Source organism: Mytilus galloprovincialis, chromosome 2 (genome assembly GCF_965363235.1).
Source record: "Mytilus galloprovincialis chromosome 2, xbMytGall1.hap1.1, whole genome shotgun sequence".
In the NCBI taxonomy this organism is placed as follows: Eukaryota; Metazoa; Mollusca; class Bivalvia; order Mytilida; family Mytilidae; genus Mytilus; species Mytilus galloprovincialis.
This window is the reverse complement of record NC_134839.1, coordinates 111,368,439-111,440,527: the sequence shown is the minus strand read 5'-3', so window position 1 is coordinate 111,440,527 and position 72,089 is coordinate 111,368,439. Positions and strand designations below refer to the sequence as shown.

The window sequence follows — 72,089 nt, the reverse complement described above, 5'->3', positions numbered from 1 at the left end:
TCCAACAGGAGATCGCCCAGCCCTGCATCGCCAAACCGTTTCCCAATGACTGCTATAAAAGCACATGTAGTGTGACAATATGTACAAAATTTATAAAACAATAGTGAAGCAATATATCCAATCAAGAAGGAAAGAAAAATGATAAAAAGCACTATCAAATGAGGAACAATGTATATATTACGAAAAGCAAATAAATAATAACCAGATGGTATGTCAAATCGACATAATTGTGTGCCAAAGAAAGTAAAAAGTCTTAACAAATTCCCCAACTGACTATTTGACCTACGTTCAAAGCAATGTTTGTCGATTGAATGACTTAACAATCGTAACTCAATCACCACATAGCTAAAACACAAAATGTAAACAAGCACACCTTTATTGAGTTCGATAGAGTGCACCTTTTCAAAACGCAAAAAAAATTACTTTAATTTGTCATTTTTTCATAAATATTTTGTTACACATTTACTTTATAAAATAATTTGTCTCACAAAAACAACATAATCGACAATTAAATGTTTGTTTTCAGTTGCAAATTTATGAGCTTAAAGTGCGTATGTGTGCACTCAGGTATGAATATATTGTCGACTGAATCGAAGACGGTAATTTGATGATTTCCGGTATTTTACGAGTATTTACACGTACATATGTTTTATTGAATAATTCATATTTTAGACGATATATACATACTGCAAATAGTTTAAACATTGCATACTGGTCAATTTTAAAGTTTAATTCACAAAAATGGACAATTGTATTACGAATTTCTTCATGAAATGAGAAAATATGCCTTAATTTTAACCCCAAAAAATCGGATTGTTTGTAATGTAAATACACACTTTTTTGAAACAAAAAATCTTTAGTTTTACCTTAAATATGATAGTTTTACATCTGTTTTAGTTGTTTTAACCTATACTTTATTTTTTTTCAATCGCTTTATATTAAAAATTTTAATTAAAAATTACTTAGTCGTGATAGCTAAATAAGGGGACCATTGTAAGGGACGTTTTTAAACATCTTTTGGACACTTTTTTTTTGGTCTAACACCTTGTATTTTATCAATAAGATACTGAAGTTGAATTCTATCAAAAAAAATCGCGGTACCCTGGGGTGTAACACAAACTCCTTAACTAGAGCGCTTTTGAAAACTAGCTGATGGACTACTCAGGATAAGTAAATTAAGCCAAACAATGAAGATAGATACCCATCAATTCAAAATAATCCAAATGATCTTTTAATAACATGAATTCGTATTTCACTGTTCGACAAAAAAATCTTAATATTTTGTAAGATGGCAAATTTAACTAAAAGGAGGGAAAAGAACGACCCAATATATATTCGTTGGTATAAACGAAAAATAAACACGAAAGAATTAACAATAGTACACAAGATACAAAGACGCATAAATCTGAAAACATAGCGCCCATAAATGGTGAACAAAAATAATGAATGTAAAACAGCCCTGTGATAACGTATATATCTATAATCCATATACAGGCGCCGTCCGAATCTTTCTACATACAAATGTACGAATAGAAAGTAATTTGTTCATGTTATAACCAAGAAGGCAATGAAATGAGGCATTTTGTTCTGTGCTTGAAACTCATTTTTTTTTAATGATTGGTTTTGTTATTTCATTTCACCGTCTTAGATAATAAGAAAAACTTATAAAACATTAATTTATGATACTATAGTACTAGTATCAATTAAAAAAAGAGTACTGTTTTAAAAATATTGCTGTATTGTTATATTAAAAAGAATGATAAAAACTAATATTTTGAATTGCTAATAAAATTAATAAGAACTGACATATAATTTTTCTATGCCTGAAACTATATCTTTTGGTAAACCATGTACACATAATTTTCCTTAAAGTAGAGCTTTAATATTTCATATTAGAATAGTTTTTGAGTCTACAATTAAAGCCTTTCTGCGTACACCATATAAGGGAATCAAAGAAATTAGTACAACTGAAACCGTGAAATCTTCTCACAATTTATTTCAAAGTTCTATCTCATAGTTTTCTTTTCATGCACACAAATGTGTTTTTCGTGAACAATCTCCAAATTTAGGCAATTTTCAGGGACTCCTAGCTTGGAAAATTGTACAGCGACCATTCTTTTTATTAGATTTTTGAAAAAAGAGCATAGTAAAATCTTAATTTTGGCAAAGTATAAGAAAATTCTCTATCTCAAGAAATATATACCTATGATCTACCTTAAAGGGGCACTAGCTACGAGATGTATAAAAAATGTAATATCTTTTTTTATTTGCTCAATCAATAACAAAATGCAAATAGTGAAATAATAATTATCTTTGAGAAGCCAGTATGGTTCATTTTTGTCAAAATATTAAGCTAAAAATCATCGATTTTAAATTATTCACTTGTAAGTGAATAATTTGACCTCATTGAATCCGTATTCATGTGAACTTCAACTTAACCCCTTAGCTGAGATGGATAACACATGAATTGTATGTTTAAAGTTATCTAAAGAAAAAGAATGTGACATTGAAAGTGAAACAAGGGTAAATCATTTGATAGACTGATTCGATCCACAAAAATTCGTTCTTTTACAGGTAAAAACGATGTTTAACATTTATTTTTCATCTATAAATTGAAATTAAATAGATATATATATATATTAATCCAACAGCACGAGTTTGCTTAATTTATCATATCTATATCTATGTTTTAATTACATCGCTTATATGGTCATCTCATGACTTTAGAGGTCAACTCGATAATTAATTAGATGGCGTCTGGACTAAAATACACACGAAACGAAGCTACGTATTCTACTGCTCTTGCCCTGCTTATTATTTATTTTTGACTTTTAATAGTTTGGATAAATGTTTTATATTATTATAAATAAAATATGAGATTTTGAATTAAATTGGTGAACATGAATTTGACAGATAGTGCCCCTTTAAGAAAATAGATTCATTCAAATAACCCGAGTCTATTCTGGTATCGGAATTTAAAATAACTCTCGACATATTTATAAGAAATCATCTTTATATTTTCTCATATTAAGTGTAAAACCATCGCTAGTTGTCCGCCATTACTGGACATCAAACAGATTCCAGTAAAATTTTGACTGCATAATATCTGACGCCACAATGGAAAAGTGATTGTTATATGACGTGAAGCCCATGTTTTATTGGAATTAGAACATGGCTTTGTTACCAAAGCTAAAGAAGAACGTCTTATTAGAATTTGGTGTATAGAATAAATATTATTTATATAGTAACGTTATTTCGCGGCCAACAAAAGAACACGGAAGTATTGGAGAAAACAGAATACAGAATGAAAATCTGGGGCCTGGTTTTCGAAAGTATCATAAGATATGTCATAAGATATATCTTAGGACATATTTTATGATCATCTTATGACTATCATATGATATGTCATAGGATGTAAATCAAAGCTGTCTTAAGAGAGTCATAGCTATGATGCTCTTATGACTGTCATAAGTGAACATTATTTTCTATTATTTTAAATAATGTTTAAAAAGTATAAAATATAAGAATGAAAATGTATGTATGAACATATTAGTTATTACTATTCTTAATATTTACGAATATTTTATTTTTTCATTATAATGAACCTGAAATTTTATACTAAAAGGAATTGAAATATGAGTTCATAATTTGTTTAAATTTAGTTTGTTATATATGTTTAATCTTGAACTTCGCTTTCGTGTATCATGATACATGCATTGTTATTTAACTGTGAATACTTTTTAGATTCGGTATATCGAGTACCCGCTTAACAAAATGCCCGTGCACATACGTAAATATAACTACTATTAAATATATACAAGGAACGAAATAATATGATTATCTATTGTACAAAACCATACGTTAGAAAAGAATTCCAAATTGTATGTCGCAGGAGATTCAAATTTTAAAAGTAAATAACATGATTATTCATGCAAAGGAACAGTTTTACTTAAACGCTAATGGTCTCTTGGACGAAAAGTCAAACAAAAACCCGAAAGCATTCTGGTCTCTCGTTAAAAAAGTTATGGGTAAATGTCGTTCTACGTCGATTCCTCCGTTGATAAAACCAAATACTAATGAAATTTCTGTTGGTGAAAAAGAAAAAGCAGATTTGCTTAACTCATATTTTTGTAATATTTCTACATCTTCGGATGATGGAGTTACACCTCCAGATTTACCACTTCGTACCCAACATAGCTTAGATATTGATGAAATAACGGAGGATGAGATTAAAGACATATTCAAATCTTTGGAAATTGGTAAAGCATCCGGTGAAGATTGTATTAGTCATCAAATGCTGAAATATACTGCTAATAGTGTGTGTGTACCTTTATTATTTATATTTAATTGTTCAATGAGAACCTCCAAATTTCCAAGTTGCTGGAAAGATGCTAATGTTTTAGCTTTTTTCAAAAAAGGGGATAAATCGATGGTTTCAAACTATCGTCCTATTGCATTGTTAAGTTGTGTGGGTAAAGTTTTTGAAAGAATAGTTTATAAACATATTTTTAATTTCATTTTTGAACATAAGCTATTGTATAAATTCCAGTCAGGTTTCGTTCCTGGTCATTCAACATTTCATCAAATGATTGAGATTTATCACAGAATTTGTTTAGCTATGGAAGATAAAGAAATTATGTGTATGATTTTTTGTGATATATCAAAGGCTTTTGACCGACTTTGGCATAAAGGTCTATTAGAAAAAATCAAAACTTATGGCATAAAAGGCAACTTATTGGGTTGGATTGAAAATTATTTGAGTAATAGGAGACAGAAAGTACATCTAAAAAATTCAGAATCTGCATTTGGAACATTAAAAGCAGGTGTGCCCCAAGGCTCAGTACTTGGGCCTTTATTATTTCTGATGTTTATAAATGACATAGCAGATGAAATTCAGTGTTTAGTTAGACTTTTTGCCGATGATAGTTCACTTATGTATTCTTCAAACAATGCTTTAGATATAGAAAGGAGATTAAATGAGGATCTACAAACATTAAATGATTGGTCAAAACAATGGCTTTTAGATTTTAATCCTCAGAAAACAGAATATATGGTTTTTAATTTCCGTAAGGATGCACAGCCTATTTATTTGAAATTTAATGGAGAATTGATTAAAAAGGTTGATGACCATAAACATTTGGGTGTTACTTTTTCTGATAATTGTAAGTGGTCAGTACATATAGATAACATTTGCTGTAGTGCCACTAAACAAATTTTTGTTCTGAGAAAATTGAAATATATTCTTAACAGAAACAATCTTAATAAGATATATCTTGCATACATACTTCCACTTTTAGAATATGCATGTGAGCTATGGGATGGATGTTGTGTTAGAGATTCTGAAAAAATTGAGCGCTTGCAGTTTGAGGCAGCCAGAATTATTACTGGACTTCCGCAATTTGCAAGTATAGAATCCCTACTTTTTGAAACTGGATGGGAAACTTTGAGTTCTAGAAGAAATAGACGTAAATTATGTTTATTGCATAAAATACACAACAATAATGTTCCAGAATATCTTATGGATTGTATCTCGAATTATACAGATGATAATTATTATAATACTAGAAACCGTTCTCACTATAGAGTACCAAGATGTAGATTGGACATATTTTCTAAATCTTTTTTCCCTTCTTCAATTCGAACATGGAATTTATTACCATTAGATATTAGATCCATACAATCATCTCCAAATTTCAAAAACACTATCCGGAGAAATGATATTTCTTTTTTGGTACCTAAATATTATTTCATTGGAAACAGGATAGAAAATATACTACATACAAAATTACGACACAGATGTAGTCCTTTAAAAGCTGATTTATACAGAGTTAATTTAGTAAATGACCCCAGTTGTGAATGTGGGTGTCCATTAGAAGATTCGATTCATTTTTTCTTAGAATGTCCACTCTACATAAACTTTATAAATCAGCTCTTTAAAAACATTCAACACTTAGCTGATATATCTATAGAACATATTTTATTTGGAACAGACGAAATTACTGTCGAACAAAACACAATCCTTTTCAGAAATGTACATAGTTATATACGCCATACAAAAAGATTCTTTGATTAATATTGCTGTATCTTAAAATGTACTCGTATCCAACTGTTATACTGTTTAAACATAATATAAAATTGTATATATTTTTCATATTGTACTGAAATATTTAATTGCTGTCATCTTGAAAATTTGTATATTGTACTTATATGGAGAGGATTTTCTTAAGTTGTTATAACTTGTATCCAATCCTATTGTATATTTAGACAATAAAATATGTTTAAACTTAAACTTCAAATTTTAATTCACGTAGTAATAAACTCTTTACTATTTAGCTAACCGAGAAACGCAACAAATATTTTTATTACAATTAATATGAAATTATGCCAAAAAAGTCATGAAAAGTAATTAAAATTTTAGCTGACAATCATAAGACCATCATAAGTCATGTCGCGAGAGGTCTTAAGTTTACGACAAAAGTTATGACAAATCGTAACTTATGACACTTTCGAAAACATACCTTACGACTATGACATGTCCTAAGACCATCATAAGACATGTCTTAGTCATAAGATACTTTCGAAAACCAGGTCCCCGGTTTTTAATTGATCTTGAAAAATATAATATACATAATTCATACATATATATCTTATAGATATAAACAACAAATAAAGAAAGAAAAATAAAGCATTATTTCAAGAAAGAACAACAAAAAATTAAAAGGTCAAAATATTAGTCAGTGTTAGTGGCATACGTCGTGACAATAAAAGAATTTTCTAATCCTATCCATTTATGCCTTGGTTGAAAGTGCACCCGGTAAAGGGACTACTTTATATCTGAAAAAAAAAACACTACCTACCTGAACACGTGATTCTGCGAGATTTAATTTCTTTGCTAGTTCATCTCTTGTTACAACATCGGGATATGGCGCTTTGCGAAAAGACTTTTCCATTTCTTTCAATTGGAATGGAGAAAATGTAGTTCTGAAACATAGCAATTGGAAAAGAGAAAATGTAGTTCTGAAACATAGTAATTGGAAAGGAGAAAATGTGTTTCTGAAACGTAGCAATTAGAAAGGAGAAAATGTGTTTCTGAAACATAGCAATTTGAAAGGAGAAAATGTAGTTCTGAAACATAGCAATTGGAAAGGAGAAAATGTGTTTCTGAAACATAGCAATTGGAAAGGAGAAAATGTAGTTCTGAAACATAGCAATTGGAAAGGAGAAAATATAGTTCTGAAACATAGCAATTGGAATGGAGAAAATGTGTTTCTGAAACATAGTAATTGGAATGGAGAAAATGTAGTTCTGAAACATAGCAATTGGAAAGGAGAAAATGTAGTTCTGAAACATAGCAATTAGAATGGAGAAAATGTAGTTCTGAAACATAGCAATTGGAAAGGAGAAAATGTGTTTCTGAAACATAGCAATTAGAATGGAGAAAATGCAGTTCTGAAACATAGCAATTGGAAAGGAGAAAATGTAGTTCTGAAACATAGCAATTGGAAAGGAGAAAATGTAGTTCTGAAACATAGCAATTAGAATGGAGAAAATGTAGTTCTGAAACATAGCAATTGGAAAGGAGAAAATGTGTTTCTGAAACATAGCAATTGGAAAGGAGAAAATGTAGTTCTGAAACATAGCAATTGGAATGGAGAAAATGTAGTTCTGAAACATAGCAATTGGAAAGAAGAAAATGTGTTTCTGAAACATAGCAATTGGAATGGAGAAAATGTAGTTCTGAAACATGGCAATTGGAAAGGAGAAAATGTAGTTCTGAATCATAGCAATTGGAATGGAGAAAATGTGTTTCTGAAACATAGCAATTGGAAAAGTGAAAATGTAGTTCTGAAACATAGCAATTGGAATGGAGAAAATGTAGTTCTGAAACATAGCAATTGGAAAGGAGAAAATGTGTTTCTGAAACATAGCAATTGGAATGGAGAAAATGTAGTTCTGCAACATAGCAATTGAAAAGGAGAAAATGTAGTTCTGCAACATAGCAATTGGAAAGGAGAAAATGTAGTTCTGCAACATAGCAATTGGAATGGAGAAAATGTAGTTCTGCAACATAGCAATTGGAATGGAGAAAATGTAGTTCTGAAAAATAGCAATTGGAAAGGAGAAAATGTAGTTCTGAAACATAGCAATTGGAAAGGAGAAAATGTAGTTCTGCAACAATTAGAATGAAAAAAAAGTTGTTCTGAAATATAACAATGGATTACAAGTGTTTTTTTTATCAAAATATTTTATAAGTTATAAGATAAACCAGTTATGTGGTAATAAGATGTTTGATGATTTTTATTTTTCAAAAATATATTGCTAACCTGAATCTATATACTATTGTTTACTGAATTATAAATGTTTAGATCACCTGTCATGTAAAAAAACTAGTTCGACGGTAAAAGACACTTAAAATAATTAAAAACCCAATCATTACGAATGTTAACAAAGGGTTGTGTGGTCCGGTCATTTCCATCAGTTTTTTTCCATCAGTAATCATTTATTGTATGTATTTACAAAAAAAAAATTATCACAAGAAATTATAGGAAACACATGGATCATTGAGAGAATGATATAATAAGACGATCAAACATTTAGATTTTGTCTATCGGGCGAAGGCAAGTCGCTTTTTCATTTATTTGTACATGTGCTTTTCCAGTGCTTTTACTTCACATACATGCACATTATTGAAAAAAGCTATTAACAAAATGTGGGTGTTCATTTGCATTCTAAAGCTAACTAAACATTCTGAATAAATCAACTAAATATTTCATAAAACTTTATGAAAAAACTACACAGTTTATTTTATAAACATGCAATATACAAACAAAAATGTAAAAAATAAAGTAATATCACTGGTACCTGTGACGGGGTTTCTTTGTATCGTCAAGGTGATGAAAATATTTCATATCAGATAGCACGCCTAGAGGTTAATAGAAAAAGGTAAATTAACAAATAGTTAGTGTTGTAAATTTAGAAGAAAAATAATAAGTGAAAACAGGTAAATTTAGAAGAAAAATAATAAGTGAAAACAAAAGGACAGAAGTATATTTATTTAGTGAAATGTTCATTTTTTTCCAATAAATATAATTTCTTTATTAAACAAATCATTTTTTGCAAATTACAATAAAAGTGAAATAAACAAACCTACCATTTACGGAATGAACTTTCATAGCGACAAACCAACTTGTTACTGTCGAACGGAATATGATTTAATAAATGAAAATTACATGGTTATTTATATATACTTCAAAGAATGGACCAAATCCAGAAATTTTAATGCCAGAGAAATTACCACTAATAACGCGATTATTAACAATGGGACGTGGGTCTCTTATATCAATAATTGGCATTAAGCGAGCGATTAATTTCGTCACCACAAGTGCGTGTCAATTTCATGAAACGAACATCAAATTGATATTTACGATTAATGATGGGATGGCAGGGGTAGACCAATTCCCATTATGTTAGATTTTGAATTGACAAGGGACTTATAAAGAAAGAGATTTACAAATACGTGCATTTGATTGTTGCTCCGTATGATAGACGGTTGAGAATGAATCCTGACAAAAAAGGTGGACACTTAATAGTACGGAGACATGTCAATTCTGATCTCCTGTTAGACCCTCGTGGAAACTGGCGGCGATTGTAAATTAACAGCCCTCATCTTTAAACAATTGATGTTTTATTAAAAGATCAACGATGAAATTAGCGACTATACCACAGTTAAATGTTATAGGAAAGATTTTGATTGGTATAATTATACTAATTAATTACAATGATTTTATAATGTACATTATCAAAAGAAATAATTTGTAAATGATTATGTAATGTTCGACTGACTCATGCATTGAACAGAGATACCTTTTAAAAATAATACACTGGGTATGTTTTGAAAAGTGGGTATGTTTTGAAAAGTTACTTTGGAATCAGAAAATGATTGTCATTTCAACATATGCTGGCAGTGTGATATTTGTTTGCATTAGACTACTATACTACATGCACCGCAGGTAAACACAAAAGAAAATACTACAATTACTTCACACGAGGCGAGTATTTTATCAGTTATTGAATTGTCCCGCAGAAATTTAATGCATGTTATTTGATAAATTTATTTTAAAAATGCCAATTATTTTTTTTATCTCGAAAATATTTTGGAAGTGGCAACATAGTGGTAAGTACAATGTACGATGTCGGTAATGGATTGATTTATCTCCATTAGTAATATGTCTGAGCCTGTCTACCTCATAAGATAAAAAAAGGAAGGTATAAAACTTAGTTATATTAATATGTTCTAATTTCAATTGTAGCTGTTTTGTACTTTTTTTACTGCAGTACGTAATTTTTTAGTCACACAATGCATTTATCCGTGCCAGTTTCTTTTGCATGTGATTGTCTTATATTTAGACAGTAGAATCAGAGTTTCTCTGATTTGTTGTCCTAACATGAATATTCTGCCGCCTTTACAAAATTTAAATCATTTTTATTTAATAAACAACTTCCACTAATACTGTTCTACATACACATCTAATACGACATGAGTCTTTTTTTCGCCAATTACAGTAACTGTTTTTCAGGGGTATCAATAGTTTGCGCCAATCCCCCCCCCCCCCCCCCCCGACCCCAATGTATTAATTACGCAAATATTCGGAATTCGGAATTCATTTGCGCCAGTTTACCTCTACTCATATATATTTATCATAAATATAAATGATTAATATATATTTATTCTTATTTTTTGGCCTATAAAGTGTCATATGTTTGGAGATATTTCACCATGAAAAGAAACATCTGGAGAGAAATGATTTAAAATGCATTAGACAGTCCATATACAGAGAGAGAAGAAAACTTATTGCTTTGCTGAATATTTAATACAATATATATTATACCGTATTTGTCTCTTACTGTTTTGACAATTTATTCACTAGAATTGATTTAAATTAAATGATCTAAGAAGATCAACTGACCAACCTTTTGTAAATGACATTGGTCTAACACAAATAGATTTAATCTGCACTGTTAAATAGTTGTAAACTTGATGGGTATTTTGTCCAATTATAGTCAAGGGCACCTGTTCTAAAGACATAAATGTCAGAATGATAAAATCAGTATTTATAGAGATGTAAAAAATGACGATTAAACTGACTAACTGCATTGGAATTATACAGGATTAAAACAGAAATAAATTCTCTTTTTGAGTAAACATGCGACTTTTTACAGAACAGGTTATATAAAATTCCCATGACATACTGCAATAAATTTACATAGCCTAATAAAAAAAGAAAAGCTTGTTCTTGACTCCAAATCTTGACACGCAAAATCCAAAAGCAAAGGAACAGAATATGTTTCGCATGTCTCAAAGTCACAACGAGAATGCATGCATTTTTAATTATGAACAATCAGTTTGATGTATAGAATTCAAGCCAATTGTACAGAGTCCCCCCAAATATTGAATACTACGCAGACTGATATTTTAATATGTAAATTTTTGCAGCGAGCACATCAACTTGCTAACGTTTTATTTTAAGTTAAACTGATTTTTTAATTCTAAAATAATTTTGTTCCTACTAATTTGATTTATTAAACCAAAAAAACAACATTTATATTTAATATCAATCTTTCTTCCGTTAAATAATTGTGTCAAATGGCTTTGTAAATTGAATTTCATGTGAATGTGAACAGCTTATCTAAAAAGAATCTGCAATTTAGATGAAACCAGCTCAGATAAACAATATAATAAAAGATATTTATCGTTGCATTTATTGAAGTAGCAGGAATATTTAAGGCTTTGTTAAGTGAATAATTGCATTAAAATTTGTTTTTGTCTTTTATAAAAGATGTATTAGAATATAAATATTATTTAAGTGAATCATAATTATCGGGTAAATATCAAAAACAACAACACAGAATACCAATGCTATCCCTTTACATCAAATTCAGTACTTATCAAATGCATAATCGCGAACTGGTTGATGCCTGTTGCGTGCGATGTTGACTGCTGTTTAAGTGAATTATGGGTAATAACAGTCTAGCATCCATACATAAAACCATAAATTATTTACAAATGAGGTCAGTTTAAACTTTTCAGGGTATATTTTGTTTGGAAAAGTGCATGCACGAATAAGCAAACTTACTTTCTAATTATCTAATCAAATTTATTTAGTTTTTCGACGTTATCAATCAATTTATATTTTTCAAAATTTAACACATTCAGAAGGTTTTTTGGTCATCTGCTGGACCAGAATATTTTTTTTTATCAAATTGGGGATCAGAATATTTTTTTTCTCGGAAAAAAACACCCCTTTAAGTTAAATGATCGTTCCCTAAGATATTTACTTACAAATTTGAATATAGCATTGTACCTATTTACATTAATTTTACGCCAATAATAGTACACACGCTAATTCCAAAACCTGCATTTTCTTCAAGAATCGTGTTGACTAGAAAACATATGAGAGCACACTTGTTAGGCAACAGTTCTAACCGAGATGATCATACTAGTTATTCTATCAGTTATTATTGAAGAATTATTATTCTAAAAGTTCTACTCGAGACCACACTAGTAGATCGTCAGTTCTACTCCAGACCTCACTAGTCATTCTATCAGTTCTACTCCAGATAACACAAGGTAGGAACTAAGTTTTATTTGAAACCACACTAGTTATTCTATCAGTTCTACCGACCGATACGTCACTAGTTGGCCATTAGTTCTATTCGAGACACCACTAGTAGGCCATCAGTTCTATTCGAGACCACATTAGTTATTCAATAAGGTTTTCTCGAGACCACACTAGTTACGTACTCTATCAGTTTTACACGAGAAGTCACTAGTTATTCTATCAAGTCTTTCCGAGACCAAATTAGTTGGTCATTGGTTCTATTCGAGACCACACTTGTAGGCCTACAGTTCTATTCGAGACCACACTAGTTATTCAATTAGGTCTTCTCGAGACCACACTTGTTACTCTATCAGTTATACTCGAGACGTCGACAGTTATCATATCAGGTCTCGAGACCACACAAGTAGTCATCCAGTTCTACTCGTGACTACACTATAGTTGTGTTATCAGCTTTACCCGAGACCACACTGGTTACTCTATCAGTCCTCATGACTCGAATCTACACTATTATACCGTCAGTTCTAACGAGACCATACTAGTTATTCAATCGTTCTACTCGACACCACACAAGCAGACAGTAAGTTCTACTGATGACCATACTAGATATTCAATAGTTCTATGAAAGTAGTACATATTAAACACAAAATAGTTCATACGCATGGGACTAACTTTTGAAATAAGTAGAATATTTTAATAATTTTTGTATCAAATGAAAGCCGCATGAATGGTGATCATTGTAGAACAATTTTTGACTGATAATTTTGAATGATAAAAAATGGCATGAAATTTAAAAGGGAGGGTACATTTTGCCTGGGAACCAGTTCTCTCTTATATGACATTACTTGTATGTTGTTTTTTTTCAGTACAAGACATCAAAAGGTTTTGCTTTGATATGTTATGATTTTCACTTTATTTGAACTTAAGATAAAAAATCTATGACAACTCGTAATTGAGGAAATAGAAAGCCATGGGGCCATTTATTATTGGTGTACATACTTTTATAAGACCGTCATTTCTACTCGAGACCCTACTAGTTTTTCGATCGTTCTATACGAGACCATACTTGTTTTTCAATCGCTCCACTCGAGATCACACAAGTAAGGCTTTCGATTCTACTTGATACATATAGATTTAACAATACATTTTGTAAGAAAACAGTTAGTATCAAATAACAATGGAATTAACCCCAGACACCATTAAAACTGCAAAGGGATAATTGTCAACTCAAATTCCAGAAATGAAAAATCGGCTTTTATGTTTGATACTTTCACATTTCAATCATTCGTTATGGGACAAAAATTACAAGAAATAAAGAAGAATTACACAATAAAAGCGGCAATAAGAATTAGCATTAAACTTCAATAATCTCAACATTTACACAAATCTAAAACAGATGAAAATAGTTTAAAAGAAAATCAAAACAATAATCTTAATGTTGAGAAGTAAATACATCATGATTGTTGTCAAAACGAAACAAAAACATGCAATCAAATTATCCTGAAAACCTCCAATAAGCTTTAGCTGTCATTTTAAATCTGAAATGCTTTCAGGATACTTTTCTATGTACAATTTTAGGAATTTAAAGTAATAAGTTCGAAACAATCATTTTTTAGATTTGATTTTTGATTTCTCTATAGTTCTCTCTGAAGTTACAACCTTGTGATAGTCAGCTATTTTCCAACTATATAAATAAAGAAATGTGGTAAACTTGTCAATTTGATAACAATTCACAAGAGATGGAAGGACTTGGATCCAAGCGACTATAGTACATTGTACGACCTCCAATAATTAACAAAATACAGTAAGCTACGAAAGCTCACAGCATAGGAAAATATGAGACAGTAAACAAATTATGATAAAAGCAATAAATGAGAAACGAATTATTCTCTTCGTTACTATAAAGACCAGGTCAGCCAATCGGTTGGATTCAGTTTCCTCAATCGAAATCATTAAAGTTGGAAATTGTCAATCTAACCTTAATATTCTTTCCAATTGCATTTGGAATTTCTCTCATAGAATGTCGAGGCCGTCGAAATGGCTAGTATGCTTGATATATGATCATTTTCAATACTCTAGTTCAGGGAAAGCTTGTTCGCGACCTAGAATTCTGAGTGGGTCAATCGTTTAATTAAACTTCATGCGAGAATATGCGAGATTTGGACGAACTGGGGGCAAAGTCATGTATATGGTACACATCAATATTCGGTGTTTAATAGGCGTTTATTAGGACGCCTGCCGCTTTCCCGTTTACCTGTGAAGTCGTTGAGTGTCATCTGTGTTTTGTTTGTTTATGTTTATGTGTAATAAAGTAAAATAAATAATATTTTGAAAAATTTCGGGACATAGTGTTTAAAAATCACGGGAGAAAATTGGAAGAGAAATTTGAAATTACTGCTTGCAAATAGCCAAAACGAAATGTTTGATAAAGAACGAACCAGGTCCTTCAAGTCCCTGGAAGCTGTTAAGAACTTTGAAGAAGTTTATGTGCAGAAATATAATTTTTTGTCGATTGAGAATAATTTCCAGAAACATGCTTGCGTAATGGCATTATTTGCCAAAACAGTATATCATACAATGGTGACACTACATAATTTATTCTCTTTAGCTTTTTTTCGGGAGAATATAGATAAACAACCTAAACCATATGATTGTCATGTAAGACGGAGTTTTTTTTCATGATCTTGACCTGCATGGATATGCATTTAACTTGCAACTGAACGATTAAACAAAACGGTTATTGATGACTGCACGAAAATCTTTAACCTCAGACAAAACATGAAATTAACTGTTCAGGAAAAACGAAGTCCATCTAGTAGTAAAATACAGAAAAATGAAAATAAATACTTGCAAAATTTTGCCCTGGATACTGTATTTTGGACATAAAGTAGCTCCCAATTTCCCGAAATTCCATTATGTTTGACAACGATTTTGATGTAAAACAAAACTTTAACCACAGACTGAACCAAAATGCTGAATTAGTCGGCGTGAATGCTGACGACGGAACCTAGCATCGCTAAGTATCGCTTTCGCGAATCTTGTCAAAAAAAGGATGTATGTCAAAAGATCCAAGTAGGCAGCTATTTCACTCATAAATCTTAAAGACCTCCTTGCTTTCGACAAGACGACAATAATTGTTTTCTTTTTGTCTAGGTGGGGTGGGGGGGGGGGGGGGTCTTTTTTCTATAGTAATTGTAGTATAACAAAAAAAAATCGCATTTAGTATAATTTTTTTACCTATTAACGTGAATTTTCTGACACAAAAATATATATACGACAGAACTGTTCATTAAAAGTATGTAATCAAATGCCAAACTCTATATATATATATATATATATATATGTGTGTGAAAATTTGCTTTCTGAAGATACAACAAAAATATATAAAGATTTTTTTTCTGTTTAAGATCTTAATATAAAATCTCATTGAAATTAACTAGATATTCTGTATACAATATTATGTATGCTTCACAATATATCAAAATAAAATGCTGAACGACCCAGATCCCCCTCCTTTCAAAAATTGTCAATATCCGATGCATTTGATTTAAGCACAAAAAATATATGTAAAAACACGCATGCAATCAGGGCTAGCATTTTGAACATAGATTTTAATGGTACCTAACTGTCAGAACATAATTACGATTATTAAGTGTATATTAATTGTCTCTAACTGTCGCCTGGTGAGATTAATAGTTTAAGGTAAAACTTTATGATACCATATGGCCTAGACGTTGATTGACTTTTATTTTTATGACCTAAGATATGGTAATGAAATAGCACCTGTACCTTCTTGAATATACAGACGATCTGCTAAGAGAACATCAAAACATGAATCTGTCCATTTTTGCGTGAAGGTAACACTCAAAGTCAGGTGACATATATCTAACCGTTCCTTTTGTAATTAAGATTAATTAACATAACGGTCAAAATAGTCTGTTTTAATATGTCAGTGGAATCTTCAGCTTTAGAAGATTGTAACAAACTTTGTATTTATAAACGATATAAAGTAGTATTTGGTTTTGAAAGATACTTGGATTTTCATTGTAATGTATCTATATTAACAAAATTGCGTAGCAGCACACTTAGATTAAATGTTGAAGTTGGTCGTTATCTGAATACTCAAAGAAAAAATAGAATTTGTATATGTTGCAATATGAATGTTTTGGAAGGACGAATATCATTTTGTTTTATCATGTCCAACGTATAGATCTCTGCGTATAGAATTTTATATTTATTCTACTATTCTTGGCCAAATCGGCACAAGTTAGATAATTTATTCTAAATCTCTGACAGTAAAACTATGCATTTATTCAAATGCAGCCGCTTGGAAAATTAGATCACATATAATGTCATAATATTATTGTATACTCTGTAACTTCTGTTCTCTGCTGCCTTATGTTTGTCATATGTTGTATATATTTTCGTTTGCCATAGCATGTGAAAATAAAGTATGCATTAATCTGACTACAGTAATAACGATGCCGATCTGATAAATCAATAAACTGATAATGCCCCCAGTTTATCAAATCTCGTATCTAATTAGTCGATAACGCAAAATCACGATCGATAGTTTAAACATATTTTATTTGCTGAATTAAAGCAAAATGGATTAGACACAAGTAAATCATACTTATGAAGTCTTCTCCATAATACAATATAAAGTTACAATAATAGTATAATATAATGGACATGCATATAAAACAAACAGTTTATACAATATAATACTAGCTTTCATAGGTGAACAAAGAGGAGACAAAGTAAAAAAGGAAAAAGAAAGTTTGAAAAATCGTATACTTCTGTGACGATGACTTGTGGATTGATGGCAACGATGACGTCCTGTGTCAGCAATAATAACGCTCTATCAAGGCATAAGAAATCTGTTTGACCTTTTTATGTAATTCTGAACATGTTTGAAAATTTGAATATTTTGTTCGTTCGAAAGTTCTAAGTGTCCGCAAATTAATAGTTTTGTATCTAAAACAAAGTTTTCAGATAGCCAGTTAAGGTTATCGAATAAGTTTTTCCTACATAATGTGTATTTTGGGCAAACGAAAAAGTAATGGTAGACATCCTCAATATCGGACCCACAATGACTAGAGGGATCATTTATAATGTTAGCTCTAAATAGGTCATTGTTTAAGGATGAAGCGGAACATCGCAATTGCGTTAAGATAATATTTAATTTCCTTGGGCCGTACAAATAAAACGTTTCAATTTGACATACTAGACTATCGTTTTTTAATTCTTTCTTAAATTTAGAAATAGAGTCGACACTGCGAATTTTTGGATCAAGTTTATTCCATTCACGTATAGTAGAGGGAATAAACGATTCAGTAGTAAGGGAAAGTCTACAAAATGGAACAATAATATCTTGACCATTTCGCAACGGGTAGTTGGTTGTACTTTGTACACAAGGAGGTACAAGATTACATAGATATTCTGGTGCATGCTTTTGGTTCATGTTATAAAACATCTGTAATTTTCTTCTTCTTCTTCTTTCAAAAAGAGATTCCCAGCCAACCTCAGAATATAAAGTTTCAGTTTTTGTAAATATTGGTAGACCTGTTACTATTCTTGCGGCCTCCAATTGTAAATTTTCTAATTTATTTGAGTAGCCTATTCCACAATTATCCCACACTTCCGTGGCATATTCGAAAATGGGTCTAATAAAAACTAAGTATAGTTTTTCTAAATTATTTCGAGATAATCGATATTTAAGTTTACGTAAAACATTTAAGTGTTTCTTTACACTTGTAATTATACTTTCAATATGATTGTTCCATTTTGCGTCACTACTGAAATTAACTCCCAGGTGCTTATGAGATGTACTTAAAGGTATATTTTTACCATTTAAGGAAAAGCTGAGGTCTGGAGTCTCAATATTTGAAAAAATCATAATTTCGGTTTTATCTGGGTTGAATGACATAAGCCATTTAGAAGACCAAACATCCAGCTCTTTCAAGTCGCGATCAATAACAGATCTAATCTGTTCTCCATCGTTACCAGAATAGTTGAATGATGTGTCGTCAGCAAATAGCCGACACAGTGAAGTAAGCTTATCAGCAATATCATTAATATATAAGACAAAGAGAAGAGGGCCCAGAACTGATCCCTGGGGACACCAGCTGAGACATTACAGAAGGAAGAAGACGAGTTATTTAATACTACTCTCTGTTTTCTGTCGTGTAGATAATCCTGAAACCAATTCAATACGTTTCCGTCAACACCATAAGCTTTCATTTTATATATAAGACCCCTATGCCAAACTTTGTCAAAAGCTTTAGAGAAGTCACAGAATACAAAACAATTTATATCTTTTTTTTCCAAGGAGTTTAATATGCAATTATATATTTCTAAGAGTTGATGAACAGTTGAATTTTTAGGGAGGAATCCTGATTGATACTCATAAATTAATTTATTAGCTTTTAAATGATTGTATAAGTGCTTAAACACTACTCTTTCCATAACTTTTCCTACACAACTAATTAAGGATATCGGTCTATAATTTGATGGCAAAGATGAATCTCCCTTTTTGAAAATGGGTATCAGATTTGCTATCTTCCAGCTAGTTGGGTATATTCCCTCTCTTAAGGATTTATTAAATATAATATGGAGTGGAACTGCTACCTTTTCTGGACACAGCTTTAGCATCTTATGACTGATCACATCAGGACCAGATGCTTTGTTTGGATCTAATATCTGAATAATATCTATTATTTCTTTTATATTTACTTGAATATTTGAAAACTTACTATTAGTTTTTGTATCAAATTCGGGCAAATCAACATGATCTTCATCTAATTTTGAAATCATACTAAAATATTTGTTCAACAAATTACATTTCTCCTCATCTTCATATACAGTATCATTCAGTTCATTATCATTTATAATATTTTGGAGAGGGGGTATGGTTTCTGAACCTTTTTTGGATTTAATTAACGTTTTCATTAATTTCCAATACGTTTTTGAGTTTGAGGGTTGTTTTGATATTAGACAGTCCAAATTTGTTTCAAAATTTTCTTTGGCGATTTTTTTCATATTATTTACCTTATTTCGTTGTTTTTTGTACTTCATAATATTATTTTCACAATTATATTTAATCGCTTTTTTTCTTAATCTGTCTCGGATTCGAATTTCACGTCTTATGTCATTATTGAACCAGTGTTTGTCATTATGTCGTACTGTTACTATTTTAGTAGGAATGCATTTTTTAGCTATTTTCAAAAATTCTATTGTAAAACATTCACACATCTCATTAGTGGTTTTACTTTCGGGAAGCATAGTATTCCAGTCTATTTCGTCTAATTTCTCAGCAAATTTGGCTTTATCAGCCCGATCGTATAGCCATACTTCTCTTTTAAAAGATTTAAAATCGGACATTGGACATTCGAGAAATGCAACAGGTGCATCATGATCACTAATTGCAGATGGAGTTTTTAGAACATTTGAAAAGGAACATGACATAGAGTCACTAATAATAATCGGATCTAGCAGAGTACTACTATGGTCCGTTACTCTAGTAGGTAATTCAATAACATTGGTTAAATTGAACAAATTTAATGTGTCAATCAGTTTGTTATTATGCGTAGTAAATAAGTCAGAATTCAAATCGCCCGTTATTACCATCCTCTCATTGACCTGCAAACCCATCCCAATTGCATGATTTAATCGTGTCCAGTAGTTATTATCTGAATTAGGCGATCGGTAAGTGTGACACAATAGGAAGCCTTGACCTTTAGCATGGATATTGACAAAAAGGGATTCGTCTTCTTTCGTTTCGAGTGCATTTATTCGACTAAGTCCGATACCATCTTTGACATAAATGAGTAAACCACCATCAAAGCTATTTCTATCTTTTCGGACTATATTTGAAGAGAAGGAATCAAGTTTTATATCGGCGTCAGCAATGTTGGGATCTAAGTGTGTTTCCGATAGCGTAATAATATCAAATTCATCACAAAAATTATTTAGAAATTTTAGTTTATTTCTCACGGATCTTATGTTGAGACTACAAATGGATATAAAATTTTCTTGTGGTTGTGTTTCATTCATCGACGGTGCGTTCGATTCATTACGAAAACTTGGACCAGGATTTGTTTCAACATTTCCAATAATAAGGAGAAAATGAAGTACGTACAACAGAAAAATAATGTTTGATCTTGGATTAATTGTTTGTAAAACAGAGAGATTGAAGATGAGGAGACTGCAACGTAAGTTGATTATAAATATGTCTAGATAGGAAGCTATGTGTAAATTGGATGAAGGTCCACATCGTTTTTTTCTGTTATTAAATATACCTATAGCAGCCCTGTATTCCTGGACGCAGTTATCCATTACATGAATAAACTGTTACAGGAATTAGGAGAGGACTGCTGTAGGAGAACATTACAAAACTGACACACATATCATCATCATCATCATCATCATCACCTTCATCATCACAGAAAAATACAAAAAAGTAAGAGCAAGAAAAGTTGAAAAATGTTAAAGGCCAATAAATAAGCCTCGCAAATATGGAAGTCATAAAAAAAAAGGAGAATGAAAATGGGATATTGTAATACTGAAGAAGTTATATGTATTGTATTTAGAAATAAAAAAAAAAAAGAAGCAATTTGTAAATAAATAAAGAAAGAAAAAAGTATATGGGACTGTATTTGATAGTTACCCCAGAAACTAAAGTATGATTGCCGATGAGACACGATCGATCTTGCACATGCGCATTGTTTCCCTGAACTAGAGTATTGATAATTAAAGGCAATGGTAGTATACTGATTTTCAAATCTCATTAATCCATTACGATTCAAAGGTAAAAACCAAAAATGCGTAAATCGCATGAACTCTTAAAGGAATGAGACCGCTAAATAAAAATCCTCGCCTTGCCAATTCACACTCCGTCAATATGTCACACCTTCTTTACATATCCAATGTTCATATACTCTCTCTCTCTCTCTCTCTCTCTCTCTCTCTCTCTCTCTCTCTCTCTCTCTCTCTCTCTCTCTCAATATGTCACACCTTTGCATATCCAATCTTCATATACATCGTCTTGTATGTAAAATTAACGTTTTCTCGTTCGGGTTCTCTCTCTCTCTCTCTATATATATAGTATTATTGAAACTGTTATAAGTCTATCCGAAACTCCCCCTCCTCGATTCCTACCTCATCTCCTGTTTTAGTTACAAATTCTTTCTTAATTGTCAGACACCTAATTCTATTGTATGATAGCTTGTTTTACCCGTTCTAGTCTGTTTGTTGTTTAATTGTCAGACACCTAATTCTATAGAACGATAGCTTGCTTTACCCGTTCTAGTCTGTTTGTTGTTTACAATACTTAATTGTCAGACACCTAATTCTATTGAACGATAGCTTGTTTTACCCGTTCTAGTCTGTTTGTTGTTTACAATACTTAATTGTCAGACACCTAATTCTATTGAACGATAGCTTGCTTTACCCGTTCTAGTCTGTTCGTTGTTTACAATACTTCGACCATATGTTCTTCTTATTGAGTTGTTGACATCTAGCTCATATCAGAAACTGTTTTGGACTACATTAAGGTTGTGGTTTGTACTTATTGTCGAATACTCCACTATATTTGACTTTGGTTAAAGACTAATAATTGAACCGGCTTTAACGTTGATTGAAAGCATGTAAAACACTACTTGGCATGGTAATTGTATTGCAGAGTTAAATTCAAAACAGTCTACTCTACTCACAATAGTTCGATCTTACTAAAGAATATATATTTTAAAAACACATTTCTCACCTAAAAGTATGCAATTTTCCGAGTGAAATATTACTGATGTAAAACGTCGATTTTTATATTATTATTTAGACTTCGAAAGGTAAAGTAATTTAAATATCCTCTCTCCAAAAATCTGCAATATTGCAGACCTATTTATTTCACATCTGACATAGGTCATTTTGTCTGATCTTTCACTATAGTCATGTATTTATTCATTTACATCCTTTGCTGTGAAGATGACCCCTCTTATTGATAAATGTCAATCAATGGTGTCAGTTGTTATACAGAGGATGACTTTAAATAAACAGTTCAGAATCATTTGACATTTTCTTATTTCTTTATGCTGATGTACACATACATAAAAATTCTGCAATGACTAACTCCAAAAATCCTTCAATCAATTTTTCAATAGACAAAGAAAATAACGGTCCAATATACAAAATAATTGGATGATAAGCTAGCTATTCATTAACATGATAAACACATTTTTATAATATATATAAAAAAAAGAAGATGTGGTATGATTGCCAATGAGACAACTCTCCACAAGAGACCAAAATGACACAGATATTTAAAACAACTATAGGTCACCCTACGACCATCAACAATGAGCAAAGCCCATACCGCATAGTCAGCTATAAAAGGCTCCGAAATGACAATATAAAACAATTCAAACGAGAAAACTAACGGCCTAATTAATGTCCAAAAAAGAACGAAAAAAAAAAAAAAAAACCCAAAGAGGTAAATATGCCCATGCCCAGTCAGTCTTTTATATGTTACAGATATTATAAATGTCTGCCGTGCCGAGATGGTGTAGAAATTATGCTTGTCATTTATATAGAGGATGTAGATATGATTTGTGTTGTACCTAGAGGGTGTAAATATAATTTCTAATAAAACAAGCATTCAATGATTTCATAGGAGTGTAAAAAGCGTTGACCGTGCGTACAATTTAAGAATGAAGCGCTTCCGCGCTTCATAAAAAATGTTTTCCGGTCAACGCTTTCACAAATAATAAAAATAATTTATAATGATGAAACATATATGTAATATAAGTAATGTAATATATCCAAAAAGGAATCGGAGATTTGAAGAAAAACTGTTTTTTTTAATGTTGCAAATACTAGTAAGTTAAGTTTAAAGTAGCTTTGTGTCATATTTGAAACGGCTAATAACAAAATATAGAACCACTTATATGCACCTATACTGTGTAGCAGCTGGCAAAAAATATAAACAAATTATTTATAGATTTGACTTTTCCGTAAGTTGGTCTTTCGGGATTGTTGTCTCACGTACAAATGAAGTACTGCTTTCTTTTCATTTAATTTGCAACGACTAGAACAGTTATATGATCTCTCATTTGGTGAATAAAAAGAAAGCAGATTTTGCTGTGTAGGCAGAATCAACGTGTCAAAATGCAACGACATTTTATTTGTAGGATCTTTTATCATCGTAAAAAAGGATCATTGAACCTTTCCCTGCATCATTTTAATATCAATTTAATTGACAACCCCAAAACGACGAAAGTGAAGTTGTATTAATTGAATTTGAGTGTTTATGATATATTGTGTTGAATTCATCGGAAGGTACCAAGACTTTGTTGATGAATATTCCGTATCAACCGAAATGCATCATGGTCTTGGTGTATAGATTTTGCTTTCTGACGCTGTATTATCATCTTAACAACGTGTTATATTGTTCTTTTATTTGTCTTTGTTAAATTATTAATGGTACTTGTACTGTTTTGTCTGTTTTCGGTGATATCCATTTGACGTGGCGCGGTTTTAATACATCCGTCAATGTGTTGTTTGTATTATCTTTCATTTTTGCTGGTGTGTTTAGTACGTGTGACTTTTTGTGTTTCTTTGGTACATATGACGTGGTTCTGTACTTTTAAACATCCCGCCATTATTATTATTGTTCTATTATAATGCAATTATGTTATTGTTCTGTTATAATTATGTTATTGTTGTATTATAATTTTGGAAATACTTTGAGCGACAAAATTATTTTATATCTCTTCCTGTGTGACGTTTACATTCTGACGTCAAACACGCGACTCTACACAAGAGTTGATGTGAACCTTGTCATTCAGTCACAGGACTCCAAATATTTCTATCTTTTATGGATTGAGTTAAAATACATAAATAAGTTAGCAATAACTGTGGTTGTTAAATTTGATGGATGCTTTTGTTTAGTGATTCTTTGTTATTTGTTTTTGTTCTAATTGAGATTGTGACACGGTGATGACTGCCGTACCCCTTTATTGACAATTTAACATATTAGGTCTGTTTTGTTCACGCTTCGTTGTAAATATAATGGAATTTGATGAGACTGTGATACAAGTGAGATGTATAAAAAAGCTTCAATCCACCATTTTCTACATTTGAAAATGCCGGTACAAAGTCAGGAATATGATATTTATTTATCTAAATGTCACTCATTTAGAGAAAGAGAGCAACAACACATCAATTGGAACCACAACCTTAAATATTAATGGATTCCATCGAGGAGAACGATAAACGGTTGAACTAGGCACTCTGTCAGAATGGATAGATGCAATAAGGTCGTTGGTACAACATAGAACCCACAAGTTGAAAAATAGCAAATGTTCGACCTAAGTCTGTATTCAGAGAATAAAATACTTGAAATGTCTGGAGTTTCATGACAAAAATGTTTTTGTTCCGGCGGACAAAGCTTCAAACAATATAGTTGTCATTAAATCGTATATATAACGAGCGTCATATCAGGACATGAATTAGGAATGAATGAATCACGTAAGAAAACGTAACCTTTGATGAGGATGACATTATGGCAAACCCTTATCCTTTATCTCCTCATTGAACATTTCAATAAACAACAAATCTGAGTACTGACCTTGTTTGTATTGGATACCCAAAAGCTCCATACAAACAACGGCACATTGCCAGCCCAATAGATGCTCTGCCAAGGAATTGTTAGTTAGATTATCAAAGATTTTATAAGCAGTGAAAAAAGAATTACAGAAATAAAGGGACACTATACCCGTTGATTGGCATTAACCATATGTGGATTCATTAGACATAAAAAAAAAAATCTTCTTGAAAGTTTCAAATATCACTCATTCTATAAAAAGCCTTCGATTTTTCCACCCTTTACACATCCATACCACATAATATACAATACTACTCTTCATTGAAATGCTACATTACGCAACAAATTTATTGTTTTTAAAAAAATATGATTCTGCATGGTTTGTAAAATATATGCTACATAGAGGAACAAGAGATCAGAATGCTCAAGTTTCTCAGAGACAATATATTTGTTGAATTTGGAGGCAGAATTTTTCAGCAGGTGTGAGCATTCCTATGAGAGCCAATTGTGCTCCTCTCTTGACCGACCTTTTCTTATTTTCCTTTCGATGCTGTGTAATATAAAAGGAGACAAAGACATATAAAAGGAGACAAAAGAAATATAAAAGGAGACAAAAGAAGCTATTTTGTAATAAAACGTATATTGTTGATGTTTTGTTCCATTACATTCAAATATTTTCTGGTTGGGTCAATTAATATATCCTCCTAAATTAGAGATAAATGAAACCAAGATACAGCCACCTCCGCCTCATTTCTAGACATATACGTCGATATGACAACAGCAGTCATCGCCGTACCAGGATCTATGACAAATGGGACAATTTCAGCATTCAAGTTATATTTTTTTCTCTCACAGTAGTAGCATTATACTCGTAAAGACTATAAAGCAACAGTAGTATACCGCTGTTTAATAACCATAAATCGATTAAGCAAAATCAAATCCGGGTCACAAACCAAACATGAGGGAAACATAAGAGGAAAAGTACGGAAAACAGAAACACTGAACTGCTACAAATACGATATTCTAGAGCATGCAGTTGCTACTTCGCGAAACGTCATTGCTGTCGGAACAAAAAACAACAACCAACAATGAACCAGTCTACTGTTAAAGAACGTCATAGATATAGGAAGATATATTCCTTTTCTCAAAAAGTTCTTCGGAAAATACAACATAATATAACAAAACTAGCTTTAGCTACGATTTAGCTAGCTATAACATCAAGTTTAACCCATCATTTTCTTCTGCAAATACATATACCAAATGAGGATTTACAATGTTTATCTTTAGTCAGACCTCCACTTTTGTCTGGTTACCTTGGAGTTTGGTATTTTTGTTATACTTTTTTTAACACACACATGTCGCAAGTAGTTATTGACAATATTTTCGGATGAAACATCACAATACAATAGCTAAAGCATTTAATAAGTCATCGGTACATTATGATACCACTGATATTTCCTTAAAGTCTTGGTCATTCTTAAAAAAAAGTTTACATTGTTAAAGAAAAATATGTTCAAAGAATAACAAGGACATGTTATAGTTCACGACAATAATGACAATGCTATCAAGTACCAAAAAAAAAAAACCAAGTTAATTTTGGTTCAGTAATTCAGTCCTCATTTAATAACGTTCAATCACATCTAAGCACTAGTTGATGTATTAACTTTATCTTCTCTTTATAATTAAAACAGAATTAAAGACACACTAAAACATCTGCTCATATTATTACACAATTAAGTGTATTGCATTTGTACTATTACACAATTAGAAACTGGAGTGAAATATCTCAGCTAATCCTGCAATTCAATTGGTTATCTTGACAGGGTATTAAGCCCCGGTCACAACAGATCGTACGATTGTTTGTCGTGAGAGATCTATAAAATATTTGTCGTGGCACTGTCGTGCAAAATGTCAAAAAAGTATTTCGAGTGGTCACATCAGCTACGACATGTCCACGATGGGTATACGACAGGAAAAAAAATTGTTATTGTACTGTCGTGGGTTTGTCGCATGTCGGTCGTGCGACAGTCGTACGATAATCATGAGTTGTTTGGGGCTATTTTTCAGGTTTTCATGTCATGGAATGCGCGTATCACTGTCGTGTCACTGTCGTGTCACTGTCGTGCTACTTTCGTATGACTGTCTTACAACTGTCGTACAACAGTCGTGGGTCACTCGCGCGTTTGACTCCGGGACTACTAGTATATATAGAAGGCCCGATTTATTGCAAGCTATTTGTCATTTGCTTTCAACATAGTTAAGATTCATTATAACTTCGGTCCAAGTAAACGACGTTTTTCGTATTAGTTTATATTATAATTGTTCAACAAATTTAAACCAGGATGCCCTCGAAAAGAAAAATACATGAAAGATATTTTGCTCTTGTTGGAGTCCGGCAAGGCGCATTTTTAGCAGGGCCAAACAAATAGCCATCATCTTTAAACGACAGACAGTATGTTTTCCAAACATTCATTCCCGCCGAATTGTATTCTATACTTCTAAATAAAACGAAAATATGTTGAACGATGAACGTATCACTGTCGTACGACAGACAATCAAGGTTGTGCGAGCATCGTACGAAATTTTGTATTCGTGAGACAATCTTGCGACTGTATCACGAATGTATTGCGACAGTCGTGAGATTGTCGTACGACAGTCTTACGATTGTTTATTTCTAAAAATGGTTTATGTTGGTACCTACGACAATGTGTTAATCGTACGGCAGTCGCACGATTGTGATAAGACACTCTCACGACAGTCACAAGACAGTTATACGACAAAAAATCGTAGAGCAAAAAAGGTGCATGTCCAATTTTCGTCCCACGACACACGACAGCGGCACGATGCTCAAAATATCGTCCAACTTTCAGATGACCCGCGATTTGACCAAATTTCTTGTCGTGGCGCTGCATAGATGTGTTGTGGGTTCGTTGTGACCAGGGCTAAGCGCCCATGTGCACTGCGAAGAAAAGCAAAGACAAAAACGGTCATAAGTATTGACATCAGGACGAACCAGTATAATATAATTGTTATTCGTACAGGGAACGACTAAAGAAAATATAAAACACTGACAGGAGAAACGCCCTATACCAACTGTGAAAATCCCCAAATAAAATATAATGTACATTGTATATCAATCTCACACAATTAAAGTTGATCATACACAAACATAGGTGTTCCGTTCTTGTTTTGTTTTTGACTTTCCAAAAAATATTTTTGTAAGTTTTCGCCTTCCTAAATGTTTTGTCTGAAGTGAACCTGATGTAGATATTTCCACATATACCTGTTGATCCGGGGTATACCGTATAACCCACATATACCTGTTGATCCGGGGTATACCGTATAACCCACATATACCTGTTGATCCGGGGTATACCGTATAACCCACATATACCCGTTGATCCGGGGTATACCGTATAACCCACATATACCCGTTGATCCGGGGTATACCGTATAACCCACATATACCCGTTGATCCGGGGTATACCGTATAACCCACATATACCTGTTGATCCGGGGTATACCGTATAACCCACATATACCTGTTGATACGGGGTATACCGTATAACCATATTTTTACAGATACTTGTCGTCTAGAATATACCATAGATGAAGATATGTCAACAGTAACATACTGGTCCTTAGTGCACCTGATGAAGTTATTTCTGCATATACCTGTCAGTTCTGAGTTCGGAGTTCTGAATAATTCAGCAGATACATGTCCGCCATGAGTGTTCCTGATAAAAATATTTCCATATATAAGTGTCGGTCTGGAGGAAACCCGATAATGGTATTTATAGAGATACATGTCGGCCCGGGTTATACCTGAAGATACGTACATGGATATATGTTGTTCCGGATTGTATGTGTTAAAGATATTTCTATAGAAACGTGTAGGTCCGGATTTTACTCGATGGACATATTTCAACAGACACCCGTTGGTTTGGAGAGTACATAATAAAGATATTTCTATAGATACGTGTTGGCCCACACTGCACCTGATGAATATATTCCCAGATACAATGTATGTGTCAGGTCAATGCATGGTCGTTGAAGATATTTCCACAGATACCTGTCAGTCCTGATTATACCGAATGAGGATATTTCCACAGATACCTGTCGGTCCGTATTATACCGAATGAAGATATTTCCACAGATACATGTCGGTCCGGATTATACCGAATGAAGATATTTCCACAGATACATGTCGGTCCGGATTATACCGAATGAAGATATCTACACATATTTGTTTTGTCGGTATATAGTGCACCTGATGAAGAAAAATAGCTAGATAAGGTACAGTGACTTGTTTATACTTTTTTCACCTGACAAATAGTTTTGAAAATTAAGACTAAAAGACAAATATTTGAATAATTACAGATACGGCTTTCAACAATGAGCACCATTAAAACCGTATAGTCTGATATATAAAAGGTTTGCCTGACAAAGTGTGAACCAGTGACGTGAGTAATAGTACAATTATAACAGACTTTATTATGTTCATATTAATTAATTGTGATGATTGAATTTAACGGTACATTTAAAAGATTAATTACACAAAGTTTTCTTTTTCGGAAAAGTCTAATTGCTAAGTTTGCGGACTTTTTCTTGAGTCGACTGTCTTACACGTTAAACAATTGTGAAGAACCTTTTGTAGAGCCGATATGAATTGACTTATTTGAAAGTTTTTTGAATTGTTTAATGTAAACGTTGAAGATTTATCCACATATATATGGTATGGGATGTTTTGATGATATGTTTCAATTCTTTCTATAGTGACGTCAAGGACTGACTTGAGAGAAGTAACATACGACTCACCGGGTCTTGCACTTGGAGTGCATGTGATATCCAATATTTTTTCTATTGATTTCATTTCTGTAGAGATTATATAAACTGTCTTAATTTAAGAACTTTCTTTTCACGTTGTACACCAAATGTATTGGTCAAGATGAAGGATTAAACTCATTGCAGTTCCTTGAAATATTGCTAATTTCTTATCCAAAAGGAAATATCTGTCACACATTAATGGTATATATCATTTATGAATGTATATTGGCGTAACATATATGGTAGATTTTTTAGATAGTCAGTTACAAGACATTAACACATTTATATCTTAATAATGGCATCGTTTCAATAGTTCCTATTAGTAAATATTCAACATTCGTATAGTACTTTGGTTTTAACGATCTAATCGTAACTATGAAAAATAAGGCCACTATACGACAAACACGCTCACATCCAAGTATTTAATGCTGTTTTTCATAGCTCACATATTCAAACGAATTCTTATATGCTGCGTGTAAGCAGTAAAACAAATAACAATTCACAACTTGATAGGAATATAAAACTAATTATACTGGAAAAGCAAGACTGTCTGGCGTTGCTTTCTTTTTAACGAATAGAAAAACAAAATATGAACAATAAACGTATAATTAAAACTCTTTCTGTGTGTTTGCCGTCCATCTAAGCGATGAATGACTAACCGTTGACATTTCAATTAGTTAAAGTTGCTATGAATAGACTTATTTCGATAGTTAAGATCAGTTCCAACTAACCGGTTTATCTGTTTTTACAGTACGGATTTGAACTCCTTCCTTGAAAGCTATAATATATATGATTAAAGAGTAACCGTTGTTTGTGTTGTCATATACTCCGACGGGCCATCCATACCAGGTCTTGCTTCTACAGCTTTGTCAATCATTGGCGTCTCCTCTTTGCTTTGTCTTGGTCTAAGAACACATTTGCACAATTTACTAAGGAATGGAGAACGTTTCATTATAGCCTTTTTGAATCCATCATTAACAAAGGCATATACGAAAGGATTAACGCAAGAATTGGCATAAGATAAAGTGTGTCCGAACAGTTTGAAATAATGCATTGCGTCTGTTCTCGGAAAGTTTGGGTCAAACTGGAACCACAGCGCCACAAAATGAATTGGGCACCAGCATACAGCAAAAAGCAAAACGACAATGGCAACCATTCGAGTAACTCGCTTTATTCTTTCCATCTGTCTATGCTGTTTACTGTTTTTAACCGGCAAGACAGTGTTTTCATTCTGAAACAAGATAGAAGTAAAATGTTATATGTGTCACATAAAATAGTTTCAGGATATTCGTTTTATACTTAGCCGCTATCATGATCCAAACTGATTGTAAAAGTATTCGTTAAAGAAATGGCGGGTAATTTAAAATTTGATATGGATGTTTGGAATGAAACGGTATTCATTATAAAATAAAACCATCTGTTAATCCAAAACATCTTGTCGACACAGACAAGTATTTGTAAACAAAATTTATTTACAAAATATTGTATTAAGTATTTACTCATAGATATAGTGGTTTAATTTTTTAACCACATGGTATTGGAGCTGTCATAAAAATCTATCGAAAAAGTAAGAAAATTGATGTAACATTTGAGAATTTCAAGATATGAAGAAAAAACCCGCTATTGCGGTTAAGTTAATGTATCAAAAAATCATCAACTGCCGTCCTGCATATCAAGGTAGCATTACAAACTACGAAATTGAGAGTCGTTGAGATAAATATTTCAGGCAATTTTTATAAACAACACATGAAAGTCTCATAGGAGTAATTGGACTCAAATTTAAGTTATAATTATTAAAAAAGGACAATTTACATTTGACTGTCCCTCTGGTATCGTTCGTCCCTCTTTTACAGTAATTTATATCCTGAAGTCTTCGTATACATATAGTGTTACTTCGATTTCAATGCCCATTACATTTTTATCCAAACATTAAAATCTCAGTATAAATGTACAAAATGATTAATGATTTATTGTTCAACATTAAACAAAAAGTACCGATTAAACTTCTTCGCTGAAATAAAAACTTGCTTTGGGTTGCATCCGCAAAATTTTGATATTTTTGTCAAATAAAGCTGATAATTCGTTTTTGAGTAGTTTATCATTTTTATGCGGTTCCTTTCATTTTACTGTTGACTGGAAGGAAAGTGATTATGTACTTTGCAGTTATATTATAGTTTTATAAATTCATGTATTTGGTTTTGATGTTATATATGTTATATTTGTTATTCTCATAGGATTTTGTCTAATGCTTAGTCCGTTTCTGTGTGTGTTACATTTTAATGTTGTGTCGTTGTTCTCCTCTTATATTTAATGCGTTTCCCTCAGTTTTAGTTTGTTACTCCGATTTTGTTTTTTGTCCATGGATTTATGAGTTTTGAACAGCGGTATATACTGTTGCCTTTATTTAGATCCTTTGAGAAGGTCTAAGTACAGATACCTATTTTTCAATTTTCTAATTCATCAATCACTTTAAGAGATATATGGCATCATTTTGATCTTACAAGACACGGAGACGCCAATAAAATAGGCATTGATAGAGAGTGTATAATCCATAGCTAAACTTACTTAAGGGACAATTTACATTGCTAAAGTACCATATGCTAATAGCATTGCCGTAACGAGTTATACGTAATTGACTATAGAGAAAGTTTGATTTTAGTTCTGACAGATATAATAGATTAGGGTTAATAATAAAACTTATTGCTTTCCCTTAACCTAATACACCACCAGACTACTCACCACTTAACAAACGTTAGATATATATTCGTGGTAATTCAATATACATTCAAAATCAACTTTATTGCATTTAAAAACGATTGAAAAAAACCCAAACAATTCGTTAGCGTGGATTATAGAGAAATATGGAAAGTACATCAATATTTGATAATAGAAAATATTATCATGAAAGCAAAAAAGTCATCTTGAATTCTGTGCGGTAAACAATAAATAAGTGATTACATCTTTTTGTACGTGACTGCATATAATTGATAGAAGGAAACCTGATAAATAGCAATATTCAATTCTGATTATATATTAAACAATCATTTTTAGAAAATGTCTGGTTGTTATTAAAAACGATACAAAACACATGTTATATCAAATAAGTTAGTAAATGTCATCGTGTACTATAACTCCCAAAGTAAGTGATATATCATCAATAAATATATAAAAAAATAACGGTATAAAAAAACGAACACCCAAAATTGAAAAATTCCTTAACATCATACAAATTGACCATCTATCTTACTTATCTTTCGCTAACATTGAAACTCTTTTAAATGTTAAACAAAAATGTTACATTCTAAAGCGTATTGATCAATGGCGATCCAGGGCCGTAACTAGGGTTCGAATTCAGGGGAGGCAGGGGTTTGGGGGACGCACAGCACCCCGCCAATTTTTTTCTCAGTAAAATTGCTGAAAAAGGCCCATTTTCCTTCGATTTCCTTACTTTAAGAAACATCAGTATTGCTTGAACCTGGAAGCAATTTATATGCAAAAAACAAGCTGAGATTGCTGTTCGGGTGAGCCAAGGCTTCGTCTTGAAGGCCTTTCTTTGACCTATAATTATTAACATTAAATACATTTTTTTCTCAATATGGCTAATAATCACCGGTTTTCCTTCGATTAAGAATGAAACATCAGTATTGCTGGATCCTGGAAGCAATATGTATGCATACAATTGTTATCCGTTTTAAAGATATTTTTGTTAGAAATCAAACTGGTAAGTTAAAAAAACATATAAAAAAAATTTTTGTTAGAAATCAAACTGGTAAGTTAAAAAAACATATAAAGATATTTTTGTTAGAAAAGAAACTGGTAAGTTAAAAAAAAAAACATATAAAGCAAGATCATAGAACGCAAGATATTCTTTTATCGAGGACCTTGAATTTCAATGTTGTTGAAAGCTGAACAGACATGTATATAACTACAACAAGGGACTTTCTATATATACTGGTATACTATTCACCTGGTAACGAATTTCCGATATCATAAAAGATTCATAATAAAAAGGGAACTTCTTGTGCTTAATTGAGCCCCTAAATAAATGTGAATAGTGGAGTTTTATTCAAAATTGCCGAAAGCAAAGTTTCATATGTGTTCTCGTACGAATACGGAATAACAGACGGACGACCACACGAAAAAAACAAAAAAAAAAAAAATACTGAAACGGTTCACTTTCGATCAAAAATCTGGAAAATGACAGATATATCACATATCATGATATCGCTGTTAAAACTGTAAACTTGTGTTGTTTATATTAATTCAATTTCTTCGTGTACATATTGTCAATATTTCAATTTATTACTTCAAAAAAAAAAATTGGTATAGAAAATTCAGGGGAGGCAGTTGCCTCCTCTGCCTCATAGGTAGTTACGGCCCTGCGATCATATCAATAGACCCAGGACATAACACAAATAGTAAAATAAGGAATGTGGGTTTATTGTCACCTATCCGTTAGTTTTTATCAATGTATTTGCTATAAAGTTAAACTCCAAAACATCGTTCACATATACCCATGGAATAAAATTGAGAATGGAAATGGGGAATGTGTCAAAGAGACAACAACCCGACCATAGAAAAAAAAAAAAAAAAAAAAAAAACAACAGCAGAAGGTCACCAACAGGTCTTCAATGAGCGAGAAATTCCCGCACCCGGAGGCGTCCTTCACCGATAGATTGACGAAGAAATATGAAATTTATTGGAAAGCAAGAACATTTGATGTCATAATTGAATGTTGGCTAATCAAAGGACTGAGATCAAACGAACCACACGGTTATTGTAGAAAAATGGTCAAGCAGTTTGGGGGAAAATATAAATCAGGTATCTATTAGAGAAACATATTGAAATATTTGGATTTGGCGGCAGATTTCTTTACATCTGGGCAGTAGCTATCCTAGACTTCTTATATTAATTATTGCTCCTTAAGTTATTAAGACGTAATAATTCCATGTAAAACAATTTGTTCATTTGCAAAAGGATCGAAAGCTTGTACCTTAAATGTAGACTACAGACATTTACCGATGTTTAAATCTCACAAATCGATAAAGCAGTTATCAAGACAAACACCAAAAACTAAGGGAATCACACAAACTCAAGAGTCTCCTGCTGTGCTTTTATCATGCGACATGCGAATACACAAAATATTTTCGTAAGCTGTTTACAACTGATTTTTTTTTATAATTGTAACACTACTGTAAAGGTAAAGGGAAGGGTTCGGCTCCCGTAAATAAGATAACCACTTTTTGTGTGATCCTGTTCAACACTGTAAACCAGTTATTCAGTGGTTGGTTTCTTGCAGTCTTTAATATTTGATATTAACCAGGTCGTTCGTTTTCTGGTTTTCTTTACATTTGTCATTCCAATGCCCTTTTTAGCTGTATTTTTCTTATTGTTATACAGCGACCTATATAGTTTATGTTATTTGGTCTCTGGTGGAGCATATCGTATCGACGCTACACCATATTAGCTTTATTCTATATAAATAATTAGAAAAAGTAAAATAATATTCACAATACATGAATCTATGGATACGTTTATGACGCATAAAAAACCAAAAGATTAATAGAAATAAATATATTCAGGTTCATAATAAGTTTAACATTCTACCATAATGGTAACTTTTGCTAGCCTTTAAACTTCTGTTTGTTGGAACAAAGTAATGATTACTTTCTAAATAATAAATGATAAATGATAAAAAACAAATAAACGCATCCTGCTAATACTTACGTCTTGTCCGTCAGACCGTTTCAGTTTTTGTCCTTTCCATAGATGATGCAGTATATATCCATAACATATGACGATAGCTGTGAGTGGGAGGATGAACGTTGTTAGTACCACTCCTAATGTTGTACCTTTACTCCATTGCTCCATGGAAGGCCACTGGGGTGTACAATCCAATACCTCGGACTGATTTATAGGTACAACCTCATAATACAACAGGAATGGTAACGATATGCACAGTGACGCTATATAGTAAAATAAAACATCCTCGATCAATAAAACATTAATTTTCAAGAAAACTACTTTAAATTTCATCTAAAAAGTATTTTGCAATATGTAATAATGGTGACCTCGCATATCAAATCCCAAAGGTTTGCAGAACATTGCTCAAAATATAAAGAATTTATGATTCACTATGATTATAGTTCAAAGAAACAATGAACAGTTACTTTGGTCTTTCTCACTATTTCAATACAGATTTGTAGAATTCCGACCAAACTATTTCTAGATTTATTCAACCTTCGCATATTTAGTAACCAAAAAAAGTAATTTTGTTTCACCTATTTATCCATAAATGGCAGATGTACACAGTTTACAAACATATTTCGTGATTCTATTTTTTTTTGTACCCTTAGTTTCGTATTACCTGAATTCCGAAACCATAGTTTAGTTCAAGATTAGATTTCCTCATTGTCTTCCTGCAAACCTATTCCTTTGAGTAATTGTTTCATCGGTATTACACAACCTTTCTTTACCTCGGATTGTCAGGGTGGCCCAAAGAAAGACCTCCCTACGGTCGTTCTTTAATTTGATCAATCCTGGCACCCCTCGGTGTGTTCTACGACAAGAAAAACCTTAAAATATGCATTATCTATAACAAAACTCCAAGCAAAAAAAAAAAAAGAAAAAAAAAAAAAGACCGTAAACATTTATCAGTCAAAACTCATACGAAAACAAAGATATGTAACTAGTGTCTCTTTGATGTATGGATGTACAGTCACTGGCCACGTCCACTCAGTGATTTCTTTAGATGTATTTCCATTTGTATCTATCTGATGAGTTAAATCTTTTTCAACTGCATTTGCTAGTTATTGCGTTGTACTGTTCAAACTCCCCAGTATACAAATGCTATAAACATTTACCCGTCCAAACTACCTTGTTCGAAAATGCTGTAAGATTGACCTGTCAATATTTCACTATAAAAAAGACCGTAAACCCTTTCCTGTTCTAACTCCTTAGCTAACAAATGCTTTTATACTAACTGTCCAAACTATTAGACTTACAAAGGGTTTAAACACTTACTCGTCCAAAATTCAATTTAAAGATTGTAAACAGTTACCTGTCCAGATATTCCTGTAAAGATTGTCAACACTTACCTGTTCAAACACCTAGGTTAGAAAGGCTATAAACTCTTAACTGTTTACAATTCACTGTAAGCATAGACTGGCTCACCTGGCCCGAGACCACAATTAATTCTAACGTATTTGGCATATTTTTTTGGAATTTTGGATCCTCAATTCTCTACAACTTTGTACTTGTTTGTCTTTATAAATATTTTGATATGAGCGTCACTGATGAGTCTTATGTAGACGAAACGCGCGTCTGGCGTACTAAATTATAATCCTGATACTGTTGATAACTATTATTTCAGCTCTTTTCTTTCATTTCCAACCCAGAAAAATTAAGAAATGTATGAGAAAAGGAAAGAAAAAAAAACAAAGAAAAAATACACTATAATTAAAGGGAACTATATTCGTGAACAACAAAAAACTTTAATTGTGGTATTGGGCCACCTCTCCAGACTCCTAAGCTAACAAAGGCTATACACTCTTACCTGTTTTATATTCACTGTAAGTAAAGGCTGTAAGCACTTACCCGTTCAGACTCCTAGTCTAACAAGCCTGTAAACTCTTACCTGTTTTCAATTCATGGAGAAAGGCGGTAAAGACTTACCTATCCAAATGACTACGTTAACAAAGGCTGTAAACACTTACCTGTCCAGACTCCTAGACAAACAAATGATGAAGCACGTGTTGACCTCCAGTTCATTGACTGTATAGGATTAACAATTGCATGATATCGGTCTATCGTCATGGCTGACAATGTCAGACATGTAGCGTGTAAAGTCACCTGTAAAATGTATTGTTAAAACATTCAGACACTTTGGTGCTTTTGATTGTCGACTTTTCTTTTAATTTATAACCCTTTTTTAATACCAAATGCCCGATGAGTTTCTTATCAGGATTAATAAAGGCGACAGTAGTGTACCGCTGTTAAATAGTCATAAATCGAATAAGAGAAAAGAAATCCGGGTCACTAACCAAAATCGAGTCATACACATCAGCTATAAGAGAAAAAACAACGGAATAATAAACATACTGAACTGCCACAAAAACAAACGCCAACATACATAGATATGGACTATTTGACAACATTGGCTTTATTCCTGACTTAGTACAATTAGATCTCTCAGCGCGATCATCGAATGTAAGATACACTGAAGTACTGTTAACTAAAATTGAAGGCCTACCAATGAAATATGTGTATGTACTTAGTGTTAGGCGTTAAAATATTGTAATTGTACGGAAAAAATGTTTCTTAATTTATGTGTACATTCTTTTCTTTATTTTGAAGGTGACGCTTTGCTACGCATAACTACGAATTCAAAGCATTTCTCATTTTCTATTCATGTTGCGGTGTGTAAAACATTGAAAGTTCAAATACACGTTTCTTGTGAGGACCTAAGTAGTTAATCACAAAATATATCTGCCAGAGAGACAGGTCTGTAATCAACACATAGGAGCTTACAGGAGATGTATTGTATGATATATCGAACTTATTTATAAACGCTTACAGCCACTGTATTTCAAACAACCATAGAAAGGACACTTCAATTAAAACAACCATATGAACATCAATCAAAACTTTTTCATACATACATATAACATAACAGAAGCTTGTGTAGTTACTAGCAATAATTTGGGATATTAGGTGCTAGGAAGTGTAAATTATTTATAATGCAGTATTTCCAACAGAACATTATATAATATGAAAAATACTTTAACCGCTTTTTTTACAGATACGAAAACGAAAACAACCTTTGATAAATTTTATGTGTCCAACGCGCTTTTATAGATTTGCTTTCATCAAAAACGCACAAAGCGGAAGATGTATAATAACGAAAACACAATGCATTGGTAATTGTATCAAGGATTCAGTCAGTCGCACGTGTTACTGGCCTGTATCTGGTGTATTCTGGTAAAAGTTTCCAAGCGTATCTTATATGTGTGAACAGCAATAAAGTTGAAAGATCTGTACAAAAGAACTGCCATATACATTTGTTGTTGTTTACAATTATTAGAGAAGGACAGTTATGCCTTCAGTAAAATAGTAAGAATAGCTATGCATCGAAATACTGAGCAAAATAATTAGCTTTAATAAAAATATTCTTATCGGTATTGACACACGAAGTAACGACCTCTATGATAACTTAATTACTATCGTAGGAGGAAATTAGGTTTCAAGCTGAACGTTCGTGTTATTCATTTACTCTTATTGAGTTAAATGTAGAGTAAGAAAGGGTTAATGAAAATTACAGAGCAAACATTTTTTGAATATTTGTTTCATTTTAAATAAGTTAATTAGAATAGAATTTTACCATGTTAAGTTTGATATTTAAACAGCTCGCCCAAAGAAATATTCCAATATTGCTACAATAGCAATCAATTATCGCAGGGAATTTTGATTTATTCGCATTTAATATATTTACTACATAGGGAATTTGATTAAATTCCTGTATAAAATTAATGTTACATTCAAAGTGGAATATTCCGAAAATCGGATGGATAACCACTGCATTCGATAATGAAGGTTTGATTATATTGTTTCCTAACACATTGATAACAAAAATTGATTTGTTGGAGTTTTTGATTTTGTTATTTGACTTTTCCGAAAATATTTTATTTGACTTTTTTCTTATTTTGAAATCTATGCAAATGATTAAACAGAAAGTAACAACGAACTGATCGTAGATACCAGGCTCGAAATTTTGTATTTGCGCCAGACGCATGTTTCGTCTACAAAAGTCTAATCAGTGACGCTGGAATAATTTGTTTTTAAAAAGGCCAAAAAAAGTACGAAGCTGAGGATACAACATTCCTACCAATTTCTCCAAATACATTCAATGTAATATATTCCTGAGGACGAAAAGTTTAGTATTTCGAAACTTCAAAGTTTTATAAACAGTTAATTCATAATTATGACCATACCAATGATAATTCTTGTCAAAACAGAAGTGTTTATTACTGGGCTGATGATACCCTCTGGGAATAAAAACAGGAGCATCGACCCAGTGTTTGTGAATAAACTCATCATAGATACCAGAACTAAATTTTTGCATAATTGCGCCAGACACGCGTTTCGTCTACAAAAGACTTATCAATGTTTACATGTAACGAGTAAAAAGTGCCCCTAGTTTATTGGATTTTTTTAAAAATGTATTATAGAATGACATAAGATAACGCTAACTACAACTACAGTTTAGTTTGCATCTTGTAATAGACAACGAAAGTCGGTTGAGAAAGGACATTGGAGAGTTTAAATTTTCCTTTTATTATCTTTCCGTTTCTTCGTAACAACATTCCATCAGCGCCATGAAAATCGAGATAGATGACGGGATACTTGTTTAGGCATTTGGAAGACATCGATTTCAATCAGTGAGATAGTCTATAACAGTTAAACAATGTGTGATGGGGTCCATAAACAATCAATTGGATAACATCAGCTTAGATAGTCTATAACAGTTAAACAATGCGTGATGGGGTCCATAAACAATCAACTGGATGACATCAGCATAGATAGTCTATAACAGTTAAACAATGTGTGATGGGGTCCATAAACAATCAATTGGATGACATCAGCATAGATAGGCTATAACAGTTAAACAATGTGTGATGGGGTCCATAAACAATCAATTGGATAACATCAGCTTAGATAGTCTTTAACAGTTAAACAATGCGTGATGGGGTCCATAAACAATCAATTGGATGACATCAGCATAGATAGTCTATAACAGTTAAACAATGTGTGATGGGGTCCATAAACAATCAATTGGATAACATCAGCTTAGAGGCCGAAGATACTCATATGACTTAAAACTCGACTACAAACTGAAACCGCCATCACAAAAAAAGATCAAAAGACAATAACATTTTACAAAACTAAAGACTAAGCAACATGAATTAAATTAAAACTGAGATCCTCATCCATTTGTGGCACCTGTTGCATGTATCATGTATGTACAATGTCAATGATAAAATAAATTTGAAGAGGCATCGTTAGAGGGAAAAAATGATTATGATTAGGACAATTGGAAACAGATATTCCACAACGGTCATTAAAATAGATATTTTGAAACCCTTATTTCAATTACTTCATCGTAATTCTTCACAAGGAAAATTCTAAAACACTAGCTCTAGAATAAATGTTGACCTGTTGACAAAAAAACAGCACCAAACATACTTCATTAATCTGTGCTTACCGATTTTGAAAATTGAGAATTGAAAAAAAAGTCTTTGGTAAATCACCAGGAAGTATTTCCCCCAACCGAATATTACAAGAACATGTTAATTTTACAATTTTCAAATTGTTATTTTAATTTAAACCTATATTTATATTTATAATAGCACAGGTATAAGTTGACAGCTAAAATATCAATTATATAAGGGAAGACCATAAAACTACATTATCCTTTTTTAGCATCGTGTGTACACTAAGATCAGATGCCCTTATATTGAGACCGATTGTTCGACCAAATCAGTTGTATAGCAACAACAGAACTATTGTCTTCAATCACATGAAAGGAAAACAAGAATTTAACAATTTTAAGTATTTAATAATTTCTATATAATCTCTAGATAATAATCAAGAAATGTTTGAATCCATTTGAAATGGATTGCAAACAACAAATTTCATTCAATTTTTATATCTCTATTATTGCTGTAATTTCTAAGGTTCCTTTGTGTATAAGCTATCAATAACTTGAATTTGCTTTTGTTTAAATTAGTTTTCACGCCTTCTCTTTTTATTGTTATGTATTTTTATTAATAATTAAAGGCATATTTTCCCAACCGGTGATTTAAATACCAGCAATAAAAAGTTCACCAAAATGTAATTGTTATTTCTATAAGGTATATATATCAAACAATTCATTTATATTGAGAATACTTTTCGATACATCTGACTTTTTCACATTTTACCAACGCTTGATAAATGTGTTACTATGAAATTATTAAAAAGTATCTAAAAAGCAAGATTTGCATTAAATAACAACAAACTCAGACGTACCTACCATTTAAACAAGACAGTGAGTATCATATAGTAATATGACTTTGGTTAGAATTGGCTGTTTCTGAATCTATAGGGCTATAATTTCATTGTTCGTTCATCAAATTGGAAAATTGGAAATAACGTCACGTCATTGGTTATGTTTCCATTGTTTGGGACATTTATAACCAATCACAACACTTTTGTGTTTGTTTTTGAAAATACTACTCAGAATGCCTGAAATTCTGAAAAAGCGAATAGCACTAGAAATTTGGATATACGTGATTGACGTCACAGTTAAAATTGTATTGCGAGTTGTATTTGGAGACCGCCGGAGATCAAAATAAATGTTTGTGTTGGTGTTTCTCGTTATCAATATGAATAATATTATCCTAAACGAAAGTTAGTATATATCGTTCATGTTTTTAATTGTGAAAATTCTTTTTTCTTCAACGCTCTTGCTTCATCAATTCAATTTACTGCATTTGGTACTTGTCTTATAAGTCCGCTTCGAAATACGAAAGTTCTACATTTTCCTATTAGAATCGGAATTACTCTATCGTTCCATGCTCTATATTGCTTAGGTAGGCTTATTTTTTCAACATTTTACACATTGCTCTCACACTCGGTATAAAGATAACGATACATATAAAGCTAAGCCATGTTTGAATGAGCATGGAGCGTAACACGAACGAACTTAATTTGTCATTTTCCAATCTAAGAAGCCAGTTTTAAATTCTTGTGTTTTTAAGATTGTTCAATCTCAATGTGCTTTTTATCAATCAAATTTTCTATTAAAACATGGATAGATGAGTTTTGACAAGAAAAGCATGCCACAGGCAAGCTACAAAACAATAACACAGTGAACAAATCAAGATCAAATGGTTCTCTTTTCCCATTCATGTATCTTATATAATTGATTTATTTCATTTTTGCATTATTGTACTTACATAGATCATATAGGTAGAAAATTTACAGATGATACTTCCTAAAATCCACGTAGGGATGACGTTATGAATAAGTGTGACTGGAACAACCATTATAATAAACATCAAGTCAGCAAAGGCAAGATTTGTGACGTAGACATTAGTAACAGACCGCTCGCCGTATCTAAATAGGATGTAAATAACTAAACCGTTGCCTATTACACCTGTTAGAATTATGAGACTCCACACAATGCTGATGATAAACACGACTGGGTCCGGAGGCAGGTCTGATTCTGTCAAGTTGGAATTGTTTGTCTCTGTGACGTGGGGTAGGGTAGTGATGTTGTACATTAAATCATACATAGTGTTCTAATTCCTGATCACCTGATCACCTACAACAAAAGTATTGAAAATATGTTAATAATCTACTTCTGTGAACTTATAGAAACGAAGTTCATGAATTAAAGAAAACAAACTTCACCAAAAACTCAGAAAGCCTGTGAATTAATATTTCAAGTGGACTACGTTATACTCATGTCTTTTGGTTATGGTATTTCATAAACTATACTGCAGCCTAAAAGCATCGGGGTTGATCGTAAAATATGTATAAGAATAAATATCTATTGATAACGATTCAATAATTGACAAACAGGAGTCATCATATATCAGTACGATATAAAAAACAGATAAATAATATTATTAATACATCTAGTTCTTTTCGAATTGGTATTTGGAGCTGTTTATTTTAGCAGGCATATATCTTGTTGAAAACAAATCTATATAAAATACTTGATAAATATCGAACCATCGTATTCCGATATCGATTTACTAGTATATTATCTTTTCAAATATTTATTTTTTCATTTTCACTTCAGGTCCCACAATTGAAGCGAGTATATATCTTGCTAAAACAGTTTGCAAATGGTATTAATAGCCCTATAATAAAATAGAATATAATACACAACCATTAAGTCTGTCATTTAAACAATATGCTAACACATTTCGTATAGATAAAAGCAATATAAGTATACTGCTGTTCAATAGTTACTATTCGATTAAGCCAAAACAAATCAGAGTTACAAACTAAAACCGAGGTGAACTATCAGATGGAAAAAAACGGAACAATAGAAACACTGAACTACAACAAAATCAACCGCTAACAAGCATAAGAACGGACTGTATCTAACAACTGTCATATTTCTGACTTGGAACAGAATATTTAAAGAAAGATGGTAGGTGGAACCTGATTTTATGGTTAGCCAAAACTCCCACTGATATGACAACGTAAACAATACTGCTCAAAGTGCTACCAATTATAACGATGTTAGGTCATTCTGAAATAAATCTTTTGTAAAAGCTTTGCTTACCAGAATCTGTTCAGATAATTATTACAACAGCCAATGAAATTTTACTCTTTTAAATTTGAAGACATGTTTTAATTCGACAAAACCAAGGGATTCCGACAGATCCTTAAAACTGAGTAGAACGAAACGTGTTCAGATCATTTCACAGTAACGAATACAGGATCGGCATTTTAATCACATTACTGCCAACTGAATTATGATTGGTGGAAGTTGCACAAAAAAGGCTAAGAATTGAAAATTAAGATTCTGAAAAATATGTTTGCAGTTAATCGCATTAGTATGTATAGATGTAAAACAGATTTAAATGATAATTGAAATAGACTGATCTTAAAAGTAGAAAAGCACTACTAAATTATGAAGTAGGTTATTGCATGATTTAATGAAAGCAGATAAACTCATCATAGATACCAGGATTAAAATTTTATATTAACGCCAGACGCACGTTTCGTCTTCAAAAGACTCATCAGTGACGCTCGAATCAAAAAATGTTAAAAGGCCAAAAAATACGAATTTGAAGAGCGTTGAGGACCAAAAATTCCAAAAAGTTTTGCCAAATACAGCTAAGGTAATCTATTCCTGTCGTAGAAAAGCGTAGTATTTCAAAAATTCAAAATTTTGTTAACAGTTAATTTATAAAACCTTTTTTTGGAAAGCAAGATAAGAATGGAAAGTTTCTCAATTTTATGTTTTCCTAGATCATCAGTCTAAAATTAATGTGATTTGAAATGAGCTATACGTTCGAATTGATCGTTAGCTATTTATAGGGATTGTAACAAGGATAATAAGGTTAATTTTAAACAATAAGCTATTGACCTATGATCGGTTAGATTAAGCATTACAAAGACACTTCAATAGGTTTAAGTACGATTTGATAATGGGCAGGTCTTATCCTTGATTATGTTTTAGCCATATTGAGACGAGATTAATTAATCACCAAAGTATTAGTTTTTGCACCTGCTTTTGTCGTGATTGAAGTTGTTATAATCATCAAATGCAGAGTAATGGACTAAAGTTTGTATTAACTAAACATGAAGCCATGAGTTTTCATATTGTCCAGTTCTATCTTTTGTGACGAAAAGGGTACGGCATGGCATACATATAACATGGTACTAAATGGAATCATATAAGTATTCCAAGTGGTACGAAATAGCCTTCAAATAAGTCTTTCTTATGGTAAGAAATGAAATACATTTTAATCTTCCATATTATACAATTTTGGTTTGCTATGGTACTAAAAGGTTTCCGATCACATTACATATTTAGACATTTAGATATTGCTAAAGAAAACTCTTTTTAGCATTTGAAAAAATAAAATCCGGAAGTTACTTGTCAACAAGAAAAACAACAAACAGTGGATTACAGGATCCTGATTTTTGAAAGGTACATATATATAATATGGATGGTGGCTACACATGTTTGCAGCCATTAAACCCTCCTGTATCCTTGAAAAGAAATCTGAATCATTGCACTATGGTAATTTTTTTGTCAATGTGCTGAATATATGCTATTTGTGTTTCTTTGTTACATATTTGTTTGTTTTATAGTGAAAAGTTGTCTCATTGGTGATCATACCACATATTTCTTTTTATAGATGCTATATATGACAGTTGTTATCCATTAGTCAAATCAGTCACAAGGGGTCCCTTGATTGAAACAAAGGAAAAATCAGAAAACCGATATATACAAACTGTGAAACACAATGAAAACGCCAGGAAAGACCTGCATTTCTAATTATATGTTGCAACTTTTACAATAAAGATTAAATATAGAAATCAATCAGATATGATCGATATTTCATATTACACAACATACAGTTGTAATGAAAATGTATTTGTTTAAACGATCATAGATAACGTCAATTACGTTCTCCATACATTTCTCATTAGTAATTTTTAATTATCTTTAAATCATTGGCAATACAAAGCACAGGTGACAAACGAACGTTTTAACTATCTATAATATTATATACAATACACGCACATGTTCCAATGAAAGTAAATGCTATGTTTTGATAAATACGTTAAGTTAATTTAAAGCCTCTATCTTGTCAAAGTATAGATCCATAGACAATTTTACTTCAAGGCAATATTATTGTTTGAACTTCCTACACGAAAAGCATATACATGCATCAATATTAATCATATCAATATACTATAATTCCAAAAACATTATCTCTAGCTATAAAATTAACTCCTTTTTTTTTAGTATACACAATTTTCAGATTAACGAGTATAAATGCCTATCATTTTAATATCTGAATTGTTAATGAAATAAACAGTGTTATCATCTAATTTAGTCGAAAGTTAAATTATTATTCAAACAACGTACCACTTCGATGATGTATTTGTAAAAGGTAAGAACTCGGTCAAGGGATTTTTCGATTGGGAATATCTGATCTGTAAGTAAAGTAAAAGTTCTGTTTTGCGCGAAAAAGTCCACGAGAGCCAATCTTCATTGTTTTTCCCAACGAAAATGGTCTTTAATAAGTTTGATTAATATTGGACGGGAAATCAGAAATATTGAATCGAAATAAGAAAATACAATGAAATAAGAGTGTGTAAAATGTTTGGGAAAGAGACAACTATCTGCCAGATTTAAATGACGGCATTATAGGCAATTATTATAAATCAACATACAACCGTCAACAAATAAAAGACATACCCTTCAAAACATTGAACAAATTAAGAAGTTTATCCCAAAGAGATGACTTGAAGAAAAAGAAAACAACACTTTACGAATCGATGTATTCGAAGAACTTTTCTGTATTGACCTTCATCAGAAACGCTCAAAGCGAAATATTTGAAAATTAATCATTAAAACTTATCAGGGCGAAGTCAAATTTTTAAACAATTGCCTAAGTGTAGTTTCAGGTTTTTTTTTTTGTTCTTTGCAGTCCATCTGCCGATATCTACCAAGAGTCTTTGTATGGAAGTATCATGTCTGAAAATTTGTATTTTGACATGTGTTTTTTCGCAAGAAATTGACGTGGATGTACAAAAATGTTCATATGCGAAGAGGAATTATTGAATCATATGAGGTCAGAACATTCCGATTATCTAGCCGACATGGGTTTTGTAAATTATATTTTATAAAAGTATTTGTTGAATCCTACATGATAATTATATAAGTGTTTTGTCTGTCTTTTTTTGTAGTCAATGAAAGAAGAATTATCTGCCGAATTCATGTTCACAGATTTGACTGAAATCTTCTCATCGACTTATAACACACTAAAACGTATATCCAAACAAAGAGGACTGACTTAAACAATTTTCGATGCATGCTAACTAATTAACCATCGCAGTGACCTTATGAAGAATATTAAGATTGACGTTATCACTTCGAACGTTTAAATAATGGACGCAAGCGTGACAGGTGATCAAGGATATGTTGTACACATATCTATTTGTTGTTACCACAATACCCGTTCATTGGACCAAATGGGACTGACAAGCATACCAGGTTTGTACTACTACGCAGAAAATCATTTTGTAGAACAGTTGTTATCCTCTGGAGGTTTTGAAATAATCCGAAGACTATTAAAGGGAAGAATACGTAATACATGCTGTTCATTACCATTTGGTGGGATGGTAAGTTACATGCTTTTTACAGAAATTGTCAAAATCTATTGTAGATATACTATTTGATATTTAAGTCTTGGAAAACATGATATTTTTACTAATTCAAATTAAGGTTTGTTCTTAATTTGGCTTTCATCGACTTCAGGTATTCTGGTCTTCTTAAAGACTTAATTACCAAAACCCCCCGTCAGCGATAAATTACTAAATTATAGTGATTGTGTGTTTGGGGAAAAGGGCGGGGGTATCAAATAAACTGTCTTCCCATGTTCCTTTAACTCGTTGTTTTGTTTATAAGCTAAGTAGTTGTTTCCAGTTTGCAAGAAAACAGTCATGAAAAGGGTCGCCAAAACGTGCACCTTTTTTAACTGACATTCCCTTTGGAAAATACCCAAAGATGTTTTATGTTGTCTCTTTGACACATTCCCAATTTTAATTCTCAATTTCATTTAATCTGTATTTAATCTGATCCCTTTATATTGCATTCCCCAATGATTTAGTGCTCTATGAAATAGTGTCATTTTTGTTTGAATCTAAAATGTAGATAATCGATTTTCTTTATGAAGGATTTAAATTCTATTTTAGATGTTAAACAGGTAGTGATATAAGTAACGTATATATCTTGAAACAATTATTCTTTTACACTATTTTAGTAAAGAAATGATAAAGGTGAATAACAGGTAAATATCTAAATTCAAGTCCTGATGATGACCCCCGAATTCCTTAATGTTGTTTTAGTCTAATTATCAAATGTTCGAGAAACGTAGCTAAAGCGAATTTTAAACAGTAACCATAATTCTTATGAAAGGTACCATGCTTAGAATTTGATACGGCGCCTTTTGTCTACATAAGGCTCACCAGTTACGCTCAGATCAAAAAAGTTAAAAAGCCAAAACACGTATAAAGCTGAAAGGCATGGAGGACCCAAAATTCCAAAAAGTTGTGCCAAATACACCCAAGGTAATCTATCCCTGGTGACAGTAGTTAACCGACACTCAAATCTTGTAAATAAACTTTAAGAAGAGACAAATCTAGGTACAAAACAATAACTGAGAGGAAAAAGCAAGAATCGTCTTTACATCACCCGCCATGCGAGTCCACAAATGAGACACTCGGAGAAAAGACCAAATCGATCATGGCAATCTGCAAGTAATTTTAAAGAAACGTCTGTATGTATAAAGTAAAATCACAAAAATAAAAATATAGTATATATATACCAATACACATAATTAACAGCGCCTGGTGATGTTTCATAGCCTGACCGGTTTCGGTCCAAAAAGGACCTTCATCAGAGGCAGAATGGTGGATTATTGTTTGCACCCTATTTATATAGATATGGTTACCGGCGGTTAAGTTAACCAGCGGTTCAGATTTAACCGGCGGTTCAGAGATAACCGGCCGATCAAAGTTATCCAGTGGATAAATATGTATCTGGTTGATATCTAAACAAGTTCAATTATCCTTTCAGTGAAAAATCCAAGTGGGATTTTCAATGGTTACATTTATCTATATTTTGCTAATGTACATGTTACAGTAAACTTTTTGACATGTTACGGTAAACATTTTGACATTATACAGTAAACATGTGATCTGTTGATATAACCAGATTTGGGCTTTAGCATTGTGTAAAGGGTGTTTTGATAATTAAAGAAGTACATGGTAATCATAAAGTCTTGATCTTTGGCTTATGATACACCTAAATATCAAGTCTTGGAATAGTATTTCAGGGTAGTCATGTGATCTTGATATTTGGCTTATGATACACCTAAATATCAAGTCTTCAAATAGTACTTCCTAGTAGACATGCAGTCTTGATCTCAGGCTTATGATATACCTGAATATCAAGTCTTAAAATAGTAATTCATGGTTGTCATGCAGTCTTGATCTTTGGCTTATGATACACCTAAATATCAAGTCTAATAATAGTATTTCATGGTAGTCATGCAGTCTTGACGGTTTAGCTTGTGATACGCCAAAACATCAAGTCAAAACTATTAACCTCCCCTTTTTAACCAAACAAAATTTGGTTTTGGGGGGGGGGGGGGGAGTCTTGGGAATGGTTCATTTAAGCCTTTTAATAATACTCCTTTTAAGATCAAAGGTAGACGAATATTAATCATCAGTGTAAAAAAGTTTTCGCTACCTTAAGTTTGTAATGTAGGTGTTGCATATATACATCAATTTCAGGTAACCGCTAGGCTTACGCTGAGAGCTCCTATGTCAGTGAAAAATCAATAGGCAATATAGGAAAGGTGTACTGACATAAGTGGTCTCTAAACACATTAACTCCTAATGGAGCTTTCGTTAGTAGAACCGCCGGTTACCATATCTATACAAATAGGGTGCAAACATTAATCCACCATTCTGCCTCTGATGAAGGTCCTTTTTGAACCGAAACCGGTCAGGCTATGAAACATCACCAGGCGCTGTTAATTATGTGTATTGGTATATATATACTATATTTTTATGCTTTTACATTTTTCTCACTGATACACATAGTTAGTATGGCTTTTACTAACGAAAGCTCCATTAGGAGTTAATGTGTTTAGAGACCACTTATGTCAGTACACCTTTCCTATATTGGCTAAAATCGTAAAAATACTAAAACTCCGAGGAAAATTCAACTTTTCGTAATCAAATGGTAAAATCAAAAGCTCAAACACATGAAACAAAAAGATAACAACTGTCATATTGCTGACTTGGTACAGGCAACACTATAGAAATTTTAGAGCAAAATATATGTATTGATTGAAGAGATTTTTCAGTTCCAGATTAACTCGCCGAAATTACTTGTAAAATTTTATAAATGTGTGCCGTTGTTTAGTTATGATTTTCTTTATTCTAACATTAAACTGGTGCTATGCTTAATATATTATATATATATTTTTGTTGTTGTAATTCATATCAACTTCAAAATAAATACGCGATGTTCTTGAACTATAGATTCTTGGTACTGACGTTGTTTATCAGCTTAATAACGTGTTATTTATTCGTTTATTTGTCTTTATAATATTACTTTTACTGTTTATTTTGTTTTTGTTGGTATGTGACTGTGAACTTATACATCCCGTCATTGTTTTATAGTTCTATTGTATTTTTTTTTGTATTCATTATTCTTTTATTTTTGCTAATATGCTATATCTATATGCCTTTTTGTGTTTCTTTGATGCATATAACTTTGCTTTGTACTTATACATCCCGTCATTAAGTTCATTGCTCCATGATATTTGTTTGTTTTATAGTGATTACGAAAATAACACAATGTTGACAGCTAAACTTCTATTTTTGACATTTTTACCTTTTATGTCTGTTTGTTTTGTTCACACATCGTTGTCAATAAAATGGAATTTTATGCAACTGTCATACAAGTGAGAGGTTTAGCTAGATATAAAACTAAAGTTAAATCCACCATCTTCTACATAGGAAAATGCCTGTATCAAGTCATGAATACGACAGTTGATTTCAATTCGTTTTATGTGTTTGAGCGTTGGATTTCGCCATTTGATTAGGGACTATCCTATTTGAATTTTCCTCCAAGTTAAGTAATTTTGTTATTTTACTTTTTCATATCTTTAAAGATGTGTATTTTTGTTGTTGCAGTTTGCAGATTTGAATTAATGTTTCACAGATGTATAAGCCTCTCTCATTCCCATCACAAATCATGGTCAGTGTCAACTGCCGTACGTGTTATACCCCAGGACAATCTTAGTCCATCAACCTTAACCTTGAATTGGTCATTTAAGATAATAAATTAGCATTATACATACAAATTGTTAATTATCGTAATGTCATTCAGCGTTTCAGAACCTACAAAATTCTGTGTATTATTGTCTTCCACAAACAATAATTTTTGAATCAAATGATGTGATTTGTATCTTCATTTTAGGAGTAACACAATAATAAAAAGTGTCTGAATATATTCAAAATTTCTAAAGATACCAGACAACCGGTATATTGATTATATTTGGAGTTATTGTTATATTGCCGAATAAATTTACACTGTAGACCAGTTAACCTTTTAACTATCCAGAATTAACATTAAATCAGATGAACATTATTGTAATCTACGCCTTGACAGTTACTGGAATGTTTTAACAAATGTGCGTACTCACAGTGGGATCGCAATGACTTTTAGAATCGATCGGTAACCTTTTAGCATCTTCTTCTGTAGGTATGGGTAATTAGCTCATTGTTGTTGTAAATATAAAATAAATACCACAAGTAGACAGTTAGAGCCACTTTTCTATATCTATATCTTTCTGATTTGATAGAACCCATACCATCTCGCATTTTATAACAAGTTAATAAACAAAAATACCGAACTCCAATTCAAAACGAAAAGCCTTTATAAACAACGTTTTAACGAGACTGCTGAGATGTTGATTACAAAAAAAAGTCAAAGAAGAACTGTTACAAAAAAAGTAAACGGAGGCAAAACATGAAGTCTGTCTGTTAAACTAAAACTAAAACAACCATTGACGAGTAATCGGGCTTAGGACTGGCTGTGTTACCCAGTTTTCTGGTGTGGGCAGGCCCATACACGTGTGGTGATATTGCACCTGTTATTTTTGGCTTAGGACATGCACATAACTTTACACAGATCTGGATTAGGACATGCATATGCACATGTGGCAATGTTGTTCATGTATTATGGCTTACAAAACTCAAGCACATACATGTTTGGTGATTGTAATCCTGTTGTCTAATTTAAGACAGGTACATACACATGTAGCTATGTTTAACCTGTTTTCTGGCTTAGAACAGACACCTAAATATGTTGTGCATTTTAACCTCTTTTCTGGCTTAGGACAGGCATATAAACATGTGACGAATTTTAACCTCTTTTCAGGCTTAGGACAAGCACATAAACATGTGGCGAATTTTAACATGTTTCTCGCAAAGAACAGGAATATAAATATAATGTAAACTTAACATTGTTGTCTAACGTCTAACATAGGACAGGCACACAAAGTGGCTTTTCGCGTGAAATGTTCTTGGAGTATTTAGTAATAGGTTTAAATCTTGAATAAAGATCACCACCATTAGTACAGCAAAAATAATGAATAATAGAGATGAACTATTGGAAAACTTCGTGAAAAGCATTCTAAGTCATTGCTTCATTGCATTTTATAGAAAAAACACAGACTTTAAAAAAGAGAAATTTGTTGTAAAATTTTGAACATGGATTACTCACTGTTTATCTATGATGTGCTAGCATTTATTGTTTACAAAAAATCATAAAAAAATTTATAATTCCCAAAACATCGTGCTGAGTTTCTGAAGACGAGTGAACCCTAGAAGTTGTACTTGAATTATTTCATATTTATATTTGTTTTAACCAGTATCTAAGTTTTTAAATTAGTTTTAAGGAAATCATTGCTAGCACTGCATGCAATAATCCTCTATCTCTGAAGCACTGAATTACCATATACATATTGAGAGAACAAAGATAAAGGTTAAGAATTTCATATATAAATGTCCCTATGTTCAGCATTGAATCAAAACAAGGGTACGTAATCCTTATAAAACTCTAAAACAATGCTGATTTAAACAATTATAGTTGTGGTACCTTTTGTTAGCTATTATTCGTATGTTATTTTTTGTCCTACATGTTCTACAATTTATTTGTATTGTCGTCCTGTCATATAATGTTGTCATTTATTGTTATATTCAACATTGCCTTAAAAGCGGGAGATTTAGCATGCCACAAAACCAGGTTCAACCCACCATTTTTTTCTTAAAATGTCCTGTACAGTCAGGAAAATGGCCATTGTTATATTAAAGGTCGTTTCTCTATGTGTTACATTTTAATATTGTAAAATTGAGAATGGAAATGGGGAATGTGTCAAAGAGACAACAACCCGCCCAAATAAAAAACAACAGCAGAAAGTCACCAACAGGTCTTCAATGTAGCGAGAAATTCCCGCACCCGGAGGCGTCCTTCAGCTGGCCCCTAAACAAATATATACTAGTCCAGTGATAATGAACGCCATACTAATTTCCAAATTGTACACAAGAAACTAAAATTAAAATAATACAAGACTAACAAAGGCCAGAGGCTCCTGACTTGGGACAGGCGCAAAAATGCGGCGGGGTTAAACATGTTTGTGAGATCTCAACCCTCCCCCTATACCTCTAACCAATGTAGTAAAGTAAACGCATAACAATACGCACATTAAAATTCAGTTCAAGAGAAATCCGAGTCTGATGTCAGAAGATGTAACCAAAGAAAATAAACAAAATGACAATAATACATAAATAACAACAGACTACTAGCAGTTAACTGACATGCCAGCTCCAGACTTCAACTAAACTGACTGAAAGATTATGATTTCATCATATGAACATCAGGCACAATCCTTCCCGTTAGGGGTTTAGTATCATACCATCATAACATATATGAGAAGAACATAACCCGTGTCATGCCAACAACTGTTTTTAGAATAAATGTGTTTAGTTCCGATACAAAGACCTTATCAATGACTCAATATTAACGCCAAAATATGCAATCTTTAATGACTTGACAACAGTATCGTAATTATATCCCTTCTTAATAAGTCTATTCAAAGGTTTTGTAAGTTTCTGAGGTGAATACTGACACCTTTGTGCTTTATAAAGAATATTACCATAAAAAATTGGATGTGAAATACCTGAACGTATTAAAAGTCTGCATGTTGAGCTATATTTACGAATAATGTCTTTATACCGATGATAAAATTTAGTAAATGTTTTGACTAGTTTGTGATATCGAAAACCCTGGTGTAATAATTTTTCAGTAATACATAAATTTCTCTCGTTAAAATCTAAAGCATTGTTACATACACGAGCGAATCGCACAAGTTGAGATATATAAACACCGTAAGATGGTGACAAGGGAACGTCACCATCTAAAAACGGATAATTAACGATAGGAAATGAAAAATCATCCCTTTTATCATAAATTTTAGTATTCAGCTTTCCATTAGTGATATAGATATCAAGATCGAGAAAAGGGCAGTGGTCATTGTTAGTATTAGCTTTATTTAAAGTAAGTTCAACAGGATAAATTTCATTAATATACATACTGAAGTCGTCATTATTGAGAGCCAAAATATCATCCAAATATCTAAAAGTATTATTAAATTTGTTTATCAGATGTTGTTTCGATGGGTCTTTGCTTATTTTTGTCATAAATTGTAACTCATAACAATACAAAAACAGGTCCGCAATAAGTGGTGCACAGTTAGTCAGTGTGTCAGTCAGTCAGTTAGTTGTGTTTTGGGAATTAATTAGTCAGTTAGTCAGTTAGTTGTGTTTCTGTTGTGTCGTTGTTCTCCTCTTACATTTTATGCGTTTCCCTCAGTTTTAGTTTGTAACCCGGATTTGTTTTTTTCTCAATCGATATATGAGTTTCGAACAGCGGTAAACTACTGCTGCCTTTATTTAGAGTTACTGGGGCTGAAATATCCTTTATGAAAATTACGCAGTTTGAGTTGATATTTCAAAAAAGGAGTTACATGAAACATAGATATTAAAGATCTTTCTAACCTGACAATTTCAGACACATTGGACAATTCTCTTTATCGTTATGGGAGTATGGATTTATTATAATACATATTTTGAGTATGTTTTTAAGCGTCAAATCCTCTGCTAACCTGTGAAAATTGTGAAACAAAATAACAATAGACCAAACTGAAAAGGTTAGTTAGAAAGGGCTTGATTAATCAGATTGATACTTTCTATAGAGTTCTAGAAATGAATTAAAGACAAAACGACAAACCTTTGTATCAATGAGAGAATTAAACAAATTGTTTCCTTTGTGATGTGAGATTAAAATATTCATATTAGGAAAATGAAAATTTGTAGTTGTTTGTGAATCATTTCAAGTTAGTTCCCTGGAGGTAAATTTTCAAAGCATAATAAGAACGTTTTAGATTATTTAAAGCAAAAATATCATCAAAGAAATGGCAAGGGTTATCATTTGTGTTCAACAAATGAAATTAATATGGATATTTGCATAAACTATGATTGATAACAATACAGGAAGAAGACTGGTTATAAAATAACGGAATTGGTGGCCTTTGTATTTAACTTCCTCAATTTTCTTCAATAAAGAAGACTTTATATGACTTGCATAAAACACATTTGCATTTGCATTTATAATTGTTTCAGGAATATTCGTTTGCATATGAACAGTTTGATAACAAAATGTGGAAGTGTTATAAAAACTATCAATGCTACTGAAATGACAAATAAAAACACGTTATCTAACTAAAAATAAAAAAGTGGAGTTTACAATAGAAAAATCGTTTTTTCCAGAACCATTTTTATAGATTTTACTACAAAAACTAATGATCAGTTCGAATGCGTGAGTCATATATGTGAGAGGTTTACCTAGCTATAAAACCAGGTTTAATCCCGGAATACATACGGAACTACCTTTACCAAGTAAGGAGTATGACAATTAATATCGTTCGTTTGATGTGTTTGAGCTTTTGATTTTAATATGTGTTAAGGTACTTTCCGTGTTGATTTTACTTGGAGATTTGTATTTTTGTTATTTTATTTGAGATTTTGCTTAAATAGAATTGACCAGCCGAATTAGTTGCTGTCTTATTAATGTCTCGAACAATAGTTTACTCAGTACCTTCATCACAATTCTAAATTATTTTATTTGTGAAAAATTGAGGCATTATATTCAAGGTTTATTGTAGTCAGGTGAACAAGGAATATATATTGTTAGATATACTGTTCCCAGGATGAGATTGGGAACGTATGGAATATGGATTTTAAATCAGAATTGAACTAGTTCTGGAACAAAATAAGCTAAAAGATCAATAGGTTATGGAACTCCTTTTCGAGATATTTAATTTTCAACAAATGGCGGGAAAAGGCTGACTTGATTTTTTAACTTATATTTAGCATTGACATTATCTGAGATTAAAACAGGAAATTTAGAATCTGCTTAAATTTTGTCAATGATATTTCATGAGTTTATAAAAGTCTTCTGTGGAAAGAAAAGTGGCTTGTATAAGGCAAAATATTTTACCCTTTATGTTAGAAAAAAAACCCAAGAGGTGCGAACATCTGACAAAAATTCCTAAACCTGAAATGAGTACATCATAACTAACTTTATCTTCATTTAAAAAGAAAAAGTAACTGGGCATTACATTGATAGATTATGGTATTAGACGGAATAATATTCACAGAAATGTATTATTACTGTTAAAATAAATTATTGGAAGAAATTAAATGAACCAAATTAAAATAAAATAAGATTAATTCAAGTAATGTGTAGTGCAATAAACTCTTACCTTTTAAACGATTGACAACTTTCTAAAACATTGAAAGGTTAGCTAGGTAAGTGTTCAGCAGAATTAATCCGTCAATAAACTGCGTAAGAGTTGACATAACCCATCATTATCTTATTACTCCCAGCAGAAATACATTAAATGGTATTCAGAAGCAGGACTCGTATAGGTATTACAGTCGAATCAACCATAAATCGATTCATTGGTTGGGATTCAGACAAATTATGGAAATTGTGGGTAGCTTGTGAGAACCAATCATAAATACGATCCAGTATCAATGATATTACGTATATTTTTTAATACTGTTGATCTCTAAAAGCGTTAAAGTTAATTATTGCGGAATAATCACTATACAATGGAAGAAGAACAAACATGATCATAGAAGATTAATTTTCGCGTCAAATTAAATTGAACGCCATGGATAATAGTAATCATTAATAACTCGTATATATCTGGTTCGCTTTCATTACAGGGTTGTCAAATTAATTTTGTCAGTATTGAAAACCTTTGTTCAGGGCTTTAAATGGTGATGCTGGAAAAGTGATAATTTTGATAATAGCTAAGATTTAATCATGGTGTTTTAACAATTATGGTCTTTGTTTATACAGTATTACTGATTCAGTACCAGTACTACTCTATTCATTTTTTGTAGTTAAAAAATGACGCTTTAAGTTTAAAGAAAACTAAAAAAACCCACTTTCATTGTCAAAAAGAAGGTCATATGAGAATTAAAATTAAACATTTCAGAATATGAACAAAAAAAAAAGAGAAATAAAAAAGATATACTATTGTTCCTATTTATTTCTCTTCTATGCACGGGACCAATGCGACTAAATATTGAAAAAAAACACTTTTAATATTTGTTTGGTCTGAAGCGCTTTTTTGGATTTACCCTTATCGGTAACAATCAATGACTTTGCAACTCTCTACACACACTCGAATACAAAATTGCAAGCCTGGTATTAATAATGAATTTATTTAAAACCACTGGGTCGATGCCACTGCTGGTGGAGTTTTCATTCCCCGAGGGTATCCCCATCTCAGTAGTCAACACCTCTGTGTTGACATGAATTATCATTGATTTGGACATTATTATAAATTAACTATTTACAAGTCTTTATTTTGTATTTAATTACGAAAGCTTTTCTACCTCAGGAATATGTTCACCTTGCTGTATTTGGCAAAACTTTTAAGAATGTTTGGTCCTCAACTTTTTAACTTTGTACTTTACTTTTTAACTTTTTTTTATTCGAGCGTCGCTGTTGAGTCCTTTGTAGACGAAACGCACATCTTGCGCACATAGAAAATTCCGATCCTGGTTACCTGTATTCACCCATGGAATCTTTCAGAATTGGTAGTAGTTCGTATCGCACCAAACTTTGGTGTTTATTTCCTCACGAAAACGGTGTGTATGACAACATCTTACAATGAAGTGGTTCTTCGAAAACTGAAGTGTTGTGACACAAAACAAGCAATAAAGGTGCAAAAATTCAATACACATGAATAAAGCAAACACTTAAAATTGGAATGCCATACAATCGTGTCTGTATGACAATATCGTTATATTAATTGTTTGGGGGAAACATTGAATGTTATCATATCTACTGTATATTCCCTACAATTCTATACATAGCCAAATCAGCAAAATAAATACCGAGTTTAATTTGACCACACTTATATTTATTTTAACTTTATTGTCAAGATTTAAAAACAACGCAGTCGCAAACGAGGACGTTCAATTCGATTCCATGCTGTCTACATTAACGCTTTGTTGCATTTGTATATGGCTTTCTCTAAGGTATACAATCACTCCTTTTTAAGTAACAATATTAATTTTCAGTTTTATCCCACTCGATCGACTTTGAGGAATCTATCCCTATTGATTATTTTATATCTCATCGTTAACAGCCATTGTGTATTTGAGTTTGTTCTTTAGCTTAGCAAATAACGACAACTGTTACTCTTATTTGATTATGTTGTATTGGTCGGCTGCTGTCTCATAACAGCAAGAAACAATTAAACGAATCCGCTATTACTTTCTCTGGATTTTTGAACTATTTGTTAGCTATTCTAATTATGCTGAATTTATCTGGATATCCTATATAAAATATACATGTGTATACAATCAATTCAGTTGTAATGAACAATACTTGTCTCATTTAGTTTGTTTATTATTATGAATAAATACATTGACATAAATCTGTCCTTCAAAGGCCACATTGATTGGTTAATGAAATTATATTTGTCCGTAGGTATATTTCTATATAGTTTTCGGCGTAGATTTTAATAATCTTCCTATCTTAAATGTTGATTCAGAAAAATTACAAAATGCCTAATCTACTATATTTATAAAATCTATATTTGATGGTGACAATGACCACCGAAAGTAATTAACGATGATTTTATTACGACACTGAAATGTAGGGATTGGATGATAACAATTATTAGCAGTCTGAAATTGAGATTTTTTTCATGTAGATTAAATTATGATTTTGGCGGATTAAATTCAGACTTTATCATGTAAAATCTCAGGGGAGCAACAGCTGATCAATTCAAAATTGTGTTATAGTGAATATCAGAGTGTAAGAAGTGCTGCATTCATATAGCGTACTATATAGTATTGATGCAATAGCAATATGCTTTAACAAATGCTTAATTCATTATTCTGACATTTTTATACAGATTACAAAGAAATATTTTTCCACGATTGCTTAATGAGATAAACGAATCAAGTAACATCTTAAGTGTCTTGTGTATAACTTGCAATGATTTTCTCTCATTACAAAACACTTTAATGATGCATCGTTGGGGAAGCTGATAAATATAAGGTTCTTTGCCATAGCATCGGAAACATTAAGATCCAAAACATAGATGTTCCTTAAGTGGATAAAATACACAGAGATATGATCAAAAGAAAAGAGCATTGAAGAAACGACAAATAGAATGTATCTTTATGCATGTTAGAGGTTAACTTAGCTATACAACCAGTTTATTCCACCATTTTTTACATAAAAAAGTATCTGTATAAAGTCAGGATTATGACAATTATTATTCCTTCGTTTAACATGTTTCAGCTTTTTAATTTTGCAATTTAAATATGGACTTTAATTTTAGAATTTTCATCAAGGTTCGGTATTTTTGTTATTTTTCATTCTTCTAAAAATATATCTGATGAGTATTAACTGTTCACTAGCAGCTGAATCGAGAAAATAAAAGTAAATACAAGGGCAATAAAGTTTATGTTTTTTGCTACGTACAACGCGATTGTCTAAAGTAATCCTCATGGAATCATCGAATCTGAAACAGACAGCAGTCAGAGGTTAAAACGACTGAAGTGATATAAACTCGCCTGGAGTTTTTTTTTATCAACAATGTATCAAACAAACATCACCCGAAAAAGTTACAACATTATATGTTGGGTGTACATGCTCAATTCAGACAACAACCCCAATAGAACAAAAATATCATCCGCACCTGCCTTCTGACAAAAAGGCATAACAATATGAATATGAATAATTTGCTTCACGTTTTATACATTGCTCTAATAATATCATTTTTTTGTCATTCGTTGCACTGACATTTTACACTCGCACTTGTCATGAATTATGAACGTTAGTTTAGGTTTTGCCGATTTGGAAACAAGACTAACACACAAGTTGAACATTTTAACCTTCGAGACCTTTATTTGATATATTGATACCTTGAACTTTAACTGACGATGGTAGATTTTGATAGAGTAATTGACTTGATTCTCCATTGCTACCCTTTCTATATATACCAAACACCTACATGTTTTTTTCTTATTTGTTAATTAATTTTGTTTTTGTATTGTTTTATCCATGTCCATTGCCTATGAAAAATCAGAAAACGTTAAATATCTGATAAAGAAAAGCAAACTTAAAAGTGTTGTAATTAGATTCAATTCAACATTAATACCATATGGACTCTTTGATATATGTTCTGGAGTATTCATAAAAGCGAACTATATCTTATTCAAAGTTATTTGCTTCTATGCTACACAATAACTAATATTTCAAAGACTGCAGCAAGCTTTGTAGCAATCGTTCTTTAACGAGTTCAATTCATGTCAGACATCATTCAGTTATTTTACCAATTACATCTATACTCTGAACTATTCCCAAAAAAAAACCAAATTGCCTCATCGTGTTAATATGTGTGGTCACTTTGACAAGAATCGATGTTTAATGGTCTAATGTTTTTGAAGTTTGGTTCGTTTTAACTTGGTAACTTACACTTTGAATGCAAGAGAAGAAAAGTTTTAACTTATTTGATAACCTTTGTCTACTTGTCGTTTATGTTTTTTTTTTTTATTCCGTAATTTCTTATGTTCTATACATTAATGTGTTCAGTAGTTAGCACTTTGGTTTTGATATAAATATCAATTGTATGGTCGTTTTTAATAATTTACTGTTTGCAAACGTATGAATTTCTTATCCCAGGCATAGATTACCTTAGGCCTATTTGGCACAACATTTTGAAATTTTGGTTCACCAATGCTCATTGACTTTATACTTGTTTCACTATCTATTTCTTTTGATCTGAGCGTCACTTTTGCGTCTTATGAAGAGGAAACGCGCGTCTGGCTTATTGAATTATAAGCCTGGTACCTTTGATAACTATTGACAATTCTTTAAGGACAAACAACTGTCCCCAATAACTACAGGCAATTTAACGGGAAAAGATTGATACACTCGAGAAAAAAAACTTAATTGTGTAAATCAAAAGACAATACAATGTTTTAAGTTTTATTTACAAAACATCGCTGAGTTAGAAGTACATTCGAACCTATGATATCAAGTGCTATAAAGTGACAAAATTTATCAGATGAAAAAAAGATTGTATATGTTTATATGCACATGTGTGAACTATCGTTCTATTATTAAAGTGCAACTGAGAGATAAACATGCATCGTAATAATCCCTGTAACTTCCTGTACAAATCTTTTATTCATTGACATATTAGATTAAGTTTATATGAGGAAGTTTAAATTGAATTTCTGTCCTGCAAGAAAACAAATTAATTTGATATTGAACAAATTACTGCTATGTTTCATATGCAGGAAATCTAAACTTTGTTTGAAATTAAGTAATTTATCGACTTATGCTTTAAATCTCAGAAAATCAGAAAAAAAAAAGAGAGATAAATATACTGGCTCATTTATTCACGAGTTGGTTGACCGTTTTGGAATAACCGTTTCACAAATGATATCGGATATGTTCCTTACGTCGTAACTACAATCCCCTTCCCTTTCATGAATGTGACCTACCGAATTAGACTATTTACCGGATTTGTTATCACATAAGCAACACGACGGGTGCCACATGTGGAGCAGGATCTGCTTACCCTTCCGGAGCACCTGAGATCATCCCTAGTTTTTTGGTGGGGTTCGTGTTGTTTACTCTTTAGTTTTCTAAGTTGTGTCGTGTGTGCTGTTGTTTGTTTGTCTTTTTCATTTTTAGCCATGGCGTTGTCAATTGTTTTAGATTGATGAGTTTGACTGTCCCTTTGGTATCTTTCGTCCCTCTTTTATAATACTTACGTTTAAGGCCGTTTTTTAAACACATGAAATTTAGTAAATTTATAATTGTACGTGTTATATACTTTGAATTCGTTTATGGTACAACACTGTCTTCGATTTTAATTACATGTTTTTCTGTTAATGAATTTACCGATTAATCGAAAAGACTATGATTAAAAGGATTATTTAACCAGGTGAGGACACATCAGGATTATCTAACCAGGTTAGGTCAGATTAGTTGTAGAACTTAATATTGAACTACTAGTTATGATTATGGCTTCGATACATTTTGAAATGTCAAATGACTTTCTGATCACACACACACACACACACACTGTTTGGTATACATGAAAATTTCAAAGAACCACGTGAATACATGAAACTGGTATTGTTAGAATATTAAGTATCTTGCAATACATATTTGCAATTAATTTAATTCACCAGAAAAAAAGGTACATTTTTAAGACAACAAAATGATATATCGTTATGGAGATTATAAAACTGGATTTTGATATAAATTCTTTAAACATAAAAGTGAGGAACTGGACAACAAACAGCTTGTTTATAAGCTAAACCACTTCATTCTTAACTCACCCTACAGTTGACCTCTGTCGATCTATGGAATCAATATCAGAAAGTAAGGTGGCTGATACACATAGTCTCAAATGATAGATTTTCACATCTTTTTATCCTGTTTGACGTTTAATTTCATTGAAATGTATAAATTGAAGTCACACGAGATTTACGTGAGATGTAATCGCTTTAAAATATTCGTATTGGTGTAAATATTTGATGAGAACGAAAGAATGATTTTCTTACATTTTGACACAGTTATCAGAATACATTGTAAATAATATGACGTAAAAATGCGTCACTCAGTGATTACTAGTATTACATCGTTACAAAATGTAATTACATGGTACAATGGGAAATCTTTATGTTATGAATAAATAAGCGACAAGAGTTTGACTCGAATACCAGCGGACTTATGTCTACACACTTGTTTTGTAACGTGTGATGTTACATTAATACAAATGTTATTCACAGGATCTCTTTTTTACATGCAGACCTAGATAAGTATCACACGTATAGTATAGAGTTTTGTTTGGATTGAACACTACGAATCTGCTTTGATAAATACTGGTTGTTCTGGCAATGCTTGCTTATTCCCATAAAAAAAGTATAAAAAAGTATTTCTAAATCCTAGTAGTGTATTTGAAATTTATAAAAGTAATGACGAATATTAAAGATCTGTGTGTGTGAAGTACTTGTTTTATTTTTGAGCTATTGCATAAGTATAGTATTGGTGTGAACATAAAAACAAAGAAGAAGTTAAGATTGCCAACGAGACAACTCTTCACAAGAGACCAAATGACACAGAAAATAACAACAGTATGTCACCGTACGGCCTTCATCAACGAGCAAATCCAATACTGTTTAATCAGCTATAAATGGCCCCGAAATAACAAATGAAAACGATTCAAACGAGAAAACTATCTGAATCAATATAATAAACGAAAGAAATATATAACATAGCAACATAAGAAAAACAAAAATTTAACAAAACAACAAAGGCAACCACTGAAATACAGGCTCCTGACTTTGGAAAGGCAGACACATACAGAATTAGACGGGGTTAAACATGTTACAGGGCGCCCAACCCTCCCCTAACCACGGAAAGTGATGCAACAGTAAAGCATAAGAAAAAAACTATAAAAATCAGTTGTAAAAGGTTTTACTTATCAGATTGATACAAATATATCTAATAAATCACAGAGTGGATGTGGCCAGGTACTTAAACATCCCAACATCAAAAAGACATTGAATACATATATGAGAGTTATTGCATTTACTGACAGCTAGTTCATTTCAACTAATGAAAACAACCATGCATCTAATACTTTTAAATAATCAATAAGTATTACATCCAACATCCAATTGCTTAAGTGTATGGACGTGTAAAAACATGATATCGTGCAATGGCAAGATACCGGAATCACAGTGTAGATACTATTCTGTACGCTATCCGGAAGTCGCGATTTTCGAAGCGAGAACTTTTTGGATCACATTTTAAATTTTATGGATATACTGAATTAAACGGTAAGTTGACCATCTGTACATTGCTTAATGATTAATTTAGCCGACATCGATATTCTCAAATGGTTTAGAACTAAATTCAGCGCATACTTATTCGTAGCTTTGCCTTAATCAAGAGATTTTCAAGTGCATCACTAAGGAAAATCAGTCGGTGGACCTAAAAACAATCTTTTTACCCTTTTAGTGTACAAATTAATGTAAACACCAGACTTAATTAACTAAATGAAGTATATTTCAAGTAGTGGTAAAAGTTTCAACCAGATCTTTGAAGACAGAAATAAGAAAATTACACTTGTTTCAATTTCTCACTGTACGATCAGTCTCGCTTGTATATTTTGTAACTGTATGATCAGTCTTTATTTTACTGTATTCTAGTGGTGATTTCAAAGTTATTTACGATACATTATAAGGTGCCATTTTTCTAAATAACACAAATACATTTCAATAAATTCACATCCTGAAAACTTGTGAAACATGTTTTAGCTTGATAGCTTGTACTCGACTTACTACATTAAGTATAAGGATGTTATATGTTGCTAAAATAAAAGGTAGGTTTGTTGTATATATGAATTTCAGAAATGTCCTCCGTTTTACTTAAAATTGTACAAACACACAAATTTAATTAATATTGTTATACAAAAACGTTTTAATGGTTGCACCAACCTCAACCTACCAACCGATTTTTCTGTGGACAATCCTGTTAAAAAGGGTTAAAGTTCATAAGCAAATTATTATCATTTCCACAAGTGGCCACGCAATCAAACAATGCAATCAGTACAATGACATATATTGATTAACCCAGAAATCGCTTAAAGTAAACTGATAAAATCCTTTTCATTTTAAATTCATTCGATATTGATACAGGTAATGATTTCTGTTAACTTGCCCAAATTATATTACATGAATTACCCCCCTACGCAAAGCTTTCTTTATCCATTTTTGGTAATTTTAAAAGAGACTAGCTTGATTTATGTTATCATCAATTGGTCAACGGCGGACCGTGTAAATAGTCTTTAAAAATGTAATAGCTAAACAGATAACTGCAACGATAAACTATTACAAAAAGCGAATCATGTATTGCTTTTAAGGCATTTGATTTTGAATAAGACTGACGGAACAAAAATACAATTATTTTGCCGTTTACAAAAATCATCAGAAATATATTTGTTTTGTCTGATGAAAGAAATTGCATTTTATAGTTACCTGGACAATTCATAAAAATCACATAGTCACGTATATACCTTCAAATTGCCGTTGTTTTTTTTCTTCAAAATCACGACTGGTCATACAGTCAAAAAATCTGAAATCACTTCTAGAATAGTCAGTACTAGACTGATCGTACAGTAATTTATTTTGGGATACTCAAGGAAAACATATTTTTATGGGAAATACGAATATTCTACTTAAATACGAAAAGAATATTGAAACAGTATATATTTAACTGTAAAATAATGCAAATATTTGCCAAAAAAGATTATTTGCTTTGTACTACGAGAGCAAAATTGCCCATCGATTTCACTTTTTTCTGTCAAGTTGGTGTGATGCACACGTATATTTTATATTCTAATGTATGTTTTTGTTACCTTTACTCATATTTAAGATGCTATACATACCTTGAAGATGTTCAAAGCACTTTATAGATATAGGATTAAAAAAATGATGAGAAAAGTCACCGTAGGCAAGACCGTCCTGTTAACCAGTTGGAAATCATCGCTTCGAAAATCGCGACTTCCGGATAGCGTACAGATTAGTATCTACACTGTGGGAATAGACAGATAGTAGAGTCATAAATATGTATATGTATGAATAAGATAAATTATAGTATGCTTTTAATTTACCGATAACAAAACAAATATCAATACCAATAAAAACTATATTTAAAGATCGAATTACATTTTAGTGTTATTTTTTAACAATTTCATAAAAGCGCAAAGTTTGGCTAGCCACACAGTCAGGTTAAACCCACATTGTTTTCTTACAATGTCCTGTACCAAGTCAGACAAATGGCAGTTGGTATCTTATAGTTCGTTTGTGTGAGTGTTGCATTGTCTTTGTTTTTTGTTGCACTTCAGTGTTTCCGTTGTTTCGTTGTTTTCCTCTTATAGTATGTGTTTCATTCGGTTTTAGTTTGTATTCCGAATTTGTTTTCTCTCAATCGATTTATAACTTTCGAACAGCGGTATAATACTGTTGCCTTTATTTACAATGTTGAATTGGTAACCTTTTAGAATAAGATTATTTAAAGGATCGATAAGTTTATCAGGATCGTTTCTAAATTTCCGTGCAAGGTAAACAACATTTCCGTAAAAATGAGGATATGCTATCCCGTTTGAAATAAAATTTTACAGGTAAAACCAAACTACAAAACTAAATCTTTATATCTATGGAAGAATTTAGTAAAGGTTTTAAGTAACCTGTGGTAACGAAATCCATGACTTAAAAATTTACCAGTGATACTTAGATTACGTTCCCTAAAATCAAATACGTTACAATGGACATATATATGTGTGTAAGTAAACGAGTACTCACAGAAAACCAATCAATGCTATAAACAATTTACTAGTACATCTCCATGTTGCTTATAAAGTGATTAAGATGATAACACAATGTTGACTGCTGTACCCCTATTTTTGACATTTTTACCTATTGTGTCTGTTTGTTTTGTTCCCGCATCGGTGACAATATAATGGAATTTGATGCTACTGTCATACAAGTGAGAGGTTTAGCAAGCTATAAAACAAGGTTCAATCCAGCATTTTCTTAATAAGATGCCTGTACCAAGTCAGGAATATGACAGTTGTTATCCATTCGTTTGATGTGTTTGAGCTTTTGATTTTGCCATTTGATTATGACTTATATCTAGAAATTGACTATGAGGGTCGGTTGAAAACAAAACTTTACGACAAAAGAGATGATTTCAGCTTCCAAATTGTGTAAATTTTCATTTGTTAAACCAAGAGTTCAAAATGGTGAAGTTGAAATCATCACTTTATAAATTTTACGGACGCCATCACGAGTTGGTTGACCGTTATGGAATATCCGTTTCACAGATGATATCGGATATGTTCCTTATATTTTAACTACAATCCCGTTCCCTTTTCACGAATGTGACCTACCGAATAAGACTATTTACCCCTATTTGTGACATCTTTGCCTATTGTTTTTTTTGTTTTGCTCACACATCGTTGTCGATATAATGGAATTTTATGCGACTGTCATACAAGTGAGAGGTTTAGCTAGCTTTAAAACCAGGTTCAATCCACCATTTTCTACATAAGAAAATGGCTGTACCAAATCAGGAATATGACAGTTGTTTTCTATAAATTTTGATGTGTTTGAACTTTTGATTTTGCCATTTAATTGGGGACTTTCCTTTTTGAATTTTCTTTGGAGTTCAGTATTTTTGTGATTTTTTTTACTTTTTAATTTATTACAGTTATATGCATTACACTGTTAAATATTAATACATATTCACATATAGAACGAGTGATCTCAGATATGAATTCACACTAAGGACTAAGCTGACCATTTTAAAACTCACAGTATCGCCCCGTTTGGAGATGATACGATTTTATAAGTTTATAATTGTGTTTTTAAACTAGGTTTGTTCATTCAAAATAGATACACTATTGTAGTGACGTTAAGTTTCCCATGATTGTAATCTATTATGAGGGGTACGTTATGAATCGAGGCATGGTTTTCGAATGTAAAGTAATGTAATAAGATATCATCTAACTCATGTAATAAGATAGTTATAAGATATCATCTAAGTCATGTAATAAGATAGTAATAAGATATCGTCTAAGTATCAGATTATTACATGGCATTTTTCATATCGCAAGTATTATCAGCCCTAGGTTCAATATCAGCCTAAGAGCCGCATGGCTCGAGGGCTGATATTGACCGAGGGCTGACAATACATGCAATATGAAAAATGACATGTTATGATCTTTTTATCATATGCTTCAACAGTAGAGAAAAATAACAGATTCATATATTGATCTTTTTACGTGGTTTCCAAAGTTTAAAGAGTAAAAAAGTTCACGCCGTCGGACCCGAAATTTGATACATTAAATATTAAATCTTTCTATCATATGCCCCAACAGAGAGAGAAAAAAACCCAGTTTAATATGGACGAATCGACAAAAATAATTCAACAATTTACATAATGATCATTGTTTGGAAAAGTCAACTTTTTACAGAAACTTTGTAATTATGTTTCAGAAAAAAATGTATTTATTTTTGTTTTTTGTTTTTTGTTATTTTTTGTTTTGTTTTTATTTTAAACAATTTACTTTCCAGTATTCAAGTAATTGTTTTGTACACTACTTTGTAATGTTTTTCACTGAAAACGTAGCATTGAGGTGTATTTTCCGGAATTGGCCGAGTATTACCGGAATGCCATGCGATAACGTTACGGAAAGGCATGTGATAACAATCGAGGCATGTGATAAACTTTTCATACCAGCCCGCTAAGCACCAATTCGAAAATATGGAATTTACGTCAATTTAATTCTATTATCATACGGTAAAATTTATATGTTATTTAGTCTAAGTATATGATAAGATATCATATCTTAAAAATATCGAGTACCCGTTTAACGAAATGCCTGTGCAAATTGATTCATTAACTACTATGATGAGAAATATATAAAAACTTTATATATATTATAATACATAATCATGAGTTAGAAAAGGCTTACATCTTAAGACATATCTTAGTTATAAGATACTTTCGAAAACCATGTCCCAGGGGTTCATTACAACGAATCACCTACACGTTTGGTAAGTTCATAGAAACAAAGATCTGATTTTGACGTTGGAGATTTTGTTTATATAACCCATATACAGATTTGATCCTTGATCCTTTAAATAAACTAATTCGTCAAAGTCATTAGTTTAACAAAATGGTGAGATAAGTGATCATTGTTTTACAGGCACTTACTTATATGGTTTTGACATATTAAGACATAAGTAAATATGCATTACTATGAAAACTAAACTTAGCGTGTTTGACTTTTCAGTTTTACAATATTACTTCTATACTTTGTTATTCAACATTTTAATTACGTGTTCTAGTGTTTTTTAATTTGTCTTTGTAAATTGTTAATTTTTACTGTTCTGTTCAATTTTGGTAATATCCTTTTGCCGCCAATGCGTTATTATGATGTGGTATTTTTCATCTTCTTGTCTTTAATTCATGCTGATGTACTTTTTCTTTATTTCGTTTTGTTTTCATTTGTTGAAATATGTGCTTGTTTATAAAGTGATTAAGATTATAACAAAATGTTATCTGCTGTACCCCTAATTTTGAAATTTTTACCTATAATGTCTTTTTGTTTTGTGCACACATTGTTGTCTCACATTGAAACTAGAAAATTTACAACGTATGTGATTACCACTGAGTTCAAAATAAGCAATCATATATCTATAGGTTAACGGTATGAGCAGAAGAACGTCATGACGCCTTGCAACACGAACAGCTAAACTGAATGGTAGAGTAGATATGTTATTTTGAAGAACTCTATTAATGCGAAAACTCTGTATACTTGCTATTAAATTAAATTGATGAGTATAAAAATTGTTCAATTAGTGAGTCCATCAACTTTGTGTAGCTCAGCACTCAACAGTATGACAAATTGACTCAGTTTCCCTGAATGAAGACGAATACCCCTTCCAAGATAAAAATTGTTTTAATGACACCGAGCAATGATATATATATACATGTTCTGAAAGTAAAATGACATATTGCTTACACTTTAGTGAGCTATTTACATCTTTAATTTTAGTCTCGAGTATAATGTTTTCATTTTTAATCATACAACATCTTTCTTTTAATATTATTTTTCAGTATTAACACGACTGAATATTGTTAAAAATACACTGAAAACCTTAATATAACGAGTACGTGTCGATTACTGAGGAATTAGGTCAATACTTACATTATTTAATACTTTTCTTTCTCAAATGTTAAACCCCAAAATAGAGTAGAATTTAACACAAATCTACATAGATTAAAAATGTCAATAGAAGGTTAAATTGATAAAAGAGCGTCGAAAGATACCAGAGGCACAGTCAAACTCATAGATTGAAAATAAACTGACACACGTCTTAATACGTAGGTCGTAAAAATACATTTGATTAATTGTTATCCTACTTTTCAATCACTGAAAGGGTAGCCAACAAATTTGATCCAAAAATCAACTATACTTCACTTGTGGAGAGTTGTCTCATTGGCAATCACACCTCATCTTTTTTTATATTCTAGAAAGGGATAGGATTGTAAGGAAGTGATTTGTATTACAGGTATCAGTGGAATTGAATTTGTTTTTAAGTTTATCTAGTTTCCAACTATTGAACGGTGATATACCACTGTTGTCTTTATTTATAGTAATACTTGACGTGCCTCATTCAAGTAAATTTAAAGTGATCTCAACAAAAAAATACCGGCCTACATTTGCGATTACAGGGGGTCTTTTTTTAAATGAGAAAGATTTTAATTAACGATTTTGTGGAATTTTACATATATTTAGCCATGGAAATCTTTCTCTATAATGCAATGTTAATATTACCATCTGCTGTCTCAGATTATCGCTTCCGGAGCGACTATTTCTTAAACAGATATAACATAGAATTTGAAGTATAAATACATAAAATTAATTTAGGGATAAGTTTTGTTTACTATGTTTAATGTTTGAAAAAACTAAGCTTGCACTTAATCAAACATGACTTGATAATCGGGATATCACAAAAATGGATTTGTTTTTCTTCGAAAAATATTTTGACTGCACTTTTTGTTTTGCTGTAATTACAACAAAAAGGATTTTACATATATCTAAACGTATGAAGGTAAACGTAATGGTTTAGAAAAAAGCCATAAATTGAGCAGTTTATCTTTGTAGTCCCATAGATCGACCTTCTTGATACATGCTTTGTTTTTATAATATTTTGGGTTTTTCGTCTTGTTATAATCACTTTTTTTTCTATAAATTACCACGAAAGAAAGAAATCTTTGTCGAAAATGCAGTACACAAGAAAATATTACTGAATATTGTATAAATGAAATTTAAAGCTCAAAGCTATTTCCCTTCCTTATAAGCATGATAATTTTGTGTATATATATATATATATGGTCTTGTTATGTATCAAGTAATTGAATGGGAAATTGAAAACAAAAGTACTAGACGTAATAAGTCTTTCCCTTATACAAATTA

General features: G+C 31.8%; 2 protein-coding genes across 4 annotated transcripts in view; both read right to left on the bottom strand.

Annotated features, from left to right (window-relative positions):
- The window catches only part of LOC143065379 (uncharacterized), a 17,407-nt gene extending 8,135 nt beyond the window's left edge, over nt 1-9,272 (bottom strand). Inside the window, exons 1-3 of one of the 2 annotated variants that reach the window (XM_076238914.1) lie at nt 9,152-9,272; nt 8,863-8,923; nt 6,858-6,981 (exon numbers count right to left, since the gene is read on the bottom strand). In XM_076238914.1, coding sequence (XP_076095029.1) covers nt 6,858-6,981; nt 8,863-8,923; nt 9,152-9,173 — 207 coding nt within the window. In that variant the 5' untranslated portion in view covers nt 9,174-9,272. The remainder of the gene's footprint in view (nt 1-6,857; nt 6,982-8,862; nt 8,924-9,151) is intronic. The other variant, XM_076238916.1, reaches the window with a different exon arrangement.
- Nucleotides 9,273-30,234: 20,962 nt separating this feature from the next.
- Nucleotides 30,235-57,278, bottom strand: LOC143065378 (G-protein coupled receptor 54-like). 2 transcript variants are annotated; one of them, XM_076238912.1, is made up of 5 exons: nt 57,243-57,278; nt 43,035-43,402; nt 37,755-37,890; nt 35,767-36,005; nt 30,235-31,270 (listed from the first exon to the last, which is right to left on the bottom strand). In XM_076238912.1, the coding sequence occupies exons 2-5, from the start codon at nt 43,371-43,373 to the stop codon at nt 30,833-30,835; spliced, it is 1,152 nt and encodes a 383-aa protein (XP_076095027.1). In that variant the 5' UTR covers nt 43,374-43,402; nt 57,243-57,278; the 3' UTR covers nt 30,235-30,832. The 2 variants fall into 2 exon arrangements, with proteins under 2 accessions (XP_076095027.1, XP_076095028.1); XM_076238913.1 differs by having other exon boundaries at nt 43,035-43,394.
- Nucleotides 57,279-72,089: the final 14,811 nt, after the last annotated feature.

Coding starts and splice junctions, on each gene's coding strand:
- LOC143065378 (XM_076238912.1), bottom strand. CDS start 43,373: ATGTATGATTTAATGTACAACATCACTACCCTACCCCACGTCACAGAG. Junction 37,891..43,034: donor TTTCTACCTATATGATCTAT/GTAAGTACAATA, acceptor TACATTTTACAG/GTGACTTTACACGCTACATG. Junction 31,271..35,766: donor AACGGTCTGACGGACAAGAC/GTAAGTATTAGC, acceptor ATCTTGTTTCAG/AATGAAAACACTGTCTTGCC.